This window comes from Lytechinus variegatus, chromosome 18 (genome assembly GCF_018143015.1).
Source record: "Lytechinus variegatus isolate NC3 chromosome 18, Lvar_3.0, whole genome shotgun sequence".
NCBI classification, from domain to species: Eukaryota; Metazoa; Echinodermata; class Echinoidea; order Temnopleuroida; family Toxopneustidae; genus Lytechinus; species Lytechinus variegatus.
The window spans coordinates 4,465,955-4,526,902 of record NC_054757.1 but is presented as its reverse complement, the minus strand read 5'-3'; the positions used below and the strand labels follow the sequence as shown (position 1 = coordinate 4,526,902).

Sequence of the window (60,948 nt, the reverse complement as noted above, 5' to 3'; positions counted from 1 at the left end):
CAAAGAGGATATCGCTCCCTGGAGCCTGCAGACATAAAAGGCCAATAAAATATACAGTATGTCACTCTAAAGTTCAGAAGAATAAAGAAGAAAGCGTTTTGATTGTACTCGTCACTGATGTTTTTTTCTGACAGAGATTACATGTCATTGGGTCTGTAATTTCCACCCCAGTACTCCCCTCCCTTTCCAGAAAGATATCCCCCTTTTTTTAGATGGTAATTATTACGAACAAGGAAGTGTCTTGAAGAAGAAAAGGGTTATTGTGCGCGCGAGCTGAAACACGTACGGGCACGTCGCACGCACAATAATGAATTTATTTTCATTTGACATGAGCTCATCTCGCGATCGCGTCTCGAATTTGCAAACAGCAGTTTACACACAAAAAATTGCACACACACGGAAAGGCGCAGATGGGACTGCCCTGGATTTTAGACACATAATTTCATGTTGGAAGTCATTTTATTATACATCCTGGATATAATCAGCGATGACAATGTATTCGACGTTATTTTGGTATGTATACCGAAATTTTAATCCACTGTGAAGATGTTATTATTTCGACTAAAACCTCGTATTTCTGAAAAACTGACCGGGATCTAATCGGGTTTTTCGAGTTGTTGCTGGTCGTGGAGGAAGTTCATGTGGATTATATACAGCTGTTGAGCTACTGTACCTCCTTGGGTCGTCGATCGGCTGCAGTCGTCGGTGAGCTGCTCTGCAGCTGGACCGAGCTCTTACCGTTTACTGGACATGGCAGGGAATAAGATCAAATCAATTGTGAGCAAAAACAAAATAAGGTTACGAGATGGAAACTTTGATCTTGATCTTACGTGTATCCTTTTTTGAACGTTGACTGTGATTGTGACTAACTTCTTTCTTCATTCTTGTTTTGCTCTGTCATTTTCTGTCTCTGTTGTCTGTTAATCATACTTTCACATGTACTAACGTTAGAAGTGAGAGATTGACTAAATAAAAGAAACAGAGATAGAAAATGCAGAGAAAATAGTCTTTTAATGCCCCAGGAAATGGCAGGAATCTCCAAATAGTGGAGGGATTTCGGATCAGCTAAGAAAGAGAGAGAGATTGTATCGTTCGTTTGCTTGTGACTTTGTTGTGTAGTCACTAAGCCAAACTTTAATTTAAACTTCTTTCTTCTTTTGCTCTGTCATTTTCTGCTCTGTTGTCTATTAATGCTTTCACGTGTAACATTAGACGTGAGAGATTGAGTAACACTAACAGAAACAGACAGAAAATTTCAGTCTGAATTAAATGTAGATCTAAGTTTTAGAGATCGAGAGTATAATAAAGAGGTCTGCGAAAGTGATTATACCCAGTTGTTGTCATGGTTGTGTGTCCAGACAGGTTGCGTGTCTGGTTATATAGTCATTTGAAAAAAATTTACAAGCGAAATTCCATCAATTTTTAGTGTAAAATGTTAGGAAATATTATAGAGAATAAAATAGAAGATGATTACAACTATTTGAATTCACATTTTTAGTGTAATCCAAAGACAAAAAAGAAGGCTTCCAAAATATAAAATGTCCGGACACCTGACCCTCTATCCTACTAATTGATTTGGGAATGATTGCAGAATAACTTAACATGGCATCGGAGGTACATGTATACCACATGCAAACTTATTTCAGAATGAGGCATATACTATATATGCCTCATGTAATCATTTTCTGGCTCGAAAAAACATGTATATCATATACATGTTTTTTCGAGCCAGAAAATGGTTGGATATTCAGAAATCTGCAGTAGCCAGATGCTTTTTGGTTTTGTACAGCTGCTGTAAAATTTTATGTGCTGATCTTTCAGTTGTTACAATGCATTAGCTTTCTTCAGTTTTGGATTTGAGATTATTTAAATTTACAATTTCTTGTAATAACTTTGAATAAGAATCTCTTCTTTGTTTTGGTTGTTTTTCCTCCGATAATCGGGGATGAGCGGATATCGGCATGCATCAATTATCAATTTTGAATAAGTAACATGTACTTGTACTTGTAAATTTCCTTCCTCTGGTCTACGGAGATCGGCGGCAAGCCGCAGGGTTCAGGTCCTTTCTAGATGATTTTGCCGGCATAGATGGATTTTTAGAATGTACCTTAAGCAGTGACATGTCAAAGAGGATGCAGAAGAAGAGGGCAGGGAGTGTGAGGGGAAGAGAATGGAGGATGCGAGTATGAGGGGGTCATTTCCAGTGAAGTCATTTAGGATGGATGTAGGCAAGTCAAGGTTCTCAAGATGCTGTAGAAGGTCCAGACGCTGCATCAAAAAGACTGGACATGAGGCAAGAAAGTGGGTAGTGGTTTCTTCCTCCAGAGAGCAGAGCTTGCAGGTTGGGTCTGGGCTCTTTCCAATGGTAACTACTAACTAGGTGTCGTTGTGTGGGATAAGTGGACGTAAGCAGCTGAGCACGTAAAATCACAGTTGATCGTAGATGGGTCGGTAGGGAAGAAGGGTAGAGTAACGATATCTGGGAAGCATTGAGAGGTTACTCCAAAGGCTGAGGGATGAGAATTTCTCAATGCACACTCTGGCTTCTTCCATTTGGGCATCATACACTCTGCTCCTGCACAAAGTTTTCCAACAGTGGTATGAGAAATCTTCAGATAAGAGGGATGTGAGTGAGGGACCTATTAAACACCTATTAACTTCTTCTTTTTTGTTCTTCACCGATATTCGGGTATGAGCGGTTTATACATGTAATGTATAGGTAACGTGGGTCCCTCCCCCATGCTTGCAGTGCTCAAGGACTCGAAGGTTTGATAAATGCCTAACTTTAATCCCACAGCCACAGTTTACAGTGTATGTAGTTAGTGCTCAATCAGCAATTTAAATCAACTGAGGGCTATTGTTCTTCCACCTTCCTCAAATTGTTAAAAACATACTTGCTCTCATGTTGAATTTTTTTGTTTACGAAAGGCGTATTCTCCATTTAATGTTTCTTTCTTATTCTTAGTTGCAGTCTAATACTAAATTACTTGTATGTAAAGCGAATAGAGATTCCGTTGAATATTATATGCGCTATATTCTATACATGTAGATATTATTACTTGTATGTAAAGCGAATAGAGATTCTGTTGAATATTGTGCGTTATAGTCTACAGATACAAGCATCTTTTTTTTTCTGACTTATGATTTATGACTTTCATACAGATCGAGCATACTGATCTTATGATTTTCATTACAGATCGAGCATACTGATCTTAAACAAATAGGAGTAATGCCGAAAATTTGTTAAACAAACTATAATTTCCTCCTATAAAAGCCTCTTAATTTACTATCTATTGTTCACGGCGGACGGCATTTGAATAGTAATGAGTCAGAAAGAAGAGGATCGAGGGTATTTGAATTCCAGTTCATCGTGGCTCAGCCGTGAACCAGAATAGCCTGGTGGTTGAGTCGCTGCCCGGAAAGCAGTAGATGGCAGGTTCAAATCCCACTGGTTCCAATTTTTTCTGACTTATGATTTATGATTTTCATACAGATCGAGCATACTGATCTTATGATTTTCATTACAGATCGAGCATACTGATCTTAAACAAATAGGAGTAATGCCAAAAATTTGTTAAACAAATTATAATTTCCTCTATAAAAAGCCTCTTAATTTACTAAGATACAAGCATCTATTATTATTATTGTTAATCAGCCTGCACGTTACTGTAGAGCAAATGCATGACTTGCAAGCTAGCTACATAGGTGTCCATCTGTGTGCTTGTTGGATCTAGAAGGGGCCAAACTTATCTTCTGCTGGTGCTGCTATAATCTTCAAAGGGCTCTGCAGCCTATCTTGAAGATGAAATTAAACTTGGATGCATGCACGTTATGAGGAGGAGTGAAGTGTACAGTATTTTGAAAGTTGGCAAGCCAAACTGCATTATTAGATCTACTGTTTGATGAGGGAGTTTATTCCATTCAGGGATAGATTGTTTGGCAAAGGCAAATTTTTTAATGTTCAGAGATTGATTTCATCCTGTTTGAAGTCTAATTGGAAAAAATCAGAAAATTGTCATTCTTAAACACTCATTTGAGACTTTTATTTCATCTTTCGTTTTATTTCTTTTTATTTCAGCATTATATCATTTCCACATAAGATTTGAATAAAAAGTGCACTTTTTATGTGATAAATTTGTTTAAATGCACCCACAATCTTTGTAATTTTATCCCTTTTTCACTTTCAGCATCTGTTTTTTTTTTTATATGAACATCTATTCTAAAGTACACAGCGTACAAGTACAATGAGGGTAACTTAATTAATATTAAAGTGATTGGGTAACATTGGTTTGACTTTTTAAAAATCTGAGCTAGAAGGTCACACTTGTCACCTGTGTCTGTGATATGTTCCAAAAATGAATCCCAGAAAAAATAACGTTCGAAAATGATTATTAGTGCTTCAATAATTGAAATATTAAGTGACCGGAAACACCATCTTAATTTCATCCTATACACTTATGTGTACTATTTAGGTGTCTATAAGACGCCTATTTACAAAATCGGGGTTTGCCTTGTAGTTTTAGCTTTTTATTCTCAATAATGGTTGTTTTAAGGGTTTATTAGTTCTAATACATGCACTTGTACACATGTTTCATCTTGGTTTGAGAATTTTTTAAATCGGCTGCTCACAAATTTAAAGGGGAAGTTCACCCTGAAGAAAAGTTTGTTGTAAAAATAGCAGAAAAAATAATAAAAAATATTGGTGAAGGTTTGAGGAAAATCCGTCAATGATTAAGGAAGTTATTAGAATTCATAGTTTTGAATTTGTGACGTCATATGCGAGCAGCACTCCTACAAAGCAAGTGGTAAAAAATCTTTTAAATGTCATTTTCTCAGAAAATTGAAAACGGTTCTTACTGTGCCTTTTGTATATCAATAGACAAATCATTTCACACCCGATCATAAATAGAAAACAAAATAAAGTCATCAGGAACCATACAAAATTTGAAATTCATTGATTTTTTACCATTCGCTATGTAGGAATGCTGCTCGCATATGACGTCACAAATCCAAAACTTTGAATTCTAATAACTTTTTAATCTTCAACGGATTTTCTTCAAACCTTCACCAATATTTTTTATTATTTTTTCTGCTATTTTTACAACAAACTTTTCTTCAGGGTGAACTTCCCCTTTAAACAATACCTTTAAGACTACATGTAAGAGGCATACATGTATTCCTTCATTTTCAACAATTCTTTGACTTACTGTTACCTGTTAAAGCCTGTGTATAGCTTTGGTAAAGGTTCAATAATGTGATTGATAATCGAATATCATCTAATATGACAGTCTTACTGAAGCGTAGAGACCGTTAGATATTTTTCCAACTGCACTTCTCTGAGAAAATTTCAAATATTCAAATTTTGGATATATAGCGCCCTCTCTCGGCGATGCTTGTTTTTAATTTTAAAAATGGGCATTCAAGCACTTATCTTATAAATTTAGTGATTAGATATCCAAAAGTTACAAAGAACATATCTTGAAAGTTTCAGCCCATTCCATGATTTGGAATAGGATTTAATTGAAAGACAAAAACACACAGATATTTTAATTTGATCGGGTGACCCGATCAAGTTAAATTTCCATGTAAAATCGCAAAATTTATCCTGTAAAACACATTTTCATTTCATATCCTCCACATCATAACTGTTATAGGGCATATCCATTCATATTAGCAAGCAATGAATTGGAATAGTGATAGGTGCATTTTGGTGGATTTACTAAAACTATACACAAGCTTTAAAACTAGGGAACAATACATGTTTAGATTCACTGGACGAATCTATTTTCCTCGGGGTTTTAACAGGTAATATTAAATGAGTCGAAGAATTGTGACTGGTAAATTTAGTCTTCCTCTTTCCTTGTTTCTTTCCATTAAAATTTTCTTTCATGTTTTCATACATTGGAGCTCTGTGTAATTTTTAAATTCCAAGTACAATTTAAGTTCAATTGGTAATCCAGGGCCCAGTCTTACAAAGAGTTATGACTGATCCAATCAATTGTAACTATGGAAATCCATCAGTGTCATATTTTTTCTCTTCTGTCGGAAACTTGCACAATCTCCTTTGTGAAAAAAGAGAAGCACAGTGAATTTTTAAGAAAACAATGAATGCATGAATATACATCATATACGTTAGAAAATAGTTTGGAGAAACATGAATGATATGTTGATATTGCTGGCCGTCCATAGTTGTGATTGATCGGATCAATCGTAACTCTTTGTAAGAGGGGGCCCTGGTAAAATAATAATTCCATTACAAGAAAAAATAGATACTAAATATCTGTAGTTGTGACAATAATCGCAAATAAGATGAGATACATGTACATTGTATGTCCCAGCTTTACTACAATGATACATTATGTAGTAAGATTCAAATTTCTTCTTAAAATCAATATTCATTGCAAAGTTCTACACAAGTTTTGCCTTGACTTTTGTATTGAGGGATAGCCGATTTTTGTACAGGGCACAGGACTCGAGTGTTATATGTAGGGTACCTGTAGTTTACATGTAGGTGACGGTCACTCGTACATACATGTACATGTAGGGTACGTTTCTATGACCGCACAGATGGGATCATGCAACTCTTGCCGCAAGCTCTTTCAAATTAAAAGACCTGAATATAAATCAATCACCAAAAATAAAACTATACTTTCATATTGAAAGATACATAAAAGAAAGATATTGCAACATGTATTCTGAGTCTTACAACTGACACCATGCCTTGCTGCATAAATTAATCTGAAAGACTGAAAGACAATAGTTAGACCAATTTAATATTTTCAGAGTAATTTAACAGAGAACTATTATATGCTTTGTAAAATTTTCAGTTGGATAATATGAAGGTCATCATTTTACATGTACATCATAAAGAAAATTCTCAAACAGTACATGTACATGTAAGTTGTGGGAAGGGTTAAAAAATGTCCAAAAAAAAATGCAACTGACCAGAGTTTTGTATCCACAAAAGAAACTCAGAAGTCGCTTCCCAAACTCAAATGTCTTGTATTTAAGACTTCTATATGTCAGTAATGTTGTGCAGGTACATGTATTAAAATTGGTGTTTTGATTTGAAAGAACTATTAAAAAGTATGGTAGTCAGTCACTCTTTTTCCTGTCCTTATTGTGAAATGGGACTGACCAATTTTGGGGACGTCATGATGTCTACAATAAACATGAACGTGTATGTACATGTACATGTATGTATCATGTACAATCTTTCTGTATAAATCCTTGGTTGTCAATATGAATTGAAAGTATAAACATGAAAAAAAAGACTTGCCCCTGTAAAACAGTTGGAAAAGACACGTAAAAGTGTAATGCGACTGACCGTTCAATAGCCCATAATAATAATAATAACGGCATATTTTTTCCAGGGTAGCCACTTCAGTTCTGAAAGCTGTTCTCCCAGCAGGTCCTGCTGAATTACAGAGTACATGTATTAAAGACACTTTAACATAGTAAAGTATGATTATGAACATGAGGATACACACACGTGTTTCCAGAAGCCCGTGTGACAGATTTTGCTCTGGGGCCGATTGCACGAAAGGGTCTTTGCAAGGACCGTCTTTCGCGTCGCCCATCTTTTATGATGCGCCATGTGAAACGCATTTTAAATAAATCATCTGCAAACATATTTCATTGGTCCGTTAAAATGAACAAAATATTTGTTTATAAAATGATGTGATATATCATGAAATTGTATAAAATTTAATTTATTAAAAAAGCAAGCTAACAAATCTTATTCTTTATCATAAATTTCAGAAACACTTCGCTTATAGCGTATCATAAAAGATGGGCGACACGAAAGATGGTCCTTGGAAAGACCCTTCCATGCAATCAGCCCCTGGTCTTTGTCCAGGTGTCAAAACCTATCATTGATATCTAGATACATAAAGTATTGTGAATGACAGAGGTACAGTACAAATTCAAGCATTTTTCAAAAGCCACAACCATTTCCAGTTGTATACTTTCGATACTTTTCATTCTGTTTCCTTACATTCAATACTAAGTACCACAATCTTCATATTAGATTTACTTTCTGGGAAGCACAAATGAATCATAATTCATTGAATTTCATAATTTGAGTCAATGTTTGGAAAAACGTAAAAGTAACAAAACCATATAAGCTCAGGAAGTACGTGGCCTGTCTAAAACATACACAAAATATTGGCATAATAATAGGTGGTTTCAGACCGCCTCGAAGTTTGTCAGTTCCAGGTATTCTCTGATCAGGAAATTTACCCCGATCAGAAAATACCAGGTATTTTGGTAATGTGAAAGCAAACTACGCGTAATTTCCCCGAAAGAAAATACCCGCTAAATAGTAGGTACTTGGCGAAATTACGAGAACTTTTGCGGGGATTTTTCCAATGTCGCAGGTATTTTGGCGATGTGAAAGCAAATTACGGGAACTTTTAGCCCAGCGTGTTGTTGGGTGCGGTGCCTTGGGTGGCTGCTGGGCTAGTGATTTTGAATCTCGCGCCTTGCCTGCTTATGAGACCATACTGGGCATGCTCGTAATTTCAGGAACTTATCCCGAAGGGTATGTTTCAGGGTGGTGTGAATGCAGGAATAATTAATGGGTATTTTTCAGCCTAAAAAAGTTCTCGTAATTTAATGGGGATTCTTGTGATCGAGGCAGTTTGAAACCACCTTATGTCTACTCACCAATATATCAAATTATTTAATTGTCTCTCCAACTAAGACCCTATTCTCAGTGTACTTTCTAAAACTAGATTTAGTGGAAACCAGTTCAGGAAACCAGTTTGCTAGCGTTCCCATCTAATCACCTGAGATATGATCAAAATCGGACAAGGAATAACAATGTTAATGACATTTTAAAGATCTGCATTATTCCTGTGAAACGGTTCCGGGCATGTCTTCATGAATATTCAATGAGCAAACCGATGAAGTCATATCCCCACTTGTTCTTTTCTGTTTTATTAGGCCTATATATATATGAAATTAGGTTTTATTAAAATGTTGTCCTCCAATAACTAAAATTTTTGATTGACAACTGATTTAGTGCATTAGATATTCACTGCTGCAACTTATTTCATTATAATGGAGACATGTCTTCACAAATGTATGAAAAAATGAAACAATTATCAATAACAGAAAAAGGAAAATGGGGATGTAACATCATCAGACCATGTAATGAATATTTATAATGATGTGCATACAATGTTTTCACAATATATTGCTATGTACTTTAAAATTCTATAACTTTGCTATTTGTTATCATATTTTTGTGATTTTTTCAGCAGCTCTGTGAATTTTACTCTATTTACTTATATTTTCAGCCCCAAGCACAAGTTTAAAGGAGGGGGGGGGGGGGTGTTTTACCCTATTTGTTATGGGTCTTGATTCTTTATACATGTAAGGCAATGGAGCTCCAAACACAGTACACTATGCTGACGGTTACATGTACGTTATCTAGGGCTTCACACAATTCCCTTTTGGTCCAACCTTTTCATGTCGGACCAGTAGATACCCAGTTTTTCTATTATTATTATTATTAATCTATAATTTACTGTACTGGTCTCCCAAAATAAAGAAAAATATGAAAAAAAACTTGAGATTATTTTATTTTGCTGTCTTTAAAGGGGAAGTTCACCCTGACAAAAACTTTATTGTAAAAATAGCAGAAAAAATAGTAAAAAATATTGGTGAAGGTTTGAGGAAAATCCGTTAAAGAGTAAAAAAGTTATTAGAGTTCAAAGTTTTGGATTTGTGACATCATAAACGAGCAGCTGCCCCATGTGTTATGTAATATAAAGTGCATGAATTTCAAGTTTTATATGGTTCCTGATAACTTAATTTTGTTTTCTATTCATGATCGGGTGTGAAATGATTTGTCTATTGATATACAAAAGGTACAGTGAAAACCATTCTCAATTTTCTGAAACAATGACATCTCATCGATTTTTTACCATTCGCTGTGTAGGAATGCTGCTCGCATATGACGTCACAAATCAAATAAGTGATATTCTAATAACTTTTTAATTATTTGATGATTTATCTCAAACCTTCGGCAATATTTTTTAATTATTTTTTCTGCTATTTTTACAATAAACTTTTTCTCAGGGTGAACTTCCCCTTTAATTGTTTTTTATTGCCCCCTAAAAAACCATACAAACAAACAGTAAACACACACACAACATGATTCACGAGAGCCATTTCTCAATTTTATAGAGTCTTTTTTTTAAAGATGCCAGATCCATTTTTATAATTTACAAGAGGAGAAAATATCAGTGTGATACTGTATATTTGGTACTGGTCATGTATGGAGGACCAGTAAATCCGGCTATTTCTGAAAAGTTACTGGCCCGACAGCAATTTTTTACCGGTCTGGGACCGTCAGACTGCTGCCAGTGTCGCCCGCTGCCTTAATATCACCTACATGTATTCCATAATGTAATGCAAAACGTGTACTATACATACAGATGCCATGTAGATTATGTTCGTGTTCTTTTTACATTGTCAGTCCCAGTCTTGATTGATATCTTGTCTCCAGCTTACATGTACATACAATTGTAACAGTGACAATATTACAATAGATCAATCACTTATTTTAGATCATAATTTCAAGTTTTCAACTCTAATCGTGCTCTTTATATAGTCCCCTTTGTAACGTTGAAAATATTCTCAATCGATCACAGCGCGGAAGGCAGTGCCCTGATTGCTTCAACTCAAACATTGCGCACTATTGAAGTTACATTTTAGATGTCATTATCGGAGCGAGAGATACTAAAAATACATCGAGAAGATTCCATATTTAGACCTGCATGAATTGTCTACAAGTCAATGGGTGCAGTTAACATTATAATTCCTGCATATTCATGACAAAAGTTATTTCCAGCCTAGAAAAATATCAAAGGTTGGCTTGAATTATTTTTAGACTCAATAAGTTATATTGAAGTGATAGAAGGCTGGGATTGTACTTGGATATATTTATACCTTTAATATTTGAAGCAAAAAAAATAATACCTGGATGGAGACGTCTTGTTTGTGTAAGGTGTGGCTTGTTTCTCGAGGCAAACTATTAAAGCAAATGAGTGATTGTACTAATCCTTGTATTATTACAGTACTGATGTGCAATATCTGGGTAAGAATTATTATTTTTTTTTGTTAATTCGGAGCAGGGAAAAAATACACGGGGGCTGGGGGGGGGGGGTTTGCCCTTGATATATATGCTCAAAATATTGAAAATAACCCTGGAAAATTGAATAAAAAGCCCTGGAAAATCTCCATTCATTAAAATGTAAATTAAACTAAGCTTATGCAATAGTTTGCAGATTTAGGCAGTAATTTGTGAAAAGTACATGTACACATATATGTACATGTAGCCCTGGAGAATAGAAAAATATTTTTGGCCTGATATGGAGGCTACTTTCCACAGAATTCTTCCTTAATTTGCAATGAAATTGTTTAAGCTTTAACATTGCAGTAAATGGGTATTTTCTGTTTTTGTTTTGTTTTTAAATTTCCCAGGGCTCTTTAATAAAAGTCTTGATGAAAAACAGTTTTTAATATCTCTGATCAGTGAACTGGCTTAAATACATGTGTATGTTAAAGCCGGGGTAATAGCAGGGCCCACTGGTAGAACAGTTTTCGATACTGAAGTGGCTACCCTGGGTAAATATGCCTATATTATCATTATTATTATTATGTGTGAATAAGTAAGTAAGTAAGTAAATAAGTTAAAGTAAGTAGTAAGTAAGTAAGTACATGTAAGTAAGTAAGTAAGTAAGTAAGTAAGTAAGTAAGTAAGTACATGTAAGTAAGTAAGTAAGTAAGTAAGTAAGTAAGTACATGTAAGTAAGTAAGTAAGTAAGTAAGTAAGTAAGTACATGTAAGTAAGTAAGTAAGTTAAACAGAGAAACAGATCTAGACAAACAAATAAATGAATGAGTGAAAATAAATAATTAAATAAATAAATAAATACATAAAAAAATAATAAATTAGTAAATAAATAAATAAATAAACAAATAAATTAATAAATGAATAAATAAATAAATTGTCAACTGGTGGTCCTTCAATACAGGTCGTCGCGAAATCCAGTTTGATCTGGAAACAAAATTTGTTTTAATGATTCCACAATCAGAGAAGTACTACATACGGACCCAAATCGTTGCACATGTAATTCTCTGTCCCGTATTCGAAAGTCAAATTCAACTTAGACCATGGTCTAACTCTGCTAAAATTATGGGAAGCCAAATGTGTCAAAATTTTTATTAAGTTGTACATTTATGTTTCATATGTTTCTTATGTTTACTGTGCTCTTTCCTGATTCATCGATGGTGAAGACAGTCATCTATTTTAATACTCTCTAGACAATTATGAATGATTTGAGAGCCAAATGAGCTGAAATATAAGATCTCTACCATTAGTGATTTATGTAACAGTTGGCTTTCCATACTTAAACCACAACTTTAAACCTCAGTTTGAGTTAAACCCGACTTCAGAATACGGGCCTCTGACTGTACCATTAAAATATAGTACATGTTTTGTCCATTGACAGACCTCTCACCTCTATATTCAAGCAACTCTGACAGTTACTCAGGCCATGTAACAAAGTTTGAGGACCAGGAAATAAGGAAGTGAAACAATAGTTCAACTATCCAGTGCTTCCCATACATTTGTATGCAGCTGACTTTCAATGGTCTGTACTTTATATGCGTGATAATTCGAGGTTGGTCTACGACTCGACCCTTAAGTTTGTGAATGTCATGAAGGAACAACTTTCAGTCTTGTACTTTGTCACCTTGAAAAAATGCCTTGTAGAGTTCATGTCTAAAAACTTCCATGAGCAATTGTAATTTTTTTTTACTTATTGTTTTAACTTCCTTTAGAAGTTCTTTTTACCTTGCAAGTTCTTGTATGTAATTCATAAATGTAGACATCATGAAACAATTTGTGTCATAGGTACCAAATTATCATGTTCATCATACATGTGTAGTATTGTAAATCCATTTTTTTTCTGAAAGATCTGGCGACACCTTCTTGAAGCATCTTGCCAGTGAGTTCACAAAAAAAATTGCATTGAGCTGATCGGATGCAAGGATTTAACTTTAGCCTGATACATGAATGGCAATTACATGTATACTTTATAATGTACAGCACTCAATGTGTGAGTGAACTGAAACATGACGATTTTTATTAAAAAAATGATTTCATAAAGGGCAGTGCTTTATTAAGAGCTAATTGAGACTCGAATTCGCAATATGCAGCGCAGCAATGGTCAGATTACTCTCAGGGGATGCTGGGTGTGTTCAATGCTGATTTTTCAAATTTAAACAGGAACATGAATCATGATTGAAAACTCAATTACAGAACGCGAGCACAAACAGGATCAGCAATGCACTGTTCAATATCTATGAAAATAAAACTGATTTTTTATGTCGATCATCTTCAAATTTCCCGCCTTAATTAGCGCAGCTTTAGTGTCCAGTTCCACCCATCATGAAGGTCAATTCTGACACCTGCGTTTGTGGAGGCTTCCAATGCAAGAGCAAATCTAAAGGTCAAGTCCACCTCAGAAAAATGTTGATTTGAGTCACTAGAGAAAAATCAGATGAGCACAATGCTGAAAATTTCATCAAAATCGGATGTAAAATAAGAAAGTTATGACATTTCAAAGTTTTGCTTATTTTTAACAAAATAGTTATATGAACGAGCCAGTTAAATCCAAATGAGAGAGTCAATGATGTCACTCACTCACTATTTCTTTTGTTTTTTATTGTTTGAATTATACAATATTTCAATTTTTACGAATTTGACGATAAGGACCTCCTTGCCTGAAGCACAAAATGTTAAAATAATGGAATTCCACGTGTTCAGGGAGGAATGAAACTTCATTTTACATGACAATGACGAAAATATCAAAACATTTCATATTTCATATAATAAAATACAAAAGAAATAGTGAGTGAGTGATGTCATCAGTTCCCTCATTTGCATACCGACCGAGATGTGCATATAACTGTTTTGTGAAATGAAGCGAAACTTTGAAATGTCATAACTTTTTTATTTTACATCCGATTTTGATGAAATTTTCAGTGTTATGCTTGTTGATTTTTTTTTTCTTTTTTAATATTCAAATCAAGTTTTTGTTGGGGTGGACTTGTCCTTTAAAGACATTTCAAAACTCAATCTTGTTCAATATCACATTTGTGATGCTGAAGGTCATACATGTACATGTACATGTAGGATCAGATCTGATCAAAACTCGAATCATGATTTGAAAGACGTTTACATTTACGACCGGAAATGGAGGACATTGAGCACACTCTTTGTTTCTGATTATATTCGCATTTCGTAATCAGGTTTTTCAATCATGATTCATGTTGCCGTGTAAATTTGGAAACCGACTGTGAACACACCCTACATGCAAGTTGCCCATTCTGCAAAATTGAACTTAAATTCTAGCTATGGTAATTGGTTATGATCTCAACTCAAACTCACTTTATAGAACAGAATCCAATAAAAAATGACCACCCAAGTGATTGTGTATCTATGAATTAAATTTTTTTCTGTCAAATGATTCTGTAGATATTTCGTAATCACTGAGAAATTTATTTATAGCAAAAATGAGCATTGTTTTCCTGTCTCATGATGGTGCAGGGTATGGGTTTACTTGATTTTGTGTAACAAATCACTTATAAACCATACAAGTAATTTGATAATAGAAATAATATATAAAAGAGCAGCAGACACATTATTAGTTTACATTAGAAAAAGTACAGTTTACCAACAGATAATAAGTGATAAACATGTAGTAAAAGCAGTCACTTTGTCTCTTCTAAGTATTCCTCATCCCCTATAGTATAGTAAAGGCAAGAATGTCAATTACAGAGGGATAAAGATTAGGTGATTTACCAACATGTATTATTAGAGATTAACAAAATTCCATCTTCAGAAGGCATATTAAGATATTCTTCAGTTACAAAAATTAATAATGATAGACTATCTTACAACTTAAATCTCCATTTCCGAAAATGGCTTGTAAGTTTATTATTTTTCTTGGCAATGGGTTTACTTCCACTTCGTCTAATGCCAATTCGTCCAATTGCCCACCTACTATCATTTGGTCTACCATCAGTTCGTCCACTCACCACATGGTCTACTTTCATTTTAGTGTAATGCCATTCCGTCTAATAACCAGTTGGTCCAATGGCCATTTAGTCCATATATCATTTGGTCTATTAATTGGACTTAGTGTTAAATTGTGCAAAATGAATGAAAATGAAATGGATATTAGACCAACTGCTTATGAGATGAAATGTTCATAGACAAAATGATTAGACGAAGTGATAATTCAACCAAATAGTTAATAAACCAAATGGTTGTTAGACGAAATGTTGATGGGCGGAATGGCATCAGACTAAAAAAGACCATGTGGTGAGTAAACGAGTTGGCAATAGACGAATTGGCAATTTGCCCAACATATGTTCAAAATTGCACTGTGCTGGGCCCGATGGCTTTTCAGCTAAGATTTTGTAATGTTTCACTAGGTCAAGTTTGCGTGACTTAAATCCTCTACAATTATACGGTAAAACTGCATGGACGTTGGTTTTAAAGACTTCTAGCTCATTGAATTATTCCATGCAGTACCACAAGTTTGAAAGGGGCAGTTCACCCTGAAGAAAAGTTAGTTGTAAAAATAGCAGAAAAAAAAAAATAATAGATATTGGAGAAGACTTGAGGAAAATCCATTTGAATAAAGAAAGTTATATAAAAAGGTTTGGATTTGTGATGTCATACATGTAAACGAGCAGCTGCCCAATCAATGTTATCTAATATCAAATGCATAAATTACAATTTTTAATGGTTCATGATGACTTATTTTTGTTTTCATTTTAGAAATGGATGTGAAATGATTTGTCTATTGATATGCCAAAGGTACAGTAAAAACCATTATCAATTTCCTGAGAAAATTGCTTTTCATTGATAGTTTTTACCATACGATATGTAGGAAAGCTGCTCACATATGATATCACAAATCAAATAATCAAAATTCTAATATAACACTTTAATTCTTTGATAGATTTTTCTCAAACTTTCGAAAATATTTTTTTTTTAATTTTCTCTGCTATTTTTACATCAAACTTTGTGTCAGGGTGAACTTCCCCTTTAATAGATCTATTCAAAGTGAAATAGCCCCTGTACTGTAGTAATTAGGGCAAAGCCACAGACTTATTTTAGGACGGTTTCCTCTCAGATTATTGAAACCTTTGATAGCTCCATAAAAGCTTCTAGGATAACACAAGCCTGGAATGATGTCAAGATGATTATCATTTTATAAGAGGTTGTTACTCTTTAAAGGGGTAGTTCACCCTGGCGAAAAGTGTGTTGTAAAAATAATGAAATGCAATCTATATAAGATTAGTGATTATGGTAAGGGTTTGAGGAATGTCATTCGAAGATTAAGAAAGTTTTACTTTGTGGGCCAAATTTTCTTGGAGAAATGTGAAACAGAATAGTAGGCCTACAAGCTACAGAAGGTTACTATGTAACCTACATGTACAACTTTAACTTGTACAAAAATTAATGGCAAATGCCGACATGTTTGAAGTTCCATGCACAAAAGCAAGGTGAAGCTTGAATTTATTTTGTGATTTTTAACGTCCTGAAAGAATGCTTTTTTTGATTGTTAGATTTCATGGAAAATCCAATCTCTGTCAACAATCGCTTATTCAGTAATTAGGTGGTCTGTCTACGACAGATCACCTATTGATTTCGTCAGAATTTTCTTTCTTTCTTTATTTCTTTATTCATGGTACCTATTTTTTGTCGCCAACTTTTCTCGAAATTGGCTGAATCAATTTTGCTGATTTTTTCGTCATATATAGAATCTATCATAGAGACGGCAAAATAAGCTTTTCAAGGTCATATGGTCATGATGACGTCATCTACGCGCCATTTTGTAAAATTCTTCATTTGATCATATCTTCATTATCAATTGTCAAAAATTAACAATATTTACATGACATTAACTTCATGTCAAGGGTCAAATGTCAATGTCATCAAAAGTCATGTAGAGGTCATGACGCGCGCGTACGCGCGCGTCAAAGGTAAAAAAATCGTCCAAATGACCTATAAATTTTTTGGGTACGTTTCAGGTCATTTTAAGCATTTCAAAAATCAAAAATCGTACAAATGACCTATAAATTTTTTTGGGTACGTTTCAGGTCATTTTAAGCATTTCAAAAATTTGCGCGCGCGCACATATGCGCGCGCGTTTCAGCGCGTTACACCTTAACACAACGCAGAAAAACCGTTTCTTTAATATCATTGCATTGCTAATAAAATTCTGAGCAATTTGATACCTTGATCAACCTTCTACAACCATTAATAACGAAATTAACACCCGTTAAACTTTGCAGCACGTGTGCGCGCGAGCTCTCACTATAGGCCATATATGGGCAAAAACATGCCTATTGTAAATTCACTGTAGCTCTTTAAAAAGTCCGTTGACCCCAATTTTTTTTTGATATATCGATAGAGTATTAGTTGTAGATTTGATTTAATGTCACCATTGTCCCTAAATTGTATCGTGACGTCATCAAATAGGCGCCCAAACTAAAAATTTCATTTTTTTAAAAAATGACGTCATCAAATTTATGCAAATTTGGCTGTAACTTCTCGAATATAGATCATTTTTCGCCCAGATTTCAATATGTTGTAGTTTATAATGTACTCTTTCTCCTCAATTAAGATGAATATTCGTTTTGAGAAACGCATCATTGCGTAAAACAGCGATGAAAAGAGGCATGTCATTTTTCCTCATTTTGCGTGTAATCTCTATGGGACATGACTTTTTCCCAAAACTAGATTCGACATTCCTCTATTTCGTGAGCCATATCTCCATTTTTTCTTGTCAGCTTTCCTTGAGCTCTTTACATGTTGTAGCTGAGATTCTGGGCTAACGGAAGTGTGCCCTCCATTTTTTGATCAGATGCCGGGATCATGCCCGTATTTCACTTGCAAAATTGGAATTGTAATTTTCAAAATTGCTTACGTGTAATCTCTATGGGGAATATCGTGGCTCAATGGATAACGCATTTGACTTGCTTTCTCGAGGGCGGAGGTTCGATTCCTGGGGTAGAAAAGATGATTTTTTTTTTCATTTTTTTTTTCTTTTTGCCACCTCTTACATGATCCTTTATGATAATTAAAAGGTATGAAAGTTAAAATTTAGCAAGATAAAACAGATTATAATTGTTTTTTTCATATCACATGTATTTTGTGTGTAATCTCTATGGGACATGACTTTTTCTCAAAACTAGATTCGACATTCCTCTATTTCGTGAGCCATATCTCCATTTCTTCTGGTCAGTTTTGCCGGAGCTTTTAATATGTTACAGCTGAGATTCTGGGCTTTCGGTAATGTGCCCTCCACTTTTTGATCAGATGCCGGGATCATGCCCGTTTTTCACTTGCAATATTGGAATTGTAATTCTCAAAATTGCTTACGTGTAAAGTCTATGGGAAACATTAATAATCACATTGAGCAATGGTCAAAATTTATTCTTAGGATGTCTAGAATAAAGATTATCAATCATATCTAAATTATTCATTTTATACATTAGCCGACTCTGAATGAAAAATCATGACAGACCACCTAATTCGTCCGCATGACGAATTAAATTCTAGTTTTCTATTATTTTAATTTCAAGTAAGTTTGGATCCCCCTTTACAAGTATTTGTCTGATTGTGTACACATTTTGTCGCACGCACCACGAACCGTCCTCTCTGCGCACTTCGATGCGACAGTTAGTTTTGCAGGGAACGCATTTAAAAGAAGGTTTTTTAAAACCAGCAATAAGTGCACCTACAAGGAGAGGAAACTATTTACCAGTGTCTTTGTTCGATAGTTCAGGTTCCATAGTTTCATCCCGTATCTTTACACTTTCTTGAAGTGAATTATTTACGCCACAGTGGGCATCGTAACAGAGAGGACGGTTCGTGGTGAAATCGCGAGGGGCGATAGCGCACTGTATCTGCGCAAAGAGGACGGTTTGTGGTGCGTGCGACGATTTGTTTAGTATTGTACAAATTGTAAATTGAATGCTGACTGTGTTTTGTACATGTATGCTTCATATTCAGAAAATGGATTTGAAAGGAGGTTGGGACAAATGTCGAGCTTAGAAATTCTGGAATTGTTACATTTATGAATGATATCGCTTTTATTTTATAGTGAATCCCTCCTCCCCCGATGATGTAGGTTTTATCATGTTACTTTTGATTTTGATTTGATTTATTGTTCCCTTCTGCATTTATATCATACATTTTTCATTACATAACCAACATAATACATTTACATTTATGTTGATTTCTGTTTTTTTTATTTGAATCAAAGATACAGTGTACTAAGATATATCATTTCAAACAAACATATATGTATTTTTTTTTTGGGGGGGGGTTCGTAGATGTTAAGTTATTAATCAAAAGTCATGGAAGTGTAGACAATTTGCACAAAATTTATGTGCTCAACTTTTATGTTGGAAACATACTATTAAACCCTATTTTGTTTTCATTCTCATTCTGCAATATAAATTTGGTAAAAATATTTATACAAAGACAAAGAACATACCCTTTTGCAGTAAAATCATTGTCATCTTGCAAACATATGATTAAACAATGAGCTCTTTCGTATGAGATGTTTACATGTGCATGGGGGTCGACAAAATTTACCGAAAGTGAAACAGGTAATATTTCTCTTCATTGGGAAGTCACAACTGATTTTCTGTGCATAGAGCATTTCCTACTGGTTACATACATAGGGTACTCTGAGAGTTTTGAGAAATCGATTGGAAAAAGAGAACCATGACTTGAATTTATCTTTAAGGCCGACATAAAGGATGTATTTCTTGGAAAAGGATAGATATTGTGAAGTCTATAGAAGAGTGCTTCAATCATGTATACAAATGTTTAATGAGAATTTGCCCTTGACTGTGGCATTTAGAGGTATAATTTTGATACAATATCATATGGCATATTCAAGATAAGTACTGTATCCATGCATGTATAGTGGCTAGAAGCTGAAATGGCAATATACTTGCATTCTTCGTGAATTTGGAAGAGACGTATTGTGTGTGTACTGTAGAACCTGCTCTCATCTTCTTTCTTATACTAGTTTTAACAGAAACCAGTTTAAAGGGATGCTCCAGGCTGAATATATTTATATCTAAATAAATAGAGTAAAATTCGCAGAGCAAATACTGAAAATTTCATCAATATTGGATAACAAATAACAAAGTTATTGAATAAAAAAAATTTACATTATTCCAGCGAAACAATTCTAGGCATGTCTTCATGAATATTCATTATAAATATTTTCACCCTGGAGAAACCCTTTAACATACAATGCTAGGAGCTGTCTTGGATCCCAAATTATCAGCATGCAAGTAATTTCTTGAACCGATTTCCCTAAAATCAGTTCAGGAAACCAGTTTATAGAAGATTCGCTTTTCTAGCGTTCTTATCGCCGTCTCTTGAACTGGTTTCTAGAACCACTCCACATACATGTAGAGTGGTCTTGTTGCTATGGAAACGCTGTCAGTGGAGCCACATGTCACAGTGTGTACTGTGCCCAGCATGCACATACTCTTTTACTTTGATGCGAAGATAATAATGATAATAATAATAGCTGGATTTATATAGTGCTTTTTGCCTGAGGATACAAAGCGCTTGCTATTATTACCCCGGCTTTAGCTTGAGCTACCATCACCGGCGCTCAGTGCATTCAAGGAATTAATCCTGCCGGGTACCTATTCACCTTACCTGGGTCGAGTGCAGCACAGTGTGGATAAATTTCTTGCTGAAGGAAAACACGCCATGGCTAGGATTCGAACCCACGACCCTCTGTTGGAAAGGCGAGAGTCAGAACCTCTAGACCATGACGCACCCAGTTCTCGAAGAACGGTTTTGTCCTCACCTCTGCTTAATAAACCAATAATAACGAGGCAAAGCGGTCCTGAAAACCACATCGCAAGGTTGGTTTTCCGAACTGATTTGGAAGACCACTTAAGATCGCTTTGGAGACCGTTTCGAGCGTTCCCATTACACGTTAAACCGGTTTCCCGTAAACTGGTTTCCATAAAACTAGATGAGAATGGGATCATAATGCATGTACCCCTTTCATAGTAAACCTTTTCCTGTATAAACTTCAGCTGGGGAATGTGGTGAAAGGTGCAGTATGAAAGGGACTGGTGACAAATTCCCTTCTGAACGTTAATAAACGGGAAAGTTGTCAACCCAACAAGGTGGAGAAGTGGTGGTGACTTTTAGAGGCATCTCCCAAAGTGCAATGACCATTAAATGATTTTTCATCCATTAATTGTTTGTTAAATTTCAATTATACTTTTGATGTATTTTAATAGTTTTATCTACATATGTTACAGGTGTATTGATATCTATTATTCTCAAACAGGCCCCTTGAATATTCATTCTACAAAATTTGTGCATGTGAGCAGAGATTGGGCTAGAAATGGCAAGATATAATCATAATGTGTAGCTTCCAGTGCCTAGTCACTATTTAAAGATGAATGCATAAATGGCCTTTTCTATTACAGAAAACATACATTTTGGGGAGAGAGGGCTCTTAATAAAAAAAAGTCAAAATTGAAATCTTTACAAAGTAACAAAATGAATGAAAAAGTCAAAAGATAGCTTTCATATACATGTAGCAAAATAGCTCTTAATCAAAAAGTCAAATTTGAAATCTTCACAAAGTAACAAATGAATGAAAAAGTCAAAAGATAGCTTTCATAATTAGCAAAATAGCCCTCTTAAATTCATATAGGTATAAAATGTCAAATGTGATTGGACATGTACTGAAAAGAACAACTCTTCTTGTTCCATGATTGAACATGTACAGTACTGTCCATCTTTGTTATAAAATGGTCGAATTGTAAACAATATGATAACTTTTTTTCAGATGTAGCAGGAATTCTCCATTATCTCCCAAACCCGAATCACTCTCTATGTTCTACTTCCTTTATATTAACGTCCAACCCGGCGTCTGGGTATGCTTTCCCTTTAAACTTCAGAGATGGATTGAGACGCGCTAGCCTAGTTCAACGAAAGGATGTGAACTGCCAGCCCTTATCTTACCTGGGTCTGAATGACGTCATCGACCCTTGTATGCTTGTCTTTTGTGCTATTGTGAGCATTCACATGAGTGGTTGGCATTGAAAGAGAAGATAGAAAATGCTGAAGAGGTCAAGAGAAGAGAGATGAATGAAGGACGTCGGGAAAGAGAACTCGAAGTGAAGGGACCGGCTGTTCATTCAGACTACCCAAGATTGTCTGTATTTCCTTGTTTCCTGCTATGCAGTCATGAACCGTTAAGGCCCGTATGTTCATATAAATGTTTTCTAGTGTGAACATCTCATTTCATAAAATGCTGTCTGATGAAATGCACGTTGAATTAGCTTTATTGAATAGAAATGTGTTGAAATAGATTGAAAATTTTGTCATGCGAACAGAAACAAACTATTCAACAAAAAAGAGCTTTACCAAATATCTACAATCATGTTTTTACTCAAATTCAACTCCTCTTGTTGGATTTTTCAAGTCATTCCTTTTTCCATTAAAAACTCAAATAATGAAATATGTACAAATAAAACTCAGAAAATAAAAACCCAATAATAAAATCCCAAGAAAGCATATATAGCTTGTGATAATAGAGACAAAAATATTAACTATTCTAATAATTGAAGTGTAAATCTAATTAAAAAGAAAACATACCTAATACAGTGTAATCACTTTTATTACTGTTTTTTTATTCTCTTAAAATGTACTCTTGTTTTAATTGCTATGCATTGCACATAGTTTTTTTTACATTTGACTACATGAAGCAGTGATAGACTTTTATCACGTCACTTTAATACATTGTGCTTAATATCCATTTTTCAATACTTGCATTAGTTGCATAAATCATGCACATGTACCACAATGAGTTACAGCTCACACCCTCAAATTTTCAGGGGTTTTCCCCATCCTGCTTTGTTCATTAAGGTATGGAATTTGGTATTGCCTGTTTAAAGTCCAACTTTAGTTCGGGTAAACCCCCGAAGTGCATGTCACTATTCCAATTCATTCATTACAACATTACAGATTATGAATATGTGTGCCCTACTAAATAAGTGAATGAATAAATCAATAAAGGTAAAATGTAGGGTTTTTTGTTTGCAATTTTACATCAAAAATTATTTGAATGGGTGCCCGATGGAAATAGACCGCCTTTGTTCATCCGAACCATCATATCAGTCAATTTTAGTTTAAATAGGAAGAAACAAATTGATTTTGAGATTTTTGCAGGAAATGAAAGTACAAGTCCTATTCTGTTCATAACGAAATTTCTAGGCAGCAGTTTATTTTGGTTTGTGAGATATGAGGTGATTTCCACGGCGATGCCATACAAATAGTTTTATAAAATGCGCAAATCCCATTGGAAACGTGTACTGTAGCAAAGTAAACAACTGCTGCGCTATTAATTTGCAAATGAGCAGTCAGCTAAACCGTCGTATTGGCACTGCATTAACTGCATTGACTTGAAAAATTGATACAACGTTTTGATTCACTGCGCGCATTGAAAAACGGTCAGGGCTGCATGTATCCCCTATGGTGTTTTTGTACAGGGGAAATCTAAACCACTCAAAACCAAAATTACAAGCATGTAGCTCTTTTGCGATATTTTCTCTGATCCTTGCTTTTGTGTGAAAATAAAGATACCAATGTCAAGCAGTTGTCTAAGGCTTGGGAACTAAGTGTGAATATTATAGTGAACTTTGAAGTCGATTTTCTCTGAAATGGGTTTGCACCATCGTACGTGTATGTGTGGTACGACGGTTGGGATGACCGCCGTCGAACTGTCTGCATATTTTGGGTTGCTTCATGTAGAAACTGAGCCCTGTCATGGACTTAAACATGTATGTTATGTTGGCAGTCCATAATGTTGGAAGTTTAAGAGTTAAAGCATGTTATGTAATATGATGAGGAAGGTCATTGGCTGTCGGAGGCGAAGTTAACTCATCACTCTTCGCCTCGACCTCCAGCCCAAAATTAAGGTATAATTAGAAGTTGATGAGATCGAACTGATATGCCTGTGCAATGGGTATGCTTTCACCTTCACACGTAGGGGATAATTAAGGACCTGCTAATTAAAATTCCTCCCGTGCTTTTCCTTTGGGGCAAGAAGATCCTGCTTCTCACTTAAATTAAAGGTAAAAGACAGTAGTTGCCCCAAACAATTTTTTCATGAGAAAGTCTTTAGAGATAAATTCCAGTATTGGTAACGATCTCAAAATGACTTTTTACAGAATCTAATATAATGACCACCCAAGTGTCTGTTTGTATGAATAAAAAATTTGTGCCAAAGGATTCTGGAAGAAATTGTGTACCGGTAATTGCTGAGAAATATGCAAAATAAGCACGGATTCGGTCACTTCCGTCGGGTCTTTATTCCAGCAATAATAATACACTGTCCCACGTGTGCCTATCTGTGTTGGTGATCTTTAGCGTGAACATTTTTTCGGCGTAGATTTCAAGATTTCACAAAGTTCAGTTTATGTAACTTTACCAGATCTAGATCCTCGATGATATACTGACAATTAAGCCTGGTTTTACAGACTTTCTCATGAAATCAGTGTTTACTGCAACTACTGGCATTTCTCTTTAAAATCAAGGTTAATTGTCAAAATATTATGCTACATCTAGATCTGGTAAATTAATTTAAACTTATCTCTGTAAAATCATGAAATCTTTGATAGCTCAAAAATCGATAATTCTGATCATCACTGACACTGTATATGGGACAGTGTATTAATATTACTTCGAAAAATACCCAACATTTGATGGAATTCTGTGCTTATTATGGTCAATTCTCGGCAATTGCACATTTTCTTCTAGAGCTATTGGCAGCTGGGCACATATTTTATATTTTTATACATGCAAATACTTTGGTGGTAATATAATTGGATTCTGCTGAACTCATTTTGAGATCGTTACCACAACTGGTATTCATCTTTGAGTACATGTACATACACCAACTCAAAATCAGGGTACTTGCCTTATTTTGTGGATGAAAAGTACTTGTAAATTGATTGGGTATTAAACACTTAGGTTTTAAAATTCTCATTCTGATATCTACTCTCTCAGATTTTTTTAAATCAACTGATTAATTGGTTAAAATATGAATCAACAAACTGCTCATAAAAAAAATTAATTGCAAAATGATTTTGGATATTTCAATCAACTTTTGGTTGTTAAAAAAATTTCATAGAGTGTAAAAATGGTATGAATGCTTAGGTTGACCGTAGTTCTTATAACTTGCAAATCACACATTGTTTTACCTGTCAGAACAATGTTAAGATAGTGAAAAATCTTATCCATTATTTCAAAATTATATCATGCGCTTTGTATCTGATTAAAAGGCGCTATATAAATGAAGCGTATTATTATTATTATTTGCACTTTTATAGAGTTTTGTCATAGAATTTATTCCTTGAAATGCAGTAGCCTGTACAGATGCTCTGCTAAAGCCAGGGTAATTGTTCTGCATTATTGGAGAGCTCTTTATATAGTCACTTCTGTAATATGTTACATGTACAGTGTGTCCCAGAAAAAAGAAACTAGGATTCCCATGTCCTTCATCCCATGTCCTTCATCCCATGTCTAAAGGCAAATGAATTATGATATTTCATTTACATAATCTATAATTCAATTGCTCCTCTTTATTTTGATATGTAATATAAGACGAACACTTCACGCATTAACGAGCAAGACGAGTTTGAAATTTTAATGTCAAAACCAGGTTGCATAGAAAAATTGGACAAGATTGGTTTGTGATACGACGATCGTGCTTATCCGACTATTGGCTCATTTGCATTTCTTTCGTATTCTTTGTTAAGATTCTCTCACTGATTTCTCAAATGAGAGTGGATTCTGATTCACACGTGAGTTTTTTCGCAAATCGTTGCTGATACATGATGTATGTCTCAATATGAATTGTTTGTTATCTGCCATGCATGAACGATTTGCTATTAAGCTGTTGTTTTCAAATTAGAGGTGAGACTCCAATCTTGCCAAGAGTATCAAATTTATAGTAAAACCATATTTACATGTAATAATCATGAAATCTATCTCTGAAAACGTGTTTCCTTTTTGTGCGACGCACTGTATATCATACTTGCTGTATTTATAGCAAAAGTATTCTTGTATTCTTTATTATTCTTGTATCAGCTTTGTCGATTTCTTTGTTTGATTAGATTTTTTAGAAAATTCGAAATGGTGAAGCATTTGAGATATGAATTGGAGAGGCCAATATGAATATTAGGTAGTACATGTAGGTATCGAAAAGTAGCCCCCTAGAAATAAAATATTAATTTTGTACAGGTCTGTTTTAGTATTACCCTACAGTTAATGTGTATCACCAATGGCACTTTACCTGCATCACACCAGGAATAAAGCCAGGGAATGAACTTCACAACTTGTACATTTATAAAGGTTTCTCCAGCGTGTGTCACTTCATTTGACCTTTGACCTGTAAATGTGTCTGCTGTGAGAGAAAGGTCAAGGTCAGAACCTATCAGTGATGACAGGCCTAGTCTACAACTCTATCATACATGCAGCCTGTTCAGGTTCCATGCAGGAAACATGCACACCTGTATATAGGTGCACAGATAGAAACATACTGATTTGATTTTATTGATTTCCATTTCACAAAATAAATATAACATGACAAGGTACATGTAATATATGATAAATATAACATGACAAGGTCGAAAATACTGCAAAACAATAAAATATATATATAACATAATCTTAGACTTAAGGAACACAATTCAATAAATAAAATAACCTAATATAACATTTGTATTTTACAGTAAAACATATACATACACATACATACAAAGTAAAACCTATACATATACATGTAGGCTATAGTTCATTCTATTTTTATTGAAAGCCCTGTTTTGCATTTGCATCCATGAAGAAACTGGTTTAAAATCGAAAGGGGTTGAATTAATCAGTTTGTACAATTTGTAGGCCTGGGAATTCACAAATAGACCTACCAAATGTAGATTTGAATTGAATTGAATAACTTATTGTCCATAAAGGAAATTCGTTTTACATGTACATGGGAAAAGTAGATCAGATTTGGTACAAAGTGTAGGCTTACACTTACATTGCAAGATTTAGGGTTACAGTTCCATCCGGGGGGGGGGGGGGGGGGGGGGGGCACTCGTCCAAAAAGTGGTAGGGGTGTGCCGCAGGTGAGGCAAAAAAACGGGGGCCTTGGAGCGGCTCGTGCTGAGGCGATGGTCAAAAAGTGCTCTACGGCCGCTTTTCACAAAAATTGCAGCTCATTGTAGCAGATCAATGCGACCGGAACGGCGTAACGAAAAATTTGAAGCTTTGGAGCGGATTTCTTTCTTGTTTTTTCTCGATAAGAAGAAAATGCCATGCCTTGGAGCGGCTTTCTTTGTTCTTTTTCTCAATTAGACAAAAATGCTATGCCTTGGAACGGAAATTTGAGTGTGAAAATGGGGGTCCCCTCCGCGGCACATACCCATTATGCATTATATACCGAGTGCCCCCCCCCCCCCCCCCCCGGGAGTTCCATACATATTATACCTGTACATGTATTAATTGCTATTCCTTAGTGTACTATTGGCTGAATGTATCTAGACCATGACTGTTATGCCTCTAACACTGTCCAGTCTGATGAGTTCAAGGTAAAAGAAAGTAATTGCAGCAAACAATTATTTCATGAGAAAGTCTTTAAAATCAAGGTTAATTGACCACAATATCATAGATCTAGCTCTGGTACATTGAAATAAAATTATCTTTGTGAAATCATGAAGTCTTTCCTGAAAACCGATAACTCTGATGATAACTAACACAAAAAGGCATATGTGGGACAGTGCATTAATATTGCTTGGATAAGTACCTGAAATATGGAACTCCATGGTTATTTCTCAGCAATTACATTATTTTTTTCCTGAGTCATTTGGAACATATATTTTATTTATACATACAATAGTAGATGTTGTTTGAAGGTTTGCATGGTGGCATGTACAATCGCTGATGTGGTTTACGGTACACTATGTGGAGTGTTATAGAAACAATGGATAGAAGAAGAGAAGAAATGGATAAGCAAGAAAGTGGAGATTTGAGAGTAGAGTATTCTTTCTTGAAAGTAGTCCTGAAAAGGACTGTAAACCAAGATGGGACAGTCAACCTGTCCGAAACGTTGAGTCTCTCTACTAATCATCATCTCCACTCGCCGACTCAAGCCAGCATCTCCTCATCAGCTCTACTACTCGAGCTGTTCTCATTCCTTCTGGTTTACAGTCCTTTTCAGGACTACTTTCAAGAAAGAAAACTCTACTCTCAAATCTCCACTTTCTCGCCTATCTATTTCTTCTCTTCTATCCACTGTTTCTATAACACTCCACATGGTGTACAGTAAACCACATCAGCGATTATTCGATAGTAGCTAGTAGAACTTCTTAGTAGGTCACCATGTTTCATTACCATCTTGTCTCATGGGTGTTACTAATGTTCCATAAAAAGTAGAGCATGTATTATGTATATTATTCTGTAATTATTTACTTTTGTTCTTTGCTGTTTATTGTATCGCAATGATTTACTGTTGATGTTGTTTAATATCGGAAGTGAGACAAAATAAAGATTCATATGCAAGGAGCTTTCCTACAGTAGCCTACATATCGTTTGGTAAAATATCAATAAAATTGCATTTTCTCAGAAAATTGAAAATGGATTTTATTGTATCTTCAGTATATCATTACACAAATCATTTCACATGCACTCCTAAAAAAAGGAAAATGAAAAATAAGTCATCACTAATCATTAAAAAAAAGAAATTTACGCATTTTATATTACATAACATAAGGCCAGCTGCTGGTTTAGGAAATCCAAAATCAAAAACTTGAAATTCCAATAACTTTCTTAATATTTAATGGATTTTCATCAAATCTTCACCAATGTTATTTATTTTTTTCTGCTATTTTACAACAAAGCTTTTTCGTCAGGGTGAACCTTTTAAGGTAGTTTTCCCTACCCCCACCCTAACTTCATTGAATGACTAAGTTAGGATCCAGGGGTGGTATTCTGGAACTCTGTCATAACTTTTGTCATAAATTTTGTCACTTCTCTCTAAGATGTGACACCGCTATGATTGTCACAAATCGGTATTCTGAACATTGTCTTTTCCCTGTCATATCTCTCAAAGTTCCCACCCATCTTTTCGGAAGCGAACCAACCAAAATCATCGTTAGTTCCCAGTTGGAGCCCTTCTAGCCAATAGGAAAGCCCCGTGGCAGGTAGGGCGTATCCCCAAAACAGTTGCTGGCATCGCGCAACTACGCGTATATTGATGCGCTTGATTACAAAGAGAGACAGGGAGCTGTGAAGAATTTTAGAGGAGAAGTAGAAAAGTAAGGAAAACAGAGAAAAAAAGGAGGAATAAATATTTAGGGCCTAACTAATTGTAGCATGAAAAAATAATTTTGAAAATTGTCATGGAAGATGAGTGAAACTAATACCACAATCTAATCTAAATAATATAATTATTTGCTTGACATTTAGTCGGCAGGGTATCGGGATATTTGGTACTAAAAGATATGACAAAATTTATGACTGCTACCCCCCTGTCATAACTTTTGTCATAACTTTTGCTTGTATAAAAGGATTACGCGCATTAAAGCCGCGTATTTTTGGTGCGCGCTAAAGAGAAGAGACAAAATTTATGACAATTTTTGTGACAAAAGTTATGACATCCACCAGAATACCGATTTTGTCATATCTCTGAGATAAGATAAAATATGGAGAAAAGACAATGTTCAGAATACCGCCCCTGGTTTTCTCAAACTTTGAGTCAGTCTGAAGTGGAATACCCCCAATTGTCTCTGCACTTACATTATAAAGAGAGGATCAGCCAATGACCGTCCTTGAGATGGAAGATAATGATATTTTAGGAAAATCAGTGTCTCCCTCAAGGGGAGCTAGTGGTTTAGCTATTGACATATCTACATATCCCACTCCACTATCCATTTTTTAGTGGTGATTGCTTTGACTACCTACATATGGGAATTTGATGAGTCTGCCTGTGATGTATGGTGTTGGGGGGGGGGGGGTCGTCATAAAGAAGCTTGTGAAATATTTTATTATTACTTATCCTGTGCTTTTTCCATTAACTTTAATGCTTTATGTTCTGGACCGTTGTAGTAGAATGCAAAAAAAAATGTTAATTTTTATTATTTTTTTTTAAATGACAGTTTTCAATAGTGATACCACCATAATGCTTGTCAGAATTTTTTCTGCATGAAATATTCATTTTTTGGTAGTGATAACCCATCTTGACAATGAGGACAACGTTTCTTGCCAATAAGAATATTTTTAATCGTGCCAAACAAAATGGAACAGTTTCATGAGCCCTCCATTTAACTACCTGTTTCCAGATTTATCTTGTCTATGTTTTATTCAAAATTTACCAATACATGTATTCATTGTTTGTTTAAACAACTATTAATAATTGTTGGGTATGCTGTATGGAATTTAATGAACTGAAAATTGTGAAATATGAAATGTTGGATCAACTCCTGTACACTCGTACTATATTGAGATAAAATGGAAATAGCGGCGTCGTTTTCCTTGACCTGAACAAATTGTAGATATTTGTCCCAACATAATAGCCATGGGATTCCCAGCGGAGAGCTTGGAGAGGATGTATAGGAATGACATGGAAGAAGTCGTCAGGTAAGTCGTCGTCATTAATACTTCTTGCATGCAAGTAATGAAATTTTCTACGCTTGAGAAATTGAAACAATCCAGGGTCCCGTAACACAAAGGTTAGCGATTGATCATACGCTTGATTTCTACGATTTATTGTACATTATAGTCAATGGAATCAATCATCGAAAAATGTTCTACGATCATTGCTAAGCTTTGTGTTACGGGCCCCAGAATACATTATTATTTTCCTGGGTAATTTATATTAGCAAACTGAGTGCTTAGAAAGGAATTTATTTAGCGCCTTACAAATGTTATATAATTGTTATTATGTTCCGTCAAGTGAAGAAACTCAAAGAATATTCATTGTATCAAACCTCTTAATTTCATTGAAAAACTGGTATTTTTATAAATGTATCCTTTTAAAGTCTAACATTTTATAAAAAGAGTTATCTTTCTTGTCAGTTTGTTAAAAGAAGTATGCATTATAATCGTTGCTAGGTAACGAGCACATTGAACAGTGTGTGTGCTCATTACATTAGTGGAGCGTTGTGGCCCAGTGGATTAGTCTTCGGACTTTGAAACAGAGGGTCGTGGGTTCGAATCCCAGCCATGGCATAATTTCCTTCAGCAAGAAACTGATCCACAGTGTGCTGCACTCAACCCAGGTGAGGTAAATGGGTACCGGTAGGAAGTAATTCCTTAAGAAGCTATGTGCGCTATGAACGCCTAGCTTAGCCGGGTAATATAGGAGCGCCTTGAGCACCTAACAAGGTGGATATGTGCGCAATATAAATATCCTATATTATTATTATTATTATTATTACGCTTTTAGTACCATTGTATTTTTACATTCAAGTTTTGTTACTTAAGGAAATTCCAGTTACGTTTGTGCGCATCATGATCTGCGCATGTTTTACGCTATGCGCATTGATGTCACAATGGATGAACAGGTGACTAATCCGATATAGGTATTAGCTGATTTTACACATGATAAGCATTCTAACTGCAGATCCGATGTGTTAATTAATAAAGCTAATTAGCTGAATATAATCCATGGACCAATGTTTCTTAAATATCTGAACAATTTCTGAATACTTTACTCTTAAGTGCTGCAAAGTATGACAAATAGGACCTCGAGTTCGGACTGGTTTGGAATCTTTACTCACATAGATGCAAAGCCTTTGGCACGTATTTGGTGTTTAAAATAGCACATAAGCTCCAACAAAAGTGCTGACAGTTTGAAAAAAAAAACAAGCACATGAACCCCTATGTTTTAATGTTTACACTGCTTGAGAACACCTTCCTCTACAAGCTTGCAAATTTTAGTAAAATGACATGGATTTCGATAAAGTGCAGCATTTATTGTACTTTATTTATTTGTTGTAGAAATTTCAACTTTTTGAGATTCTGTTTTTGTCTTCTTTCACACTATTTCAAAGAAATGAAGGTGCTGCCACTGCAGTCTTAAAAGGACAAACGAATAGCAAATATGAATATTGTTCTGCATCTTCAGTATACCACTCTGAACTACATGTATACTGTAAAATTTGAGGAAGCTTACATGGATTTTGACTGAGGTTTAACTGCAATGTAGTGATGGGGTCTAAAAATGCCAAATTCTTTTGAATGCGCAGTTCTCGAGAACTTCCAATTTGGTGAATTTCAAAGCTCAATAGCAAAAATCAACCACATGAACCCATGTTTTTTTGCATATATTTGGAATATTCAGGTATTAAAGTTACTCTGCAAAATTTTGTGAAAATGAAATGGATTTCAATTTAAATGGAATGAAGATAATGAGATGCATTGACCCTATGGTATATCCTTGTGGTACTCACCAATTTTGTACATACTGTACATTAAGGAGGGAATTCTTTATTCTTAGATCAACTCCCTCTTCCCTGCTAAGGTGATGTTTTAACACATGTATTTGTAGTGAGAAATCAAATGTTTGTTGTATGAAAGTTAAAGTAAACCTTAACCTTGTCATTTGTTTTTTTGTTTTCAGATTTCTAAACTTATACCACCAGGATCATTATAAAGTGTATAACTTGTGAGTATAGCAAATTGGCAGCCCTATTAGGTGTAAAAGGAACTCGCATGTATCATGCCACAGAACTATGGGCTTACGAAGTGGAAGTATGGTTGATGCTGGACAGTTTGCACTTGTGGTTGCAAAGTTGATAATGATGTCTGGTTATCTGGACTATAAAGCGAATAGACAAATCAAAAAGGAAATTTTTGAGAATGTGATGTGATTATTTCGTTAGCATTCATCCGAACCATCGTATCAGTCAATCTTGGTCCCCCCAAAAAATATTATTTTAAGATTTTTGAAGAAAATGAAAGGACAAGTCCTATTCTATGTTCTACATTTCTATGCAGCAATTTATTTTAGCTTTTGAGATATGAGGGGAATTTCATGGCGATGCCAAAACGTTGTATCGGTAGTGGGACTGCATTGACTTTGCACGTGAAAAGCGATACAACGTTTTGACTAATCGTACACATTGTAATCGCTGTCAGTCAAAATGTTGTACATCGCTTTTTCCCATGGCATTTTTTTACAGGGATAATCTAAGCCGCTAAAACCAAACTTACAAGCATGCAATATTTTCTTTGATCCTTCGTTTTTTGTAAAAATGAGGATACCAATGTCAAGCAATTATCTTGGTCTTTCCAACCATGTAATTTTCTAGCAATGAATATGTTGTAAGGCTTGGGAACTAAGTGTGAAAATTATAGTACATGTAAACTTTGAAGTAAATTTTCTCTGAAATGGGTTTGCATCGTCGAATGTGTGGTACGACGGTTCGGATGACCGCCGACGATTTGTTGAAATTGGGACCCTGTTATAAGCTACCAAAATTCTGCAATGTGATTGGGCAAGAGTCAGAGCTGTTGGCCAGAGATTTTGGATATTTTATTGATAACAAATTTAGGACAGCTTCCAGACTTGATCATGTACATATAGTATCTCTCAAGATTGATAACGTAATCTCTATTTCACTTCCAAATGGATTTTGTTTTCATTATGTGTATGTTTCAACCATGAAGGTAGAAAAAGATGCTTTGTAAATCTTTGTCCTTTTAATATTTCCTTTATAGTATTACTTTCTACAAATGGAAACAAAATCTACAGACTTATAAAATAACAGTCACTTATCTTTATCCTTTTACATATAGATGTATATTGATTTAATCTTATGCTTTACCGATACATATGATTATATATACAAATATACATTACTGTACTTTTTTCTGTTAGATGTGCTGAAAGGATAATGTTTTAGAGCATTACTTTCTACTATATGGAAACAAAATCTCCAGATATGAATAATAGTGACATCACTTATCCTTAACTTAAATAGATTTAATATCATGCTATACCAATTCATAAGATTAGTTTATAAGAGTACTTAACTTATTTTTATCCCGCGTACTTGTACTTATTCCTCTACCTATTCTTTCTGGTAGGTGCGCTCAAAGGAAAATATTTCCTTTATAGTATTACTTTGTTACTATTATGGAAACAAACTCCAGATATGAATAATAATGACAATTACTCATCCTTATACCTATAATACATAGATTAAATCTTATGTTTTAAGAATATGATTATGTGTATTCTTTCTATCTCCATACTTTAATCATATTCCTACATCTGTACTTTCTATTAGGTGCTCCGAAAGGAATTACGACACGTCCCACTTCGATCATCGGGTGGCCCACTACCCGTTCGACGATCACAACCCGCCTAGGATCGAGCTTATTCGACCGTTTTGTGAAGATGTTATGCAGTGGCTGGCCAAAGATAAAGATAACGTAGCAGTAATTCATTGTAAAGCAGGAAAGGTATGGGATCCATATTTTGTAGCAGTAGATCATTTTTATACATCAGGGCCCGGTTGCATAAAAGTTACTATTGCCATCCATTGGTGACTTTCATGAAATCCTTGATTCTGATTGGCTGTTGAGCCATGTTACCATGGTAGTTACCATTGGATGACAAAGTTAGCATAATAGTAACTTTTATGCTACGGGCCCCTTGTCGGTGTTTCATAAAGCTATTTGTAATTACGAGTGAATTTACAAACGATCGGTGATCCTTTCTTGTGTAAAACGATACACACCTGAATTTCATTGATGTTTATTTTGTAGTTGAATTTGTTCCTTAGTAAAAGGGTCACCTGTCTTGCGTAAAGTTGCTTGTATGTTGTGAACAGCTTTACGAAATACACTCCTGTTCTGTGTACCTGCTTCAGAATGCATCCTATCTTTTTGAGTGGGGGATTTATTTTCTGCCTCTGTTCATTTTAAGTTGTATGTATGATGTACTTATGGGTTAAACCTTGTGGTCACGATGGATGAGATTTTCTCTGGTCTGGGGGCCGTTTCATAAAGACTTGTTAATACAAAGAAATGCACAATTTTTATAACTAATCTGATGCCAGCCAATCAGATTGCAGGATTTCAGTAGCTTCTAACTGTTATTGCAAGTTAATATTATAACAAGTTTTATTAAACAGGCCCCTGGCGTGACAGGATTAGAAACAAAGGAATGGTTAAAAGCCATGGTCCCACGCATAGCATTCGTCGTGCTCGTGTTCGACACTCATATATTTGTACACATTTTGGCATTCATTCTCTCTCTCAACTGAACTTTGTAGCATTGTCGTTGACGATGGAAAACATGTACATCTCCATTGTATTCAGATTAATTTTCAAGTTTCAGTCGCGGTCTGTTCTGGGCCCCATAACACGAAGCTTGGCAGTTGATCTTGGGATTCATTTTTACAATTGATTATATTGTATGATCAATTCTAAAACTCAGCCCAAAAGTTAAATCGCTTATGCCTCGTCCCCTTTTCCATGCGATCTGTTGCGAATGTCCTGATCGGCCTTTCTTAACTGATCGCAATTTTTTTTTACCATTCAGAATTTGTCTACGATCAGTTCGATTGCTGAAAGTTGAATCACTTTAATATGCCTCGCTCCCACTTCCGTGTGATCAGTTGCGAACGTCCGGATCGGCCTTTTGTAACTGATAGGAATTTTTTTGACTATTCAAAATTTGTCTACGATCAACACGATTGCTAAAAGTTAAATCACTTATGCCTCGCTCCCACTTCCGTGTGATCAGTTGCGGACACCCCGATCGGCCTTTCGTAATTGATTGCAATTTTTTTACCATTCACAATTTGTTTATGATCAGTTCGATTGCTAGAAGTTAAATCGCTTTTATGTTTCGTTCCCACTTCTGTGCGATCAGTTGCGAATGTCCCGATCGGCCTTTTGTAACTGATTGGAATTTTTTTTGGACTATTCAAAATTTGTCTACGATCAACACGATTGCTAAGATTTAAATCACTTATGCCTCGCTCCCACTTCCGTGCGATCAGTTGCGGACACCCCAATCGGCCTTTCGTAATTGATCGCAATTTTTTTGACCATTTAGAATTTATTCCACGATCAATACGATTGGCTCATTGCATAATCTATCGATATTAAAACTGATTGATCCTCTTTGGAACACCCCATTATGGCCACCATATTAAGTTACAAACGTTGGACTCATCTGCTTTGGGGTGTGTTTTATTATTCTTTTTATGAAGGAGGGGGGGGGTAATTGGTTGTTTTATGGTAATGTTTGGGGGCCTCCAAATATTTACATGTAAGTTACAAACAATGAAGTATTTAATGCAATGACATGTGCCAATATACTTGGCTCATTGCATAATCTATCGATATTAAAACTGATTGATCCTCTTTGAAACACCCCATTATGGCCACCATAAGTTACAAACGCTCTACCGTTGGACTCGTGTCGATGCATGTACCCCTTAAAGATTCATCTTCCCTGGATTACAAGTGCAGATGTATTTATATCAAAGAATGAGCCTCTGTCATAATTGAATTTATGGCTCTTTTTAGAACGATATTGGTGTGCTTGAGAAGCCATGTACATGTATGCTTTTGATATTAATTGAATATTAATAAGCAAAATGATATTTATTGCTCTTTTTAGAAAGATATGGGTGTAATTGAGAAGCCATGTATACATACAAAATAATCCGGTTGAAGAAGCCATATATTTTGTCTTGCTGGCGAATGTACTTCAAACCAGTTTATTCCAGAAAGATATAATAATTATATGTAATAAAAAAAAATTGATGTACTGTAAACTATATAAAAACCTGTGTAGCCAATAACAAGTGTATACATGCTAGCTATGTGTTCATCCAATAATTCTATGCAGAATCCCACCCATACATTTTGGGTACAGCACTGCTTTTTTTTTTTTTGGGGGGGGGTCTTTAAATGGTGAATCCCCCAAATGTGGCTATCATTCCAATCCATTTAATGGTATGACTGTGTACACCCTAAAACGGTTACGGTGTGATGGATATGAAATGGAAATGTGTTTTGCATGATAAACATTGTGAAAATGCATTGGGTGCCAATCAAAATATCTGTGTGGTTTTTCTATTTCATATCAAATGTATTCCAAAGCATGGATTGGGCAGAACACTTCTTTCTTGTTGTCCAACCCCTAAAGTTATAAAGCTAGACATGTTTTTTTTTCAATATTTGAATTTTCACTGTGAATTGGTGTTAGAACAAAAGGGTCAAAATGGCTGCTTTAAGCTTTTAGGATTGAAATGTTATGTGATACTCTAGTAGGATTCACATTAATGACCCTTTGCTAAAAAAAGCTCAAGGCAAGCTTGAAGATGCACTTGTTTTACCCTGAGCACATGCAAAAAACGCATTCTAATATGCATTCTTTCAAACAGAAGACTCTGGGAGGGACTTGATGTGCTTACTCAGGGGTACATACGATATGCTTGTGATGTCGTTGAAAACAAATGAGATGTCTTTGTCTGTGTAATGCGAGAAAGTTTTGGGGAATCTGTACAAGTTCCCCCTAATTCAACACTTCATATAGCTGTTTTATAAAACAAATAATGCACAGGGCTTAATTTGTGATAGTGAAGTTGCAGGCATTTGGTTTATAGACAGTGTAATGCAAAAGCACCTATGTCTAAATGCAGCACTAGATGTGTTGCTACATGTCAGCCAAAAGGTGTATGGGGCCAAATCGTGAATCATCCCTTCCCCCAGAATGTAATCAAATAAATAGCCAATGGAATATGTAAATGCCACCGCGCACTTTACGACCGTTTGCTATCCGATTTTGGAACAAATCGCATTTTGCTCAGTTTCTGAGAATGTGAAGGGAACATATCATTTTATTTGAGGTTAAAATTAATTGAAAGAATACTAATATAATCATTTTGAAAGATTGGAAGCCTTTATTTTGGAGTAAAAAAGCCAAATTAGTTTCAAATCCTAGCAAATCGTACGACTGCTATGATGTCATTACAACTAGATATTAAATTTGCTTTTTTTCTAAGAAGGATGATAGCATAGTCACAGATTTGAATACAGGTATTCGTACAATGATTCCGAACATTACTCAGTAAGATATTCCAAGTCTCAATGTTAGCATCAATTCGACTACGTTTTATTCCAAAATTGAGTCGCAGACCAATCTTAAGGTGTGCGGTCGCCTTAAAATACTGTCATAAGCAAAGCCAAATGGGAAGAAAAGCCCTTGTACAGGATTTTCATTCCTGCTTTTTATATGGTTCAGTTGGGTTTACATATTGATAGTGAAAAGAGTACCAACGTGTGACATCATCCATTTTCCACTTTTGCATGTCAGCGTTTTGGATACCATATTTTTATAGAGCATGATGAAAAACCCACGCAACCCAAGTTTGGTGGGAATCGGTCCATGGGACTCCAAGATATGACCTCATGAATACATACATGTAATTAGCCCATTTGAAGTCAATGTATAATTGGCCTGGGGCGGTATTCTGAAAACGTTCTTATAAATCTTAATTTTGTTCTTATCTACGTCACATTCTTAAATTGGTATTCTTAAAACGTTCTTATCTTTTTCTTATCTTTTGTTCTTATCTTTGTTCTTATCTTGCTTTCTATCCATTGCTGAGCGTGTAAATTTATAATTCGCGCATATGATACAAAAGCGCTAAAAGATAAGAACAAAATGAAGATAAGTGGTATTCTGAAAACGTTCTTATCTTTTTTCTTTCTTATCTCTTTATGATATTTATGATAATATTTAAGATAGCTAGAGGGTTATCACATCTTACGAGGTCTGCCTTCTTCCTTGCTAAAAATTGATGGCCACTGGTAGTAACAAGTATTCCTCCAACCCTTTCTTTCATTCACCTTTATTTTGCCTGTCTCTTTTTTCTATCCCTTTTTTCTTTCTATTTTTCTTTCTTTTTTATTTTTTCTTTCTTTCTTTCGTTCTGTCTTTATTTCATTTATTTATTTTTGCTTTTTCTTCCTTTCTTTCTGTTTGTCTTTTTCCCTTTCTTTCATTCTTCATTTATATCTTTCCTTTGTTCTGTTTGAATCTTTTAATTTCTTTTCCTTTCTTTTTTTTTTTGCTTTGTTTCAGTTATACTTCATCTTTCTTCCTTTTTTTATTTTCCTTTTTATTTTATCCCTTCCTTTTTTTCTTTACTGAGTCTGCTTTTCTTTCTTTTTTCTTTCTTTCTTCCTTCACTTTTTTGTAATCTTATTTTTATTTTTCTTCCTTATTTTTTCTTCCATTCTTTCATTTTTATACATGCTTTTCCTATTTTTTTAATCATTCATTTTATTTTCCCCTTTTTCTTCCTTCCCTTTAATAATTCTTAATATTTCTTTCTTATTTTTTTAATTTCTGCTTTCTGACACTCTTGTGTCTTTTTTACTTTCCTTTTTTTTTCTTTCATTCTTTTTCATTCTTCATTTGGTCTTTTTCTTTACTATATTTCTTCTCTTAACTATTTCTTTATTCTTTCCATTGATTTTTTTCGTTTTCTTTTCCCAACTTTATCTTGTCCCTTTTCATTTTTTTTTCTTTTTCTTTGATTTTGCCTTTCTCTCCTTTATCATTTTGCAGTCTTCATGTTTGCGTTAATTTTTCTTTCATTTTTTTTCTCTCTCATCTTTGTTTCTTTGTTTCATTTTCCTTTTTTCTCTTCCTTCACTTTATACATTTTTATTCCCTTTTTTCTCTTTCTTTTTTTTCTTTCTAACTTTCTTTCATTCGTTTTTTCAGACTTTTTTCATTTTCGTTTCCTTAGTTACTTTATTTCATCTTTTTAATTTGACCTTTTTTTGTGTGTGTGTTCCTTTTATTTTCTTTCCTTTCTTTTTTTTCTTCATTTTTGTTCCTTCACTTTATCATTGATAATTGTTCTATTTCTTTCTTCCTTTTCCTTCTTTTATTCATTCTATTTTTCTTTCTTTTTTATTTTTTTTATTTTTAAGTTCTTTTTGCTTGCTTTCTTTCGTTTACTCTTTATTTTTTCATTATTTTCTGCTTTGTTCCTTTCATCTTTTTTTCTGCTTCGTTCTGACCCTTTTCTGTCTTACTTTGATATCTACTTTCTTTCTTCATATTTTATTCTTTATTCGTACCTGCTTTATTTACTTTTCTTTCTTTATTTTGTGCACGTGGACGTCTCGAAATAATAAAATCAGTCATTGCGTATAAAATTCCTATTTCGCGCAATGCGCCAGAAACAGTGTACGCGCAGCGCCCATGATATTCTCTTGACATAAGGAACGCTTCTATTGGTTAAACTGCCAATATAAAGCGCATTTTGATTGGTAAAATCTTAAAAATGAGCGTGTTGGAGATAAGAAGGGGGCAGTCCTTACAGAGATAAGAACGAGTTAAGAAGATTTTAAGAATACCGATTTGCAATGATTTTAGCGTCTTCTTATCTCAGTGAGATAAGATAAAAGATAAGAACAAAGATAAGAACGTTTTCAGAATACCACCCCTGGTTCCTAACATTCAGAAATGCTGAAATACAAAAAAAGGTTTTTTTTGTGACGTCATCACTTCAATTTGCATACACACAGAAATACATTGGATATTTTGACAGTCAAATATATTGCTCTACACAGGCCTGACCCCCAAAAAGTGTTTAAATGGGTGGTTTTTTTTTTTTTAGTTTTGGACACGGGACACGCATGCACTCGTTAAGGGTATCAAATCAAAAACACAGATTTTCAAAAAGGGGTAGTTTTGAGGGACTGGTTAATCGTAGAGTCAAACATATTCAGGGTACGGTATGTTTTTTTTCCAAAGCTTTTTTTTAAAGACTATTCTATCCAAACGTGTGTAGGGTATATTTTTTTCCTCAAGCTTTTTTCCCCGGGGTCATATTCTGTTGACAACATGTTTAGGGGCCGAAATGTGAAAAAAAAACTAATAAGGGGATTATTTTGCACACAGAGAACTCCCCCCCTCGGGGTTCTGACATGCCAGTGAATGAAAAAGGTGTGTGTTTGAACTTTTTGAACTCCATTGTACATGTAGCATCCTGTGGCAAGACAGCAATCTACTTACTGCCACTCTCCACCCAGGTGAAAATGGGGTATGGTTGAGTGCTTTGATTATAGCGGCTACGTCTTAGGTACACGTATACAGAATTACTTTGATAAACTCCTGTTGTCATCACAACGTGTAGGATAAAAGTCACAACCACAAAATTATTGTAGAAAGATGATGTAGTCATGTACACGTATGTACATGAAGCCGATTCGCATTTGCTACAAAAATTTATGTTAGAAATATTCAATTATTAATTGGCATGACAATTACTCTAATGTGACATGGCGGTGGTACATATATTTTCAATTAAAAATGTATGTGTTTACATATACTTCTTCTTTCAATGTACATTGCATTGAAGGGCAATTTATGTATGTACATGAATGCGTAATATCGTCCCATATGACTTTGTCCAGGCCTATCTATCTATGATCTTATATATCTCGCTTTCTAAGTATGGAAAATAAGTGGAATAGAAAATGGGGAATACCTGTCGCAATAACTAATGAGCTCAGCTAATGAGAGAAAAACACCCCTATTATCCAGCTAATGAGCATTCTCTTAATGCAGGAATAGGCATAATGGGGACGCTGGTATGGGAAATAAAGATGCTGCCCTTCTAGAAAATCTGCACTTGTGGAGATGAGACCGGCCATTAAACAACCTGCCCCCGTTTGAAGGGCCATATCGCCGTCAAATTGGAAGTCATTGCTCTAATGAGAAAAAAAGCCACGACATTGATTTTCCTGCCATGATAGCGCGGAAACGGATCTTCTGGGCATTACACTTTTTTGGGTCACGTGTTCTTGAGATGTGTTGGATTGACACTTATCCCATATTTCCAACTTTAACATTGTATCTATATAGCACATGGGTATAGTGGGGTTGAAATATTTGTATTCAAAAATTTTATTTCTCCCATATTTATCAACCATATTTGAATTATTCATGAGTTTGAAAGTAATGACTACTTTTGATATCTTGGAAGGCTCAAGGTAATAGTGGCAGCAACCAAAATCTGAACAAGGCCGATGACTAAGTTGACCGAATCTATGTAATACAGATCCAATGGCCCGTATTCTGAACTCAGGTGTAACTTAGACCATGATCTAACTCTGTGCTAAAATTATGGGATGCCAAATGTTTCAAAATTTGGTTTACATTGAATGCTTCTCATGTTTACTGTGCTCTTTACTAATTCTTTAATGGTGAAGACAACTGTCATTCTTATCCTTTCCAGGCAGTTAATGATGTTTTGGGAGTCAATGAGCTGATACATTGAACCTCTACTGTTATAGATTCATGTAACAGCTGGCTTTCCATAGTTAAACCACAACTTTAAACCTGAGTTTAAGTTAAACCTGACTTCAGAATACGGGCCAATGGCATTGATAATGACCAACTTGTCTGAAAAGTAATTTTCATTTCAAGAGGACAGATCTGTGTAATATTTTGTATCCTATTATTCCTTTGAGGCTGATGTGGTTTACATATCACTAGAATACAAATACTATGATAATTGCTTACCTGTACTTACAGACCTTATATTGATTTATTTAATTTTCATTTCATGGATGGACAGGGGTGATATCCATGGACTACTATGACATTAACTTTACTTGTATACTCGACTCATTTTCATTTCAGGAAAACCTCCACTTGATGATTTTCCTTTCAGGGAGAGCAGGGGTAGTGGTGTAGACTCTCTCTATGGAGTCAAGATAATCTGACAATGACTAACTTGTCGTTTTGACTAATTTTCATATTTTAGGGAAGGACAGGGGTGGTTTTGATCCTCTATGGAGTCAAGATAGTCTGACAATGACTAACTTGTCTGTTTGACTAATTTTAATTTCAGGGAAGTTAGGGTAGTGGTTTAAGCCCTCTAGAGCTATATTTAGATCACAGATAATATGACTATGATTAACTTGTCTGTTTGACTAATTTTCATTGTTCTAGGGAAGGACAGGGGTAATCGTTTGCACCCTATTACTCCATCAAGGCCGATGCCTTACTTGTATACCTGACTCATTTTTATTGCAGGAAAACAACCACTTGATTGATTTCCATTTCAGGGAACAATGGGGATAGTGGTGTAGACCCTCTCTGTGGAGTCAAGATAGTCTGACAATGACTAACTTGCCTGTTTGACTAATTTTCATTGTTTTAGGGAAGGACAGGGGTAATGGTTTGCGCCTTGTTACTACATCAAGGCCGATGCCACACTGCAGCTGAATCCATGGACTACTACGGAAACGTCAGAACTACAGACGGAAAGGTAAAGACGTCAATGTCCATCTTTCTAAAATTATTTTGTATATTTAAAGGGAAATTCACCCCGAGGAAAAGATTGTTGGGAAAGAAACAAAAAAAAGGATACTGGTGGATGTTTGAGAAAAATCATCAAAGATTAAGAAATTCATTAGAATTTAAAGTTTAATTGTTAATACTTACAGCTTTCACTCAGTGAATAAGATCCCATTAATCGATGTGTTTGATAAGTTTGTGATTTGTTATGTCATATACATGTAAGAGCAGCTGCCCAATATGTAATATGAAAAGCATGAATTTCAATTTGTTAGTGGTTCATGGTGACTGAGATATTTTTTTCTATCAGGGCAGGTGTGAAATGATATATCTGTTGATATACTGAAGGTTCAGTGAAAAAATTTACATTTTTTGAGAAAATGATATTTCATTGATTTGTTTTAAATTCACGATACATAGAAAGCTGCTCACATATGATGTCACAAATTAAAAAACTAAACTTCTATAACTTTTTGAATCTTTGATGGATTTACTCCCAAACCTTCAACAATTTTTCTGCTATTTTTACAATAAACTTTTTGTCAGGGTTAACTTCCCCTTTAACAATTTGTGAATTATTGATTCCCTTTGATGCTTTGTTTACATTATTGTTACTTTGTAAATTATGTTTGACATCATTTATCCACTATTGACCTGTATTTTTAGACACAAGACTTGAAGGTAAAATGAATGAATGGATGGATGAATGAATGAATGGATGAATGAATGAAGGAGTGAGTGAGTGAGTGAATGAATGAATAAATGGATGGATGGATGAATGAATGAATGATCAAATGAAAGATTTAATTAATGAATGAATGGATGAGTGAATGAATGAACAATTGAAAGAATGAATAAATCAATGAATAAACAAACAAATGAAAGAATGAATGATTCAATGATTAAATCGATGAAAGAATGAATGAATGAGTGAATGATTGAAAGGTTAAATGAATGACTGAATGCTTAAATGATTAGATGTATGAATGAAGGAAAAATCGCCTGATTAATTTGATGAGTAAATTACAATACATGGGTAATAATATCATATTTGTGCTTACCGCCAGGGAGTCACCATTCCAAGTCAAAGGAGATATGTACAGTACTACGGGGAACTGGTCAAGCGGAACACACTATACAAAACCGAAACTGTACTTCTGAAACGCGTGCAACTCTTTACGACACCAATGATGAGCAGTGGAACGTGCTGCCCTTTCTTCACGGTCCATCAACACAAGGTCAAAGTTCATACTCAGGAAGCCATGAAGGTTCGTTCTCGTTTATGCCAATTTTCGCTTTATGTTATTAACAGACAGTGATTTTGCGTTAAAAAAATTGTGTTTTCTCTTTTTTAAACCAGTAGTTCTGTTTCAAACTTGATGTAAAATGGAAATTTGGTTTTGTAATAGACAATGTACACAGCAATGACACTTTTATTCCGATTTGCTAAGGTAACTTCAATGAATTTTGAGATGAAAAGTAAAGCACCAAACCCAGATTTTCTGTATTGATTTACAGGTAAACTGAAGATCAATGTCCCTAGTTATCTATAGGAAAAGATTGGGTGATTTCAAGTATGGTGTTGAAATCTTGTGTTAGCGTTGTGAATATTGATATTGTATGGGATGGATCAGAACTGGATATTGATTAAATATAAATATTCCACAAGTCAGGGGCATTTATGCATGAATGAATTCAAATCCAATGGCCCGTATTCTGATTTCGGGTTTAAATTAAACCCTGATTTAAAGTTATGGTTTAACTATGAAGAGCCAACTGGAGCACAAATCCCTAACAGTACACATCCAATTTTTTAACTCGCATCACACCCAAATTGTCCATGATTGTTTGGGAATGATAACTGAAGTATTTTTCTTCATTATGAAAGCAAACGGAAACAAAATAGTGAACATAAAAAATATACCATATAAATGTACTTTTTGAATTTCAGCTCCCCATAATTTTAGCACAGAGTTAGACCATGGTCTATTAAGTCAAACCTGACTTCAGAATACAGGCCTATGAGTGCAACATTGGTCTAAACGAGTGGAATGTTTCCGGTTACCCTTTGAGAAAAAAGTCATCCAATGTCATTATTTTAATCTTTAATGATAATCATTATTCCTGAGCATTTATTCATCATTCTGTGCGATACAGCTTTGTATTGCACAGCAAGTTTTGTACACAGCCTATGTGGAATTTCTCAATTTGTTGTGCATTGTGCAATACACTCTAAATAATGCGCAGGCACTCGTTTGCATTTTGAATGTATTATGCCTCGTATACATAGTTGATATCAAACATATTTTTTCTTTCAGGGAGTCAAAAAAGGGGAAAGCTTTATACAATTTGCGCTGCCCCATCCGTTGCCGTTACGAGACGATGTAAAAATAGAATTCTATCACAAATCAGGGCTGCTCAAAATGGTAAGTATTGTAGTCTAAGTTTGAGATTTCATCCAGGACCCATTTTCACCAACATCAAGGTCGTGCTACACAAACTTTCGCACAATTGATCATACAATTGATTTTGTTGCTTGATCGCACATTGTGGTCAATGCAATCAATTGTAAAAAAATTGTTTAAAAATCATACAATGATTGCTATGGCTTGTATCACGGGCCTACATGTAGTTATAGGGATTACAAGAAACTTGCAATCAATCATAAGTCTTAAAATCAATCACAACTCTTGGATTCACTTCCAAAATTGCAATGTCTTGCTGGTATACTTCATGTATCAGAAGAACAAGTCATATTGCAGTAGTAAGAATTGATATCTATCATTTTCAAATATGCTATAGGAATTTGCAGTTGATTGCTAATTAGTTTCTTGTGACACCCACTGTGGCTATATCTAATGTACTTTGTAATCTGTAATAATAATTCTTATTAATCCATGGTAGTCCTTCAGCTCTTATGAACCATTCTCCCAGCGGGCATTGAATAACATAATGAAATTATCACCCTTCTCCATTCTAAACTGTCAAGCGCCTGGCTAGAAGGCCGAAGGTCTCATTTCGTAAAGTCTTTGATGATGACGACGATGATGATGACGATGATGATGTTGATGGTGATGATGGTGGTGATGGTGATGATGATGATGGTGATGATGACGATGATGATGGTGATGGTGATGATGGTGATGATGATGATGACGACGATGATGATGGTGATGGTGATGATGATGGTGGTGATGATGGTGATGATGATGGTGATGATGACGATGGTGATGACGGTGATGATGACGAGGATGATGATGACGATGATGGTGATGGTGATGATGATGGTGGTGGTGATGGTGATGATGATGGTGACGATGATGGTGATGATGATGATGGTGACTCTGATGGTGACGATGATGATGATGATGATGAGGATAAGGATGAAAAACATATGTATAGCGCTATTTATCTGTAAAAATAAACATTCAAACTTCATTCTTCGGTGTTACTTGGGCCTTGAATTGAACCCCGGACCTAATGTTCATGAGGCTGGCGCTCTACCACAAATTCACCATGGCCTACCATGTTTGATATCCATACTGACACTGGTGCTCTGGATATGGGTCCAACAGATATTTGACCAAGTTGCGATGAACCTTACAATTTTCAGATTCTTTTAAAAGGAAAGTCCACTATAACGAAAAGTCTGTTGTAAAAATACCAGAAAAAGCAATGATAAATATTGGTGAAGGTTTTAAGGAAAGCTACGAGAATTTCAATATTTTAATTTGTTACGTCATAGATGACCAGCTGCCCCATATATTTACCGAAATTGTGCTGCACTCAACCCAGGTGAGGTGAATGGGTACCCGGTAGGAAGAAATTCCTTGAATGCTTGAGCGCCTAGGTAGCCCAGCTAAAGTCATGGTTATAATATCCAAGTCCTTTGGAAGTGCATAGAGACGTTATTCATTATGTATTATGCGCTATACAAGAACTGACTAATCATTATTATGTCATATAAAATGCATAAATTTCAATTTTTTAATGGTTTGTGATGACTGATATTTTTTTCTTTCAGGAGTGGGTGTGAAATGATATGTTTATTAATATACTGAAGGTACAATAAAAACCATTTTCATATTTTTTTTAAGGAAATGACTTTTCATTGATTTTGTTTTTTTGTACGGTCGGTGGGAAAGCTGATCGCGTATGATGTCACAAATAAAAAATTAAAAATATTAACGTTCTTAATCCTAGATGGATTTCCCTGAAGCCTTCCCCAGTATTTCTTAACAATTTTTCTGCTTTTTTTTATCAATAATCTTTTTGTCAGGGTGAACTTTCCCTTTAACATCTGTCATGATCATAAATGACCTGACAGTTGGTTGGTACTAAACACGCCCTCAAAGCGTTATTTAGAACGCTTGAATTTGAAAATGTTTCCAGGGGTCTGGTGAGTAGTTTAGAGAGGAAATTATAGCAGAGTTGCACCTTTCCTTCCTGTGTATCTAAACCATTGCAGTTTACTTGTCATTTTAAAGGGGAAGTGCACGCTGACAAAACGCTAATATTAAAAATAGCAGAAAAAAAATAATGGAAAATATTGATGAGGGTTTGAGCAAAGTCACTCAAAGAAAAAAAAATGATTGAAATTTCATTTTCTCAACCAAAAAAAAATGAAAATGGATTTTATTGTACCTTCAGTATAGTAACAGACAAAATGATTTTCACCCACTCCTGAAAGATTTTTTTTAGTTAGGATGAGCCATTAGATATTGAAATTCATGCATTTTATATTACATACATGTAACTTATAGGGAAGCTGCTTTTTTATGACGTCTCAAATCAAAACTTATGATTCAAATTGTTTTTTTTGGGGGAGTATTATACAATAAACTTTTCCAGGATGAATTTCCCCTTTAAAGGGAAAGCCAGCCTGAAAAGAGTTTTAGGGGGAGGGGGGGGGAATGATCAAAACTATGTTTGGTCTATCATTGACTGGGTTTTAATAACAAGTTTGATGATATACCTTTTTGAGATACAGAGAATGAATTAGCCCTGGATTTTATTTGTATTGAGAAAATAAAATGTTTTCAGAGGAAAAAATCCTTGTTTTGCTACCTGGTAGTATAATTAATAATTATAATCATACTTGCTTATTAAGTACCTTTATCTCTTGATCAGAGGTCTATGTGCTCTGCATTGAATGCAACATAATTACCCTTGCTTTAGCTGTAGGCATTTACATGTATATATTAGCAGTAGTAGTAGTAGTAGAAAGAGTTTATTTAGCCGACGTTGGGTACACTGAAGAGTAAATAAAACTTGAATGTTGACTCCGTAAAAGGAATTTAAGATTAATGTTTATAACAGTCTAAAAGAGGAAAGTAGTTAAAGAAAAATATTATTGAGTTTAGTAGGTCATTCACACCAGCACCTCCTCTGATGCTAAAATTGAATTGTTGATTTAGAAAGAAGGATTGCAAGGTAAATACTTTTCATTTATATCGTCCCAGGGTTTTAAGAAAGTTGTAAGTTTCCTTTTAAACTTTGTTTTATTGTAACAGTTTTGTCTAAAAAATAGGAGAGAGTTGCTGCGAAAGAAATAAGAAAAAAAAATCACCAAACGTTTGATATTTTGGTCCAAAGTCCATACCAGCCAAAGTCATGCCAAGGCAGTTATTCACATCCTGTTCTGTATGTCTCTAATTTTGACTAATGCTATTACTACTATTACAACTACTTCTACTATTCATAATACTACTGTTAGTACTATTGCTGCTGCTGCTGCTGCTGCTGCTACTACTACTACTACTACTACTACTACTACTACTACTACTACTACTACTACTACTACTACTACTACTACTACTACTACTATTACAACTATTACTACTACTACTACTACTACTGCTACTACTACTACTACTTCTACTACTACTACTACTACTACTACTACTACTACTACTACTACTACTACTACTACTACTACTACTACTACTACTACTACTACTACTACTACTACTACTACTACTACTACTACACTACTACTACTACTACTACTACTACTACTACTACTACTATTACTACTAATACTACTGCTACTACTACTACTACTGCTGCTGCTGCTGCTGCTACTACTACTATACTACTACTACTACTACTACTACTACTACTACTACTGCTACTACTACTACTACTACTACTACTACTACTACTACTACTACTACTACTACTACTACTACTTCTACTACTACTACTACTACTACTACTACTACTACTTCTACTACTGCTGCTGCTGCTGCTGCTGCTGCTGCTACTGCTACTACTACTACTGCTACTACTACTACTACTACTACTACTACTACTACTACTTCTACTACTACTACTACTACTACTACTACTACTACTACTACTTCTACTACTACTTCTACTACTACTACTACTACTACTACTACTACTACTACTACTACTACTACTACTACTTTTACTACTACTACTACTGCTGCTGCTGCTACTGCTACTACTACTACTACTACTTCTACTACTACTTCTACTACTAACTTCTACTTCTACTACTACTACTACTACTACTACTACTACTACTACTACTACTACTTCTACTACTACTACTACTACTACTACTACTTCTACTACTACTTCTACTACTACTACTACTACCACCACTACTACCACCATCTACTACTGCTAACTACAGTTGCTATTAAATCTACTACTACTCAATTTTATATAATTTATTTTTGTTTTATTGAAAAAAATTGGGGGCTATTTCTTTCCTTTTAAGGGCTAGCTTTAGGGGTAACATAAACAATCAATTACATGTATGCAGTAAAGGCAAATATTATTCTGCCATAGTTAGAATATTGATTTTCTAAATAATCTTGAATATTGTTTGTAACAGATCTTGGGCCGACTCTAGGAAGAATGGTCGCGGCAAAGCAATCATTTTGGGGGAATTTTAGGAACGATTTTGGAATTCATAAGGGCATAATCTATCATCCCCCTTATGTATTTTCTGCTGTGGCAAACACAAGGTTAACATTGCAAAACAGGTTTTAAATAGGCAATTGTTTTCATGTATCCATGATTCCACGGTTTTTATTTGATTTTGCGTTTGATTTTCATGACTTTCAATGTATTTTATGTAATTCAATTTTTGCACCTGAAAATTACATGTAAGGGGTTTTCATTAAATTCTGTGAGTTCAATATTCATAAATTCTGTGATTTTTTTGTAATTTTCCTAGAATGGAAAACCGGGGACTCTGCTTTGTAAAAACAATTTTTATCCCTGAATGCTAGCTATTAAAAATGGAATGAATAGAAATTAAAAAAAAGTGTGATTCAAAAATTTATACCTTTCTCATTGCAGTATGTGATGTCTTTCGTGAATAAAAGCTATTTAACTTGAGCTAATTATTACACATTGGCAACTTGATGGAAACAACAAAATCATTGTTTAAAATACAAATTGGCAACTTTTTAGTAAAAGTACTTTCATCATTAATTTAGACTCATGTTGTATCCATATTTTAGCTGTTTTTTTTAAAGTATCAAAATGAGTTGAAAATTGATAAGTTGCCAATTCAAAGAGCAGAAAAAGATTAATTTTGAACCTTTGAAATGTGTGTAATTCTATGGGTTAATATTTGATTTGTTGTTATTCCAAAGGACAAGAGGCTGATGTTCCACATGTGGTTTAACACGTATTTCATCGTCCATCCCATCCAATCCGACGAGGATTCCTTCGCCCAGGGCAGACACTCCAGACCAACCAGCACTGTCTCCTGTCCAACGCCCGTGCAAGCGGGGGCGTATTTCCCCGAAGACGACATGTTGAACGGGAGGGAGGAGTTTGTCTTAGAGCTGCAGAAGGATGAGCTGGACAAGGCGAATAAGGACAAGACAAACAAAGTCTTCTCTCCGAATCTCAAGGTATCATAATTATAAAGCAGGCCAAAAAAAAATTACCTTTGGGGTTACTTAATCTGCAACATTGGATATGCTTTCACATTGCAATGAATGGGAACCCGCGTCCCTCAAATTAAAAGACAAGAGTTACATGTATAACCACTGGACCACGGCGCCCCCCCCATACAATCTAAATGTAATAGATGGGTAACGTGAAATGTTCCTCTTTTTTTTCAGGTGAAGCTGTTCTTTGAAAGAGGTCGCGATGACCAAGTCCCACCAACGCCGGAACCCAGTGAAGGCAACCTGAGTCCCTCACCGAGTGAGAACGATTTACTAGAGGAAAATGACCTTGATGATGGGACAGACTCGGGCGACGAGGATTGTATATATGAAACTAGCGAGTCGTCAGTCGTATGATAGCGGAACTCGGATTATAAACTATATCAGTACAAAGAAATATTCCACGGATAGATAGCAGCGGACAGAGGATTGTGTATTGTTGTTGTTAATTAGACTGAGTACCCGCGAGGGGAGGAACACGTGGTGTTTGAGGTATTGGGTTGCTTGGTGAGACAAGGTTAAGGAACTCTTGGAAGATTCTGCACCCTTGTTTTTCTGCGTCGTTGGCAAGCCTTGGAGGAGAAGACCCATGGTGGTACCGTTGGAGCCCTCTTTATCGGATGATGAGCCAACGGGAGGAATGCTGATACAGCAGCTACCCATTTTGATCAGATTCGGAGTTAGTAGCACCAAGTGGTACCGCAGAAGCATGGCATGATTGGTGGAGGAGCAGTAGGCTATATTATTTATTTCCCTTTTGATCAGATGACTAGCACCGTGTGGAACCATTCCAGCCTCCCTTGATCAGATTACCTTCGGTGCTATCATTAGTTCCCTCACTAATCTGGCGAGTATGACCAAGTGGTACCATTCATGCCGCTTTTGATTACATGAGTAGCACCAGTTGGTACCCTTGCTGCTCCACTTGACGGGTTGAGGAACCTGAGAAGCACCTGCTGGAACCGTCGATGCACCTGGTGATCAGATGGGTAGCACTGAGATGTACCATTGCTATCCTTATAAGTTTACAAGCGTAGGATGGTCCAGATTCCATGGTACCATCAAGGCACCGATTGAGCTGATATGGAGCACCTTAGGTACCATTAAAGCACTTAATAAGGTGATGCAGGCACCACCAGGCTAAACGAAATGTCTCCAACCAAGGGACGTGCTTCGCACAAGGAATAGATGCCAGTATTTTTGTTTCTCCATTGAAAGTACTAGTACCGTAAAGTTTGTGTAAAGATTAACGATGACAGAGTTTTTACGAATTGAGTGCGAGGCAATGTTTATTACTCAGTTTAACACGAAACTCTCAAACATCTCAATATTGTATGTGTAAATGTCTTGTTCTGAACAATAATCAGAATACGTTCACCCTCCAATGCAGTCTGTTAATGAGAACTGTGTGTGGAGGGAGAACAAAAATAAACGTATCCATCGATATACAAATTCATTGGAAATAATATTCCTTATAAATCTGTATTTAATGAATCAAATTGTAGTTTGATTTGAATTTATGAACCTTCTGAAATGGATTCTGTTAAGTGATATAGCTCTATAGCTGCTTTATTGGTATGTGATATTGTTTTACGTAAAACCTTTGACAATCAATTCACCATATTTTCAAGTCTTTTCTTCATGTAATCTAATCATATCTAATCAATTCTAATATTTGTAACTGGTTGGTGATACATGAAGCTGTTTGTCAGTTACAGAAGACTGTTGACCGGTTATTTGATGCTAAAATCATACTCACTCATTTCAATTGGCTAATGTTGAAATCCTTGGTCATTGAAATTTTTTTCCTTAATAGGCATCTAAATTCTAAATACAAAGTTTAATATAAAAATTATGTCAGTATTTGGTTAGGCATATAGGAAATTCTGTCCCTCTTTGCTGAAACACCAGGGAATATTTGGGCATCGCCACATTCATCATTCAAGCTGGTGCGTTACTAATCATGTGCGCATCGGCTTTTAAGCACAACTCCAAGTCATACCGGTACTTAGCTCTTTGTGAAACCTCACCCAGGTCACCAGTTCTGCGTAACTTTGATGCAAATAGCTTTGTGAAAACACCACCAGAGAATGGGCTGTACTTCATGCTTGCTTCAACCTGTATTGTAGCTAGACCAATTAAATGTATAAATTACTATTCAAACTAGCCCCTCGAAAATGCTTCATTTGCTATAAAATATAGTTTAAGCGATATTATTTGGGACAAGGTCTTTCAGCTGTAGGAGAAAGTGGAAATGAAAGGAGTTTCAGAAATATATATATCTCAAAAGGTTTTTTACTCTCTCTCCCTCTCTCTTTCTACTTTTATGAATATTTATGAAATAGGATGGGATAGACGCAGTAAGGACTGATGTGTGCATTGACCATGTAACAGGAAATTATCAACATGTAATTCTGAACCTTTTCAAGAATGTTGAGTGGAAAATGCATTCTTGCAAGGCTTTTAATATTCCCATTGGTGTTGGTGTTAAGGAGCTGTAGGCGATATAAACACCAGACACAACTGACATGGGGCAAGGCTGGTGTGGGATTAAATGCATTCTTAAAGTAGTTTATCCCCAGTTTGGTGTTAGTCATTGGTGTTGGTGTTGAGAAGCTTGAGGCAATATAAACACCAGACACAACACCTTTATTGACGCTTTGCTGGTATGGGTTACACACCATTCACGAAGAGTATCATTTTCTAAATCCAAAACCAGTTTTTGTCTCACCTGCATAGCAAGTGTTGGCTTTTACAGAATTTTTGTTGCCCGACTCTCACTTTTGGTTGCCCCAGGCCACTGCTAATATCGAGCCTTGGATATATGAATCAACTTGTTAATGAAAACGTGTGATGTGTAGAAAACGGACATGAAGGACCAAACGTATCTTAAAAACGTAACTTTTCACCAAAATTCTCTGTTCTTTGTCATCTAATATGCTACAATTGTCCCCTGTCTACTTGTGTTATATCAGCCCAATCGTAAAGTCCTGTTTTGTATTTCTTGTTTGAATTAGACACGGCGAAACCGCAATTTTTTCCTATCAATGATGACGTAATGTGCAATACGCGTCATAACTGTATCTGTGAGGCACCTTACCAAAATTATGTGTCGCGTCTTAAATCCCCCGCTAAGCGTCTTTCACAGCAGTTTCCTGCGTTGTCTATTGTCTTGTCTGTGACTGATAAAATGTGAAGAATGTTGATGAAAAGGTGCTTGCGAGAGTCCTGCACAGGAATGACGTGGCTCTGACTTTCGGTAAGATGTCTTGACGCAGAGCATCTTGGATAGATGATTGAACCTGGTTACTCCGGCATTTATTTGCACATAGAAAAAAGTGAATCCTCTTTGATATTTGGTCATTCAGTCTCATCCCGATTGTTGTGACTTTATTAACACATTCCATCCTGAGCCGTCATAAGAGCGGTGTGAGAGTTCAGTTATTTTTTTTCAGCTTAATTTCAGTTTATTTTAGACATCCTCTGTAAAAAAAGTATCGGAGCTCTGTCAATATCAGTTTATTTTTCAACACTCTTCTGCGCTTATTCAGCTCCTAATTTCTTGTCACATGCACCCCAGTCATAATTAAATAAATGCATGAGAAATGGGGGGGGGTGTTTCACAAAGATTTAAGTATGAATTTGAGTAGCACTTACATGCTGACGCATACATGATATGCAACGCGCAATCTTATTGATCAATACGCAGTACTGCGCATCCTCTTGGCATGATCTGACCAATACGGCCATGCCTTTTATAACGCACGCAACTAGGCATTTAAGTGCAACTGTAAGTCAAACAAATCTTTGTGAAACACCCCCCCCCTGAAGTTGTAAATCATCATTGTTAATAAGCATTTGAATGCAAAGTATATTATTTGTCAAGATTTTATTAAGTTTTTGAAAATGAGTCCCACTTTGTTGGGTGTTTCGTAAAGCTGTTCATATAGAGTTATGAGCAACTTTACGAATGACCGGTGATCCTTTCTTAGGAGCTTAATCAGCAACAAAGAAAATTTAGTGTGTATTATTTACCACAAGATCGGATCACCTGTCATTCATAAAGTCGCTCGTAACCAACGAACAGTTTTATGAAACACCCACCAGGAAAATTGGGGTGTCTCATAAGAACTAAAACGGATTAGCAGGGAGGGTGTTTCACAAAGCTGCTCGTAAGTTAAGAGCATCTTTAAGAATGACTGGTGATCCTTTCTTTGGGTTAATGGTATGCACCAAAATGTTAATTGGTGATGGTTTCGCACTTAAGGAAGTTTCACCAGTTCTTAAAGTCACTCTTAACTGCCCAACAGCTTTTGTTGAACATCCACCCAGTGCTCCAGGGCTTTAAAGCCCTAATTAGTGAGATGAGGTCTTGACAAACAGGTTCATTTTGCACATGTTTCATTGAGGGACAAGTGAAACACATAAATTGCTTGACACAAATGTCTTTGTAGAAAAGTGATCATATATGGGTATGACTGTACTTGTGCTCACGATCGCTGTGTGTGTCTATAGCCCAGTCAAACTGTTTGGAAATTTTCAATTCGTGAATTATATTCTGTTCATCTCTTTCTACTAAAGGTTAGTACTGCTTGGCTTTTACTCTAAGAATACTCAGGTCATGGCGAATACAGTTGGTACTAGATTTTTATTAGTTTTATTATTATTTCTATTAATTGCCATTGTTCAGCTATTATCTTTTTGATTAAGAGTCATCTAACAGTACAGTTGAGAATGTAGTATATACAGGATAGTAGTCTTTAAATCAGGCTTGTACAAGGGGTGTGTGTACCCACGGCCATTTAATGCATAGAGGTGTACTAGGTCAAACTGCAGTTTAAATCAGCGATAGTTGAAAACATACCTTCATGATTTGGCTTTAATGAGAACACTTTTCTGGTTAGATGGCTTTGGTTTAAATGCTGTTTTCTCAGCCCGGCTTAGCACAGCGGGCATTAAAACAGCAATTTGCTGGAATATTCCTCAAGGGGTAGAGAATGGGCTGGAATGTTCCCCGGGGAGTGGAGAATGTTTATCCAGTATGTTGTCTGCAAGCATAGCCTGAACTCCCATCTCTTTAGGAAGTGATTATTATACTGGTCCTGTTTTTAAATCAAATGTTGTGTTAATGCAGATTATGATATGGTTACATCAATCCTAATCATATGACTGGCTGAAAGCTATCACATGACCAGGTGCCCGTAACATAAAGCTTGGCAATGATGGTAGAACAGTTTTCTACGATTGATTCCATTGATTACAATGTACAATCAGTCGTAAAAATCAAGCGTACAATCAATTGCTAACCTTTGTGTTACGGGACCCTGGTCGTTCACTTTAGCTAATGGGCAAATTCGCTAATTACTTGTTCCATCGACCAATGATGTTTTTGGAGATGATGATGGATAATCAAATAACAAGTTTCCACATCATCTTGTATTACATATAAAACGCACCATTTTGCATAGGTATTGGTATAGTTACCAATACTTGTAACTTTTGAAAACGGTCCAGAAGTGCTTGGCTATGCCTTGTATTGGAACTGTCCCAAAGGTACCTTTTGCATGTCATTCTTACTAATGACCCTGGTGATTTGTACTATTATATGTATGATATTTATAATAGAATATGATAAAATAAAGGGTAAAAATATTGATTCAGGAGAAACAATTTAAACATGTGCATTCAAGGAATTAATTCGGACTGGGTAACCCTTTGCATCACCCGGGTCGAGGACAGCACAATGTGGATCAAAGTCTTGCTGAACACAAAAATAACGCCATAGCTGGGATTTGAACCCACGACCCTTTGTTTTTAAAGTCAGGAGACTGGGCAGACAATGATCCCCACTCTGAAATACAGGGAGAGAAAGAATATGCAGACGATGGATAGTGATATGAAGATAAAGAGAGGTTTGACACTCGTTGGGCTTTTGTCCGTGTATCTGATATAAATGTACTCTTGTGTATTTATAATATGAAGAAGAGCAAGTTTTCACTTGTAATTTATGTATAAAGATAGAGATGTGATTGTGGTTTTGAGTGTGTGCATGTGAGTGATACCTCGGTCACATATGATCTACGGCGGCCATACGGCGAGTCAAAAACAGCTGTTTTAACATGTTTTGTACCAGCTCCATATAGGTGGTTTGGAAATTTTTTTAGAAATAAAACGGTTGTTTTTGACTGGCTGTACGGCCTCCTCCATGAGCAAATGTGACCGAGGTATAAGTGTGAAAGAGAGGGAGAGAAAGAGAGAGAGTATGAAGGTGAAATGTAATATCAGAATATTGCAGAAAACTTTCATCATGACCTGACGTTTCCAATTATGTGTATAAAAGATTATTTACGGAAACACTCGATGCACAACAGCTTGTGGAATTCATTTCATCTACCCAATTTGAGTGTCGTGGATGGGCAATGAAGTCATGTCGGTATATAAAAGCGTTTTAGAACACCTTATCAGATCAACGTGTCAATATCCTAAAAACCTCTACGTGTATTCCCGTAAATTTAGAAAATAATATTCAAGTAGTCAATTATGAACAAATCAAAAGGTATGACATGATGAAATCCTAAACGATAGATGGTGCTTCTCGAAAAAAAAAGTATTGGAAATGTGTGATGTAAAGAAAGTTGATAACACGGCATTAGCCCTTTATCCGTTGAAAGGTACAGTTGACGTAAACCTTTCCCCTTGTTCATTTCATGTGTTAATTACATGCTTTAGCTTGTTGGTGTATTTCCATGACAACAACTCATGTTTGTTAGGTCATCTAAAAAGTGTCAGCCCCCTCCCGAGTTGAGGCAAGGAGTACTGTGTTATGTGGCCGCTAAATAACAATTTCTCCCATGGAGTTTAAAGGGGGAGTACCATAAACCCTGAGGAAAAAATAATTTAAAATATCGGTGAAGGTTTGAGGAAAATCCAGGAAAGATTCAGAACGTTATTAGAATTTCAAGTTTTTGATTTGTGACATAAACAAGCAGCTGCCCCATATGTTATGTAATATAAAATGCATAAATTGCATTTTTTTTTCATGGTTTGTGATGACTTATTTTTATTTTATTTTTAGTCCTGAGCAGGTGTGAAATGATTTGTGTATTGATGTACTGAAGGTACAATAAAAACCTTTTTCAATTTCTGAGAAAACGACTTTTCATTGATTTTTTACCATACGCTATGTAGTAAAGCTGCTCGGATATGATGTCACAAATCAAATAATTGAAATTCGAATAACTTTTTTTGTTCTTTGATGGATTGTCCTCAAACCTTCGCCAATATCTTTTAAAACAATTTCTGCTATATTTACACTAAACTTTTTGTCAGGGTGAACTTCCCCTTTAATTTGGCTAGGTATGGGTAAAAGCTGTGGCCGCCATAATGAGGCCAGCCACTGCTTCATTTGGTCAGATTTCACAGGATTTGTAAGCAAGCAATCAATCTTTTTAGTTATTAGGGTAAGTTAGTATTAAGGGAGAGAGCTCAGAATGAAATCAACTCGAGTTCTGGGCCCCGTAACACAAACGTTTAATAACTAATTTGAAAGAGCAATTCTGATTGGTTCCTAGCCAGTCTATTGAGCAAAATGCACAAGCAACGATGATCTTGATAGGCCGTTTCATTTCTTAGCGATTAATCACTGACCTTTGTGTTATGGGGCACTAGTCAAAGGAGTATGACTGCCAAATTCAAAAAAAGAAAGAGGAAAATTAAACAAGTGGTCTGAACATGGCTCCTATTCAAATGAAAATTGTTCTATGATCATGTTATGAAAATCAAGGAATTCTGAGGATTTTTCAAAATAATAATAGGCACTTATATAGCGCCATTTATCTAGAAATATTCTATTCCGAGGCGCGATATTATTATTATTACCACAGCTTTAGCTCGAGCTGCCTTTCAGCGCTCATGCATTCAAGGAATTAATCCTGCCGGGTACCCGTTCACCTCACCTGGGCTGAGTGCAGCACAATGTGGATAAATTTCTTGCTGAAGGAAATTACATCATGGCTTGGATTCGAATCATAAATCTTATCTGTTTGGAAAGGGTTCTTCAATTCAGACTGTTGATTTAATTTGCTTTTTGTTTAATTTGATAAATTAATTTTTGATAGAAACATGTAATGTATTGCAAATAAGGTCCTGGAGAAATAACAGGTGATTTATCGGAAAAAAATCCCATAATGACATTGAATATGGTCAAAACATTCAATGTCATGAATATGACTGAATAAAAGCAATATGGCTTTCTGGTGGATGAATGTGGGATCTAAAGTACAAAACCGAAACCAAATGAGATCATAAGCCAATATTGAAGTGGTCATATAGTTTGTATTTCATTCATCTACAGTTGAGGCCAGAAGTTTACATACACCTAGGAAATTCAAAGAAAAGTTGAACACTTGCCAAACATCATAAAATTTACTGTATCTTATAATATATTAGTGCTATCATGACGAATTTGATATCAAATAAATGAGTATGTCATGCCCCTTTATCACATTGTTTTGTCATAAGGAGCTGAAAAATATTTAGGTGTCATTTTTTCCCCCGAAATCTTCATATTTTAGACAAATTGAAAATAAAAACTTGACCAAAACATTTCACATTTGTGCTAGTTATTTCTCAACACTTTCAGATGACACTTTTTTATTCAGTGGTGACATATCATGATAGAAAATGTAATATAAATCATAGATTTGACATTTATATATTTCTGGGAAAAAGTTTGAAAATATTATAATAAACAATTGAATACATTTGGCATGAATATTAGTTTTCTTTATAAAAAAATCACCTGAAATATACTTTAATTCAAATGGCATCCCAATCATATGAAAGAGCTCAATACGCTCTTTCATTTGATACCAAATTCGTCATGGTAGTAATTATATTTCTGAAGATATAGTAAATTTCACAATGTGTGGCAAGCGAACAAATTTCATTGAATAATCCAGTTCATAATTCCTTTCTGCGCATGATCAAACTAAGGTCATTTGTACTAAAGTAACATGGTGGTTTAAAATCTAATGAGATAAGCACCAACTTTGATGTCTTGATTATCCATATATTCTTTTGAATTGTGGTTTTCATTTACATCCACAAAAAACAACAATGCGTCCATGAATGACTGGTATTTCACAGTTTGCCAAAAATATTGTGCAACATGCTATGATATGCATTCAAAGTAGGAATGCAACAAATGCCTTCATAAAGTGTTCACTGGTGTGCTATTCTAGTCACCTGGTCTATTCAATTTCTTCATCCTGCTATGTAAGGCAAGCTTCCGTAATATCTTGCTTTGAAATCTGCCTATCATAATGAAAGAAATAACAGGTCATGTGACCAAAGAGTCCATGAAGTAACTACGAACTGGTCTATTCCATTGGTGTTTGTCAACTTTTGGCCTCAACTGTATATAATAGTTAATACGCATGGTGCTGTTCACAAGTACAGCGGTGCATGGTAGAATTTCCATCAAGAGTAAACAAAGAC

At 35.3% G+C, this 60,948-nt stretch overlaps 1 protein-coding gene across 1 annotated transcript; it reads left to right on the top strand.

Moving 5' to 3' along the window:
• The first annotated feature begins 321 nt into the window (after positions 1-321).
• LOC121432007 (phosphatidylinositol 3,4,5-trisphosphate 3-phosphatase and dual-specificity protein phosphatase PTEN-like) lies at positions 322-58,365 on the top strand. Its single transcript, XM_041629818.1, has 9 exons — positions 322-832; positions 30,708-30,792; positions 32,777-32,821; positions 34,449-34,623; positions 43,374-43,481; positions 44,578-44,778; positions 45,829-45,936; positions 51,148-51,411; positions 51,625-58,365. Exons 1-9 carry the CDS (start codon positions 751-753, stop codon positions 51,805-51,807), a joined length of 1,251 nt encoding a protein of 416 aa, XP_041485752.1. The 5' UTR covers positions 322-750; the 3' UTR covers positions 51,808-58,365.
• The last annotated feature ends 2,583 nt before the right edge of the window (positions 58,366-60,948 follow it).

Bases quoted from the DNA above. Each gene is read 5' to 3' on its own strand.
- LOC121432007 (XM_041629818.1), top strand. From the start codon at position 751: ATGGCAGGGAATAAGATCAAATCAATTGTGAGCAAAAACAAAATAAGG. The intron at 45,937-51,147 runs GTAAGTATTGTA...GTTATTCCAAAG, and splicing joins AATCAGGGCTGCTCAAAATG to GACAAGAGGCTGATGTTCCA. The intron at 51,412-51,624 runs GTATCATAATTA...CTTTTTTTTCAG, and splicing joins TCTTCTCTCCGAATCTCAAG to GTGAAGCTGTTCTTTGAAAG.